The 72,089-nt window shown below is 35.2% G+C and overlaps 1 protein-coding gene and 1 long non-coding RNA gene across 2 annotated transcripts; one reads left to right on the top strand and one right to left on the bottom strand.

Moving 5' to 3' along the window:
- The first annotated feature begins 18,291 nt into the window (after positions 1–18,291).
- LOC128548667 (uncharacterized) lies at positions 18,292–28,433 on the top strand. Its single transcript, XR_008367216.1, has 3 exons — positions 18,292–18,394; positions 21,455–21,554; positions 28,301–28,433. It is a non-coding gene; the product is annotated as an uncharacterized LOC128548667 (long non-coding RNA).
- A 21,406-nt stretch (positions 28,434–49,839) lies between these two features.
- On the bottom strand, positions 49,840–71,216 carry LOC123559854 (transcriptional adapter 1-like). Its single transcript, XM_045351972.2, has 10 exons — positions 71,145–71,216; positions 70,799–70,835; positions 69,506–69,560; positions 66,696–66,761; positions 65,961–66,061; positions 64,800–64,869; positions 60,547–60,677; positions 60,018–60,166; positions 57,419–57,575; positions 49,840–54,551 (listed from the first exon to the last, which is right to left on the bottom strand). Exons 1-10 carry the CDS (start codon positions 71,213–71,215, stop codon positions 54,393–54,395), a joined length of 996 nt encoding a protein of 331 aa, XP_045207907.1. The 5' UTR covers position 71,216; the 3' UTR covers positions 49,840–54,392.
- Positions 71,217–72,089: the final 873 nt, after the last annotated feature.

Here is a 72,089-nt window from a genome sequence, read left to right as displayed (position 1 = left end):
AATCTCTGTTTAATTTTCTTTATGGATTTGATTCAAACTTTAAATAGTTATTCCTCATCATCACCCACATATCTGGGATAAGGGATAACTCTGGCACCAATATTTCTTTAATTATTCCCCTTTTTACTTTGTTTTTTAAGGGTTTAAAGTTTTGATTTTCACTTTCACTTTTGTTATTACTGAATGGATTTGATTCAAACTTTTAAAAAAAAAAAAAAAAAAAAAAAATTGGCCTAAAAAAAAATTTTAACAACCCCCCATTTATTGACACAAGATGCATAAATTGGCACAAAAATTTTAAAGAAAATTTTTTCCCCCTTTTTTCATTTGAAATTTCAGGGTTTTAAAATTTTTTATCACTTTCCCCTCTGTTTTTATGCCCCCCTTCCAAAAGGGGGGGGGGGACATATATTGTTTTGCAGGTGGGCGGTGATCTGTATGTAGAAAAAATCCCATTTTCCCGGGTGATAAAATCAAGGGAAAGCTTGGGCCCCCCCCCCCCAAGGAATCATGAAGTTGATAGGGAGGTTGGTCATCACCAGCAGATGACCCCTATTGATTTTGAGATCTGTATATCAAAGGTCAAGGTCACAGTGACTGTCGGTCTGTATGTAGAACAATCCGATTCCGGATGATAACTCAAGAATGCTTGGGCCTATAATCATGAAAGTTGATAGGGAGGTTGGTCATCACCAGCAGATGACCCCTATTGATTTTGAGATCTGTATATCAAAGGTCAAGGTCACAGTGACCCTGATTAGTAAAACGGTTTCCAGATGATAACTCGAGAACGCTTGGGCCTAGGATCATGAAAGATGATAGGCAGGTTGATCATCACTCGCAGATGACCCCTATTGATTTTGAGATCTGTATATCAAAGGTCATGGTCACAGTGACCCTGATTAGTAAAACAGGTTAGTGAAACTTGAAATAGATATGAACCAACGTACTTTGATGGTGCCTATCATTTGTTTTTATTAATTGGTCAATTTTCCTTAGAGTTATTGCCCTTTAATTGTTTAAAAATCTAGATTTGTACATAACAAACCAACCAGTTGGTAGAATTTCATGAAACTTCTTTCTTTCTTTTTTCATGAACATTTATTACAAACCTGTGAAGTTGTGTACCCACACCTGGTCACCACCTTGCCTTGGTCACCCCCTCCCCCCCCCACCCCACCCCACCCCCTCCAAAAAAGAAAAAAAAGAATTATTTTTTTCATTACTTTTTATTACTTTTTTTTTCAAACCTTGATCAACATGTGATGTTCTGTACCCTCACCCAGTCACCTTCCCCCCCCCCCCACCACCACCAGTTTTCTGTTAAATTGATTTTGACTAATGAAATTATTTGCCTCTAAAGTAACATCCTTAACTTTTTGCCTGATATATTGTTTTGCCATTCTTCACCACAAACCCTTTCGGCGGGGGATACCAATTCATCGAATTTGCTTGTTCAAATTTAGTCCACCTCTGTTGTTTTAAGTGGCAAGATGAACCTTGACATGAGTTGACCTTGATCTTGACCTAGTGACCTACTTTCACATTTCTTTAGCTACAGCCTTCAAATTTGAACCACATGCATAGGTTTGTGTACCGAAATAAAATTTGACCTTGATTTTGACCTAGTGACCTACTTTCACATTTTTCAAGCTACATCCTTCAAATTTGGACCACATGCATAGCTTTGTGTACCCAAATGAACTTTGATCTTGAGATTGACCTAGTGACCTACTTTGACATTTCTGAATCTACAGGCTTTAAATTTGGATTGCATGCATATTTTTGTGTTCTGAATTAAAATTTGACATTGATTTTTACCTAGCATCTACTTTCACATTCCTCAAGCTACAGCCTCCAAATTTGAAGCACAGGCATAGTTCTGTTTACGGAAATGAACTTTGACCTTGAAATTGATCTAGTGACCTACTTTCACATTTCTCAAGCCACAGCTTTCAAATTTGGACCACATGCACAGTGTTTTGTACCAAAATGAAATTTAACATTGATTTTGATCTTGTGCTAGTCTTGAAATTTTGAACATTAAAAAATAGCTCAGTGGTCGGTGCTAAGATCACTCTGTGATCTCTTGTTAGGTTAATAAGTTAAAGGTCAAGGTCAGATTGGACCAGAACAGTAGGACTTTTGTTTACAGTGAGCTCATAATTTCTGCTCCTTGTGCAATTACTGAATGCATCAAGGGGGACCATTTCGTGTTCGACGAGCTCTTGTTACTGAATGGATTTGATTCGAACTAAAATAGTTGTTCAGCACTATCACCGATGCCATATAACACAAGGTGCATAACTCTGGCACCAATTTTTCATGAATTATTCCCCCTTTTTACTTAGAATTTCAGGTTAAAGTTTTGATGCACTTTCGCTCTATCACTGTTATTACTGAATGGATTTGATTCAAACTTAAAATAGTTGTTCAACATCATCACCCACACCATTTAACCCAAGGTGCATAACTCTGGCACCAATATTTCATGAATTATGCCTCCTTTTTAGCTCACCTGAGCCAAAGGCTCATGGTGAGCTATTGTGACCGCTTAATGTCCGGCGTGCGTCGTCCAGCGTCCGTCCGTCAACATTTCCTAAAAAAATCTTCTTGAAAACCACTGGGCAGAATTACAGCAAACTTCACAGGAATGATCCTTGGGTGGCCCCCTTTCAAAATTGTTCAAAGAACTGAATTCCATGCAGAACTCGGGTTGCCATGGCAACCGAAAGAAAAAACTTTAAAAATCTTCTTGTCCAAAACCACAGGGCCTAGGGCTTTGATATCTGGTGTGTAGCACCATCTAGTGGTCCTCTACCAAAATTGTTCAAATTATCCCCCTAGGGTCAAATATGGCCCCGCCCTGGGGGTCACATGGTTTACATAGACTTATATAGGGGAAACTTTGAAAATCTTCTTGTACAAAACCACATGGCCTAGGGCTTTGATATTTGGTATGTAGCATCATCTAGTGGTCCTCTACCAAGATTGTTCAAATTATTCCCCTAGGATCAAATATGGCATCGCCCCGGGGGTCACATGGTTTATATAGCGTTATATAGGGAAAACTTTGAAAATCTTCTTGTACAAAACCACATGGGCTAGGGCTTTGATATTTGGTATGTAGCATCATCTAGTGGTTCTCTACCAAGATTGTTCAAATTATCCCCCTAGGGTCAAATATGGCCCCACCCCGGGGGTCACATGGTTTATATAGTGTTATATAGGGAAAACTTTGAAAATCTTCTTGTACAAAAGGACATGGCATAGGGCTTTGATATTTGGTATGTAGCATCATCTAGTCGTCCTCTACCAATATTATTCAAATTATCCCCCTAGGGTCAAATATGGCCCCGCCCTGGGGGTCACACGGTTTATATAGAGTTATATAGGGAAAACTTTGAAAATCTTCTTGTACAAAACCACATGGGCTAGGGCTTTGATATTTGGTATGTAGCATCATCTAGTGGTCCTCTACCAAGATTGTTCAAATTATCCACCTAGGTTCAAATATGGCCCCGCCCCGGGGGTCGCAAGTTTTACATAGACTTATATAGGAAAAAAAGTTTAAAAATCTTCTTATCTGAAACCGCAACTCTTAGACCTTTGATATTTGGTTTGTAGCATTGTCTTATGGTCCTCAATCAAAATTGTTCAAATTGTACCCCTGGGGTGAAAAGAGGCCCTGACCTGGGGGTCCCAAGTTTTATATAGACTTGTATAGGAAAAAGATTTAAAAATCTTCTTGTCAGAAACCATACAACCTAGGCTTTTGATATTTGGTATGATGCATTGTCTAGTAGTCCTCTACCAAAATTGTTCAAATTATGCTAAAAGAGGCCCCGCCCTGGGGTCACTTAGTTATTATGTGAGTTATATAGGAAAAATACTTAAAAAATCATCTGATTCTATTTCCAAGACTATTTAATTATAATTACCTGATGACCCCAAGTAATATGGTGTCACTTGTTTGTGACCTTGACCTACTGACCTACTTTCTTGTTTTTTAAGATACAGCTTTGAAATATTGATGACTTACAGTTTTGCACACAAATTGTAAAACTGAATTTCATTGACCATGAATGTGACCTACTGACTTTCTTAATATTTTATCATCAGTTTGACATTCGAAACATATAGCTGATATTACTCAGGTGAGCGATTCAGAGTCATCATGACCCTCTTGTACTTAGAATTAAATGTTAATTTAGATGCATTTTCACTATTTCTCAGTTATTATGAAATGCATTTCATTCAAGCTTGAAGTAGTTGTTCCACTTTATCACCCACATCATATGACACAAGATGCATAACTCTTGCACCAATATTTTATTAATTATGCCCCCTTTTTGCTTAGGTTTTACTTATATAGTATTTTGATACACTTTATCTGTACCTCTCTTATTACTTAAAATTCTTTACATAGACTCAGGCAATTGTGCAATATCTTCATTCACCATTGGAGTTAATAAACACTCCAGTGACAGCTCCAGTTTCCTCAGATCAGCCCAGTTTCACTATCCAGCATCGAAATAGTCAAGCACGCTGTCTCCTGTGACAGCTCTTGTTTGATTTGGAAATTGGTTCAATTTTCGTACAAGTCCATGTTTTGTCAAAACTATTTGACATCTTGCTTTGAAACTTTGAACACTTGTTTATCATCATGATTTCCATCTGTAGGCAAGAGTACATAACTGTGTCAACTATTTTGGCTGAATTATGACCCTTTTTGGACTTGGAAATTGGTTTAGTTTTCATACAAGTCAACGTTTTGTCAAAGCTATTTGACATGTGGCTTTGAAACTTTGAACACTAGTTTATCATCATGATTTCTGTCTGTAGGCAAGAGTACATAATTCTGTCAACTATTTTCGCTAAATTATGGCTCTTTTTGGACTTGGAAATCAGTGAAGATTTTAGTACCAGTCTATATTATGCCTAACCTGTTTGTCATATGGCTTTGGAACTTTGACCACTTGTTTACCTTCATAGTCTACGTACCTAGGACAAGGACTTGAGCTGAGTTATGGTCCTTTTCTGGACATAGAAATTAGTAAGGTTTCGCACACCATTCGATATTTTGTCTATCAACTGTTTGGTATATGGCTTTGACACTTTGAACACTTGCTTACCAACATGGTCACACATTGCATTATAGTGCAAAACTTATCCAAATCCACAAATGCAGATACATTGTTTGTCTTATTTGTTCCTTTTCTTTTGTCTGAAAATCTCCGGTAATATTTTGACCGTATACTTCTATCAATGCTTCGAATATTCGAGCGCACTGTCAACAGACAGCTGTTGTTAGGAGAAGATCTTGGTACTTTTATTCCTATAGTGTTCCTGCCCTTCTGAGGAATGGCTGGTAATTGTCTCGGTATTTTAATGTATAATTTGTATATATATGTATATAGATATTAGATGATATGGTAATATTGTTAAAGAATTAGATTTGAAACTGCCTAGCTCGATATGGAGAGCACAGATACGCGGATCATTTGGATGAGCGTTTGATACATATGACCTCTTGACGATTTGATAAAAAGTGATATTGTAATATATACAGTATAAAAGTGGTATTGAATACATATGTGTCCTCTGATGATTTGAAATAAGCTGTATCGTAATGAATAAAGCATTGTAGTTCTGTAAAGGTGGTATGAAATAACAATGTGTAATTTATGTATATCATAATACCTATAATTCCGGTTGTAGAAGGTGTTTTTCTTAGTTATTTCAAATATTCCTCTTTCTTGCTGTCCCCTAAAATGTGAAACCTAATACTAGTAACTTAAGTATGATATAATTAGACATGTTTGTAAATTTTACCATGTTTTTGTGTTACTGCTTTTTAGGTTGCATGTTGACTGCAACAGACTACTAACACAGGTGTTGGATGCCACAGCTGACACTGCTCTAAAGGTAAATGACACCTTTTTTACATACCATTTATCCTCTGACAATTTAATAAAAAGTGGTATTATAATATATAAAACATTGCAGTTTTAACTTTTAACAGTGTAATTTATGTACATCTTAATATCTATAAATCCGGTTGTAGAAGGTGTTTTTTTTATTGGTTATTTCAATATTCCTCTTTCTTGCTGTTCCCCCAAAATGTGAAACATAGGATAAGTATTAGCTCACCTGTCACATCAACGCAACGGTCATATCTTATTATAAATTTATAATAAGATACAACTTTGTTACGTTGAGGTGACGACATAGTGACAAGATGAGCTTTTGTGATCACCGTTCGTCCGAGGTCCTTTGGATAGGGAACTCTGCAATTGCAGAGCCATTCTTAGGTGCCCTTTTCTCTTTCAGCTAGATAGGGAACTAAATTGTGTAGATAGGGAAGATCTCTCAAGTATAAGGTTATGTAAGTATGCAGGCAGATAATGCGTCTCCTTTGGAAAGGCATTTGATGCCTGTAACTATGTAGCCAGGTAATGCATCTCCTATGGAAAGGCATTTGTAGCCTGTAACTCTGCAGCCGGATAATGCCTCTCATATTGAAAGGCATTTGAAGCCTCGAGTATACAGCCGGATAATGCCACTCCTATGGAAAGCATTCGAAGTATGTAAGTATGCAGCTGGATAATGCCTCTCCTGTGGAAAACCATTCGAAGTCTGCTAAAAAATAATATAAGTGGTCTTTAGAATCAAATGGTTGGTATCAAGAACAGTAAGTAATTGCAAGTTGTGAAAGAGGATCAGGACATTACATCGGCCAGGCTCACATTTTGAGGGACAGTGAAAATTGTTCAAGCTAAATCTCTTAAGCTACTGAGTGTTAAATTCTTTTTCTGAATGAAAATTGAGTTATGTCTTTTGCAACCGGAATTACAGAGATAATGTTTTTATTGCAATATTTTTATGTTTGTGTTGTATAGATTTTTTTTCTATTTTCAGAGGGACCTGTAGTTGGGAGAGCTGATAGTTTGTCATCAGTTTTGTACATATTTTAATGTTATGACATGTTTTAAAATCTGAATAAAATGAATAAATACCATTTTTTATATACGTTATGATTTAATTGCGTGCGTAGGCGGCATAGTGGGAACGAGGGCGGGATGCGCGTTTTTTTTTCCATTGCTGTGGTGAAGGTGTTGCTGTGGTGAAGGTTTTTGGAAGGTGTTGATTTTTGTCGGTTATTTGTTCGGAGGCAGTTGGTTTTTGTTTGGAGTTGTTGGTTTTTATAGGTTTTGGAGATGGTTTGTTTTTGTTCAGAGGTGGGACATTCGGCTGATTTCTTTCCAAACAAAGGAAGCTGTGAATCAGCTGCTGTGAATTCAGCCAAAAAATGGGTTAGTTTGTGTTTTTAAGTATGATATAATTGGACATGTTTGTAAATTTTACCATGTTTTGTGTTACTGCTTTTTAGGTTGCATGTTGACTGCAACAGACTACTAACACAGGTGTTGGATGCCACAGCTGACACTGCTCTAAAGGTAATAGGCACCTGTTTTACATACCATTTATCCTCTGACAATTTAATAAAAAGTGGTATTATAATAATATATAAAACATTGCAATTTTAATTTTTTAACAGTGTGATTTATGTACATCTTAATATCTATAATTCCGGTTGTAGAAGGTCTTTTTATTGGTTATTTCAATATTCCTCTTTCTTGCTGTTCCCCCAAAATGTGAAACCTAGGGTAAGTATTAGCTCATCAGTCACATCGTCACCTCAACGCAACAGTTGTTTATCTTATTATAAATTTATAATAAGATACAACTTTGTTGCGTTGAGGTGACGACATATTGACAAGGTGAGCTTTTGTGATCACCGTTCGTCCGACGTCCTTTGGATAGGGAACTCTGCAATTGCAGAGCCATTCTTAGGTGTCCATTTCTCTTTCAGCTAGATAGGGAACTAAACTGTGTAGATAGGGAAGATCTCAAGTATAATGCATCTCCTATGGAAAGGCATTTGTAGCCTGTAACTCTGCAGCCGGATAATGCCTCATATTAAAAGGCATTTGAAGCCTCGAGTATACAGCCGGATAATGCCACTCCTGTGGAAAGCATTCGAAGTATGTAAGTATGCAGCTGGATAATGCCTCTCCTGTGGAAAACCATTCGAAGTCTGCTAAAAAATAATATAAGTGGTCTTTAGAATAAATGGTTGGTATCAAGAACAGTAAGTAATTGCAAGTTGTGAAAGAGGATCAGGACATTACATCAGCCAGGCTCACATTTTGAGGGACAGTGAAAATTGTTTAAGCTAAATCTCTTAAGCTACTGAGTGTTAAATTCTTTTTCTGAATGAAAATTGAGTTATGTCTTTTGCAACCGGAATTACAGAGATAATGTTTTTATTGCAATATTTTTATGTTTGTGTCGTATAGATTTTTTTTCTATTTTCAGAGGGATCTGTAGTTGGGAGAGCTGATAGTTTGTTTTCAGTTTAGTACATTTTTTAATGTTATGACATGTTTTAAAATCTGAATAAAATGAATAAATACCATTTTTTATATACGTTATGATTTAATTGCGTGCGTAGGCGGCATTGTGGGAATGAGGGCGGGACGCGCAGTTTTTTTTTCCATTGCTGTGGTGGATTTTTGGAAGGTGTTGATTTTTGTCGGTTATTTGTTCGGAGGCAGTTGGTTTTTGTTTGGAGATGGTTTGTTTTTGTTTCAAGTTTCAAGTTTATTCAACAAATTCTCAATTTGTATATATACAAAAACATGAGACAAATACAAGTAATTAAAGAAAACATTACATATAGTCACGCAAATCAATGAGGGCAACACACACACTCTACATTAATTTTATCGAATTACAGAATCTATAAGTTCTATTTATAGCAAATTAAGACGGGTTACAGGTTAAAAATAGGTCAGATTATGTCATTCAGAAAAGCGTGTCGATAATGTGTAATTGATGGTAGGCACATGTGCTTGCTTGACCATTTATTCGTAACGGGATAACCGTTTTGTTCATAACGGAATTACACGTGGGGAAATAAGGAGTTAAATGATTAAAGTAATTTTACTAGAATTACGTTGTTTAATAAGAACTTTATGATACAAGCCATGTAGAAGAAATTTGTTTCAAAATGTGTAAGGAAAAAAGCGGAAGTAAGATTCTTGATAAGTGCAACAAATTCTGTGTAGTTGTCACTGTGAAATAATATTATTATTATATATTCTTGAAATGGATTTAAAGTGTATGGCTTTGGATATAAGAATCATGGTTGTGGCAGCTACTGTAGTTTGTGAGTATTTTAGATTTTTTTTTTTTTTAAGTTTATATTTATTATTAAGAAGCTCTACTCAGTAAAATAAGGCCTTCAGTAGTAAAAATTACATCCAGTAGATAACCTTGGATGGTGAAGATTTGTGTTTAAGCCATATATTTAAGCCCTGTACTGGTATGTGTATTAACTATTTTTAAAGACCATCAAATTTATTGTAAAATTTGCCGAAAGTGATGCCTGAATGTTACACTGTTTGCAGTACAGTGCCATATTTTCAATATGCTCTTAAAAATAATTTAAGAGCATATTGTATGGGAGTACTACCAGATATATTTTGTGACTGCAGATGTAGCGGCTCTTAACGAAACGAAAAATAAGAGCAATATTTCTATGCTACTTGCAATTTGTTTATGAATGATGGTATGATTTGTGTGCCCTCATTGCTTAGACTTTATATCGTAGTTGAAATTAAAATAATTTTCAGTATAAATACTAGAAACTGATATTATGCCATATTTTCGTAAAGATTTGTAAACCCTGTGCGTTGTGACATGGTTTACGGTACTTTATTGCTCATGCATCTAGAGCAGTAAACTGAAGTATATATTTTTATATATAAATTATGGTAAATAGCAATGATAACTCACTATTGTTTTTATAGCAGTGAGTTAGACTAAACTCTTTATGAAATATAAGTGCTATTATAAACAATTAGAGATTAAACATGGTATTTAATAATGGCCTTAATGTTCTTACAACATCATTACTTGGCATAGTAATGTTTTTAGCATTAATTAGGTGCTCAAATATAGCATGATAATGGTTGTAGCATTTATACAGTAAATAGACATAGCAACAGCATAATAACATTTCAGTCATAGAATAAATGCGATAACATATAATGATTCTAGGTTTAGGTTAATATTAAAAACAATCAAATAAAAGACACACACATTCAGTTATCACACACAAAGTAGAACAACAACACTAATGGTTCTAGCATGAACATATCTACAGCATTATCATGAATCTAGCATATCGTTATCATGAATCTAGCATACAAATGGTCAAACTCCAACGCAGTGATCTCCCTTGCCGCTTCGCTCATTGATCACTGCCAACACAATGTTTTTAGCTAAAATTCAGCTAAGTGGACTTCTTTTAGTTATATGATTATTTAGTTATTTTTCCCCCAATGTTTTCGAAGTTTACACTTCTTTTAGCACAGGCGAATGTTCCATAATGAAAAAAATAATGATTCTGAATGAAAATAGGTATTTATTTACACGACCGTTAAGTATCCTAAAACGAAACTGAAAGTAAACAAACGAATATGTCGACGTTAATCTTTGACGTCGTTCACTATTAAAATGCTGCCATTTGGCCCAAGCCGAAACAGATGGAGGCTTTTGAATATTTTTTCTGCTGGCCAAGTTATGTTATTGTCAAAAGTTTGGTATATCATATGAATATGTAAGTTAATTTTTTAAACCGATCATCACGTGATGAACCATGGTCACGTGAATGTTGTGGTGGCAGTGATCAATGAGCGAAGCGGCAAGGGAGATCACTGCGTTGGAGTTTGACAAATGGTAAACAAACTTAGCATAGTTTTAATTTTAGCATAAATGGTAAACAAACCAGGGGTCCTGAAATAAGCTGTCCGAGTTGTCCGATTCGTGGATTCCTCGGTCCGGACAAGCAGTTTTTAGAAGCTGGCTTGTCCGGGGACAAGTAAAATTTCCGTGGTAAATATTTTATGAAAATGAAACTAATCGGCGACATCTGTTATTTCCGCATGCCTAAAGGCAATATCTAATCTATTTGTGATCATTTATGACCCTTAAATTTATCAAAACAAAAATGTATGCAGCCATTTATAGACACGTGGACTGGTTTACTACATTTAATGATCATTATTGGAAAATTAAACCGTGAAGTTGAAAATGAGTGCCAGTCTGGGGATTCCGGCGTTATCTACTTTCATTTTTGATTTTCAGAAAAACGATTAGCTAGGTTGACGCTATGTAGGCATACAGACACTAAATAGAAAAATGGCGCGAAAAAAAATGGTAGTCGCATAATGGCGGATACAAATAGTCCTCAGTTTTTTTCGCTGTGTAGAGCTATTTTCCTTATTTTCTTTGCAATTTTTTTGGTAAAATCACATGACAGATCTATGCTTGACATGAAGATAGCATTTTGATCATGAAATAACACCATGACAAAATTTTTCATGGAAACTTAGATCATACACCACCAGTATAATTTGGGGTCTCATTTTTTAGCTGATTTTGCAGTTTGTGTGTTTGACTGAAATTTTTTTTCTTGCATCAAACATGACCCCCACTTTTCTTTTGATTTTTAGTTAGCACTGACAATATTCTTCAAGAAAATGTAAGTTACAGAAATTTAAAATGGGTCCTGATGTGTGCTACGGTCATTGGAAATAGGTCAATTTTATATAGAATAAAGAACAACAACTATTTAGTGTGTTATAACCTATGTAAAAAAGTTTAGTAGCCAAAATTTGTGGCTTAATTTTTCGAGTCGATTGTTTTGACATTTAACAACTCGGACAGCTTATTTCAGGACCCCTGAAAGACCAGTGCAGTATTCATTGAATGTAATGGGACCAGGGTAGAAATTCTAGGCATACATACATGTACTGAGATTATTTTTGTCAATGGCATGTGTTCAAGTGTTCTTAATTATTCTCTACTCACTAAACTTGCTAGTCATAACATATTTTCAAGTGGATGTTGTAGTCACTTAGCTTGCTAGTTATAACATATTTTCAAAAGGATGGTTCTAGTCATAACATAAAAACTTTATATAAGTTAAAATAGAAGTCAACAGAAGTGTTTGTTTGTATTATTTGTTTATTTAGTAATGATAATGCTGATCCTTTCCTTTTTAAACTAAAAAGTACGGACAAGTTCTTCTTTGGTACGGACAAGTGGATTTGTGGGCCCAACTTGTCCGGGGACAAGTAGACTCTGAAAATATTTCAGGACCCCTGCAAACCAACATAATGGTTGTAGTAGCACAGTGCTGTAAATGAACACAGACTAAGAAATTAAATAAAGAATTGATAAAGTATTAGCACTTTAATATATACTAACATAGCATAATAGCGATTCAAGTTTAAACGAAGAAAGATAATAATCATATATTTAATAAAAATAAAAGTTACATATAAATTTGGCTTAATGTTAATGGTTAATTCTTATAGTTTTCATAATAATATCCAAAAATTTGCATAGTCTAATTAATTCATTTTTGTTTTCAGTATTCAACCGCTGTGAGAATTTTATAACATTTGGATTTCTGTAATAATATTGTTTAACAAATTGCTTCCTTTTATCATTAAAAAAATTACAACAAAGCAAATAATGAAATTCATCTCCAAGTTCATTAAGTCTGCAAAGAGAACATTTCCTTTCAGCTAGTGGTACACCAGTCCATCTTCCTGTTTCAACAGGAAGTCTATGATTTCTTGTTCGAAAAGCGTAATAACTTTACATAAAAATTAGGAAGAGAGTAAAAATACTTGTTCATTTCAAAACTACCTTTAAATAATTTGTAGTTATAAACTGCTAGTTGTTTTTGATATTAAATTGTTCCATTCCTGTAAATTTTGATCATGATCCTTTTTTTAAAAAGCCAGAGGAAACCATTTTCTGTTCATTTCGGTTTGGTTTTTCCCATATATTTCCATATCCGTTTTTCATTATTATATTTTTAATATATATTAGCCATTTTGATCTTAATTTCCCTTGTTCCTGGAGTCCATTTAAAATTATATACATTTGTTCAGAGGTGGGACATTTGGATGATTTCTTTTAAAACAAAGGAAGCTGTGAATTCAGCAAACAAATAGATTAGTTTGTGTTTTAAGTATGATATAATTAGACATGTTTGTAAATTTTACCATGTTTTTGTGTTACTGCTTTTTAGGTTGCATGTTGACTGCAACAGACTACTAACACTGGTCTTGGATGCTACAGCTGACACTGCTCTAAAGGTAATAGACACCTTTTTTACGTACCATTTATCCTCTGACAATTAAATAAAAAGTGGTATTATAATATATAAAACATTGCAGTTTTAACTTTTTAACAGTGTAATTTATGTACATCTTAATATCTAAAATTTCCGGTTGCAGAAGGTGTTTTTTATTGGTTATTTCAATATTCCTCTTTCTTGCTTTTCCCCCAAAAATGTGAAACCTGGGGTAAGTTTTGCTCACCTGTCATATGGGTCACCTCAACGCACAGTTGTATCTTATTAAAAAATTTATAATAAGATACAACTTTTGTTGCTTGAGGTGACGACTAGTGACAAGGTGAGCTTTTGTGATAAACCGTTCGTGCGAGGTCCTTTGGATAGGGAACTCGCAATTGCAGAGCCATTCTTAGGTGCCCTTTTCTCTTTCAGCTAGATAGGGAACTAAATTGTGTAGATGGGGAAGATCTCTCAAGTATAAGGTTATGTAAGTATGCAGGCGGAAAATTTGACTCTCCTGTGGAAAGGCATTTTGAATCCTGCTAAAAAATAATAAAAATGGTCTTTAGAATCAAATGGATGGTGTCAAGAGCAGTAAGTAATTGCCAAGTTGTGAAAGAGGATTAAGACATTACATCAAAACAGGCTCCCCATTTTTGGCGGACAGTGAAAATTGTTAAGCTAAATCTCTTAAAGGGCTACTGGGTATTTAATTCTTTTTCTGAATGAAAATTGCGTTAAACCTATTCCAACCGGAATAAGAGAGATAATGTTTTTATGTTTGTGTCATATAGCTTTTTATTTTCTTTTTAGAGGGATCTGCAATTGGGAGAGCTGATTGTTTTTGTTCAGAGGTGGGGCATCCGATGATTTCTTTTAAGGACAAAGGAAGGTGTAAATTTTCAGCAAACAAATAGATTAGTTTGTGTTTTAAGTATGATATAATTAGACATGTTTGTAAATTTTACCATGTTTTGTGTTACTGCTTTTTAGGTTGCATGTTGACTGCAACAGACTACTAACACAGGTGTTGGAGCCACAGCTGACACTGCTCAATGGAAATTTGACACTTTTTTTACAACCAAATTTATCCTCTGACAATTTAATAAAAGTGGTATTATAATATATAAAACATTGCAGTTTTTTTAACAGTGTAATTTATGTACTCTTAATATCTATAATTCCGGTTGCAGAAGGTTGTTTTTTATTGGTTTTTTTCAATATTCCTCTTTCTTGCTGTTCCCCAAAAATGTAAAACCCTAGGGTAATATTAGCTCACCAGTCATATCGTCACCTCAACGCAACAGTTGTATCTTATTATAAATTTATAAGATACAACTTTGTTGCGTTGAGGTGACGACATAGTGACAAGGTGAGCTTTTGTGATCACCGTTCGTCCGAGGTCCTTTGGATAGGGAACTCTGCAATTGCAGAGCCATTCTTAGGTGCCCATTTCTCTTTCAGCTAGATAGGGAACTAATTTGTGTAGATAGGGAAGATCTCTCAAGTATAAGGTTATGTAAGTATGCAGGCGGATAATGCCTCTCCTGTGGAAAGGCAACCGGAATTAGAGAGATAATGTTTTTATGTTTGTGTCGTATAGCTTTTTATTTTCTTTTTAGAGGGATCTGCAATTGGGAGAGCTGATTGTTTTTGTTCAGAGGTGGGCATCCGTGTTTTCTTTTAAGACAAAGGAAGGTGTAAATTTCAGCAAACAAATAGATTATTTTGGTGTTTTAAGTATGATATAATTAGACATGTTTGTAAATTTTCCCCATGTTTTTGTGTTACTGCTTTTTAGGTTGCATGTTGACTGCAACAGATACTAACACAGGTGTGGATGCCACAGCTGACACTGCTCTAAAGGTTAATAACACCTTTTTTACATACCATTTATCCTCTGACTTTTTAATAAAAAGTGGTATTAAATATTAAAACATTGCAGTTTAAACTTTTTAATAGTGTAATTATGTACATTTTAATATCTATAATTCCGGTTGTAGAAGGTCTTTTTTATTGGTTATTTCAATATTCCTCTTTCTTGCTGTTCCCCCAAAATGTGAAACCTAGGGTAAGTATTAGCTCACCTGTCACATCGTCACCTCAATGCAACAGTTGTATATCTTATTATAAATTTATAATAAGATACAACTTTGTTGTGTTGAGGTGACGACATATTGACAAGGTGAGCTTTTGTGATCACCGTTCGTCCGAGGTCCTTTGGATAGGGAACTCTGCAATTGCAGAGCCATTCTTAGGTGCCCATTTCTCTTTCAGCTAGATAGGGAACTAAATTGTGTAGAAGGAAGATCTCTCAAGTAAAGGTTATGTAGTATGCAGGCAGATAATGCCTCCGTGGAAAGGCATTTGAATCCTGCTAAAAATAATGTAATGGTCTTAGAAATCAAATGGGTGGTGTCAAGAGCAGTAAGTAACTGCAAGTTGTGAAAGAGGATTAAGACATTACTTTGGACAGGCAAACATTTTGGCGGACAGTGAAAATTGTTTAAGCTAAATCTCTTAAGCTGCTGGGTGTTTAATTCTTTTTTCGAAGGGAAAATTGAGTTATTTTCTATGCAACCGGAAATTTAAACAGAGATAATATTTTGTTGGTGTCATATAGCTTTTTTTTTCTCTTTTAGAGGGATCTGCAATTGGGAGAACTGATTGTTTTGTTCAGAGGTAGGGCATCCAATGATTCTTTTCAGACAAATGAAGCTGGGAAATCAGATTAGTTTGTGTTTTAATTATGGATATAATTTACATGTTTAAATTTTTTAAACATGTTTTTGTGCTACTGTTTTTAGGGTTGCATGTTAACTGCAACAGACTACTAAACACAGGTGTTGGATGCCACAGCTGACATGCTCTAATGGTAATGGGACACTTACTTTTTACACAGAAAGCTCCATTTTGGGAAAAGCTGATGGTTGGTATGTGTGTTTTTTCGCTTTTATGTATTAATTTTTTAAATACCTGTTTTAAATATGAATACATCAATATTCCATTTTTGTGTTTTATGTTTGTTTTATGTATGCTGCAATAGTCTTTAATTTTATCTTTTACCAAAAAGCTTGGGCTTCTGAGGGTTTACCTTCCAGATTAGTTTACATTAGCAAGCTGATGGTTTGTGTGTCTTCTTTTTTTACAGGTAGTATAACCTAAAATTTTAACCTACCTTTTATAATATGAAAAGAATGTAAAGACATTTTTTTGGTGTTTTTTTTTTTTTTTAATTTTTGTTTTATGTATGCTGTCGTATAACTTTTTTGTCTTTTTTTACATAGAAAGCTTGAAATGGGCATGCGGATGATCGGCATTTGTGTACTTGCTGTCTTACTAGTATGTATATTTTGATGTCGGTTTTTTTTTATGAATATACATAGATGTATAAATACCATATATATATTTTAATTAAGTGTTTTTTGCTTTATTTGTGATATAGTTGCGTGCATAGGTTGCATTGTGTGAACGAGGGCAGGACGCGCATTTTTTTTGGTTTGCTGTGGTTTAGGTCTGTATAATTCAGGTTTTAGGGTAAGTTTGTTTTTGTTTTTGGATAGGGAACTCTGCACTGACAGAAGAATTCTTAGATACCTTTCTCTTTCAGCTAGATATCGAACTAAATATCTTAGATAGGCTTCAGACGTGCAAGGTGATGGTTTGTACTTCTGTTTTACAGGTATGTATATTTTGATGTTTTAACATGTTTTATAATATGAATTGGATGTATAAATACCATTTTTGTGTTTTTTATTTTAGTTTTATGTATGCTGTTACAAATTCTTATTTTGTCTTTTTAACACAGAAAGCTGCGAATTGACAGGCTGATGGTTTGTATTGTGCACTGTATTTTACCATATTTCTCATGTCAGCAAAAAATAGCAATTGTTTGTATTATTGTTTTTTAGGTTGCATGTTAACTGCAACAGATACAAACAACAGTGTTGGAGGGCCACAGCTGACACTGCTCTCAACTAGAGAAATAAAAAAGGTAATGGACATCTAAACTGTGTTTGCTCTGCCAAACTGAAGGTAAGACTTCTGTTTTAGGGTTAAAGGGTTGTTTGGCGGGTCAAGCTGTTTTGTCAGGTTTGGGAAAGTAAAGTATGTAAGTGCTTGTGCCTGTGTTTTGTTCTAATCTGGTTGCTTTTGTTAGGAGATGGAAAGTGTTCCTTTTGGATTTTGTCAAAGTTAGCAAAGTTTTGTTATAATTTTATTTTTTGGGTATGTGTCATTGTTTATAAAAATGTTGTATTTGTTTTTTAAATATAAGGTAATCTGTGTTACATATAGTATGCCACAATTTTAGTGTTTCTGTTTAACCTTTACCCTGCTAAATTCTAAAATGACTGGTCCATCATTCAAATTGGGGAAGTATCACTATTTTTGGGAAGGGGTGTTCACAAAAATTTAATGACTGAATAGTAAACAATGCAGACCAAGGGATCCTGCACAAATTGCTAAAGCGGGAATTACTTGCGACCAGAACCCAACAGTTAAATGTTGTTTTTATTACGGTAGTAATGAGTCTACATGTGTAGACTGCATTTTACCATTTTTGATGTAAATTGTTGTCTATAATTTTTCACAGGCAAAGCCTGTGGCTTTTTGGGTCTTATTTTATGGTCATTATTAGAAGTGAAGTTCAAGCATAGTAACTTTAGACTATTCTGGTCAGAAGAATATGGGCCCTTGCCATCAAACCCAGAAGGAGCAATGACTGTTAAAATCAATACAGTTTTGCATTTTTTGCAAAGGATGAAGTTGAGTATTGAGTATTTTTTAGTTCAAAATTTTGTTCAGTCTAAAACATCCGGAATCGCCCTTAAAGAAAAATGCAAAACATAACAGAAAGTTTAAAGCTGGACTTAAAACATGTATAGCATTATCTTGTTCCATTTATTTTCACTTTATTTTGTCCCTGTGTAAAATTGGTACTAAATTCTGAGTTACTTGATTGATCAGTACTAGTGATTTTGTTACAAAAACAGAAAATACAATATTGTTAACTGTTACAGGTACAAAATCTTTAGTTGTATATACTGTACAATCTGTTCTAATGTTTTAGGGTTACGAGGATGAGATAAATAGTTTAAATGGGAAATGGTGATCAAACACACACAGTTCACATGATGATACTGGAGAGAATGGAGTGACAAGCAGATGGTAACATATTACTTATTTTCTTTTAATTGTCAATAGCCAAATTAAGGGTTTGAAGTCTCATCACTCTGACATTTATTTTTGGGCAAATTATGCCCCCTTTTGAACTTTAAAAATTCTGGTTAAATTTTTGCTTTGCATGATAATATAGAATTGTTTAATTAAATTATTGCACTTTTTTGGGGAAAAATTGGTTAAGGTTTTGCAGGTTATTATCATTTCAAATATTCATGTGCACTGTTTTTGACAGCTTTGTTTTGCCCTTTCACTCACATAATACAACCCTCACCAACCCAAACATAAACTCCCTACAAAAATTTCTTCCACTTTCAGTTTGTGCCTTTGTATCTTGTCACCACAAACGCTGTCACCCTCCCCTGTCTACAGCTGCCACATTACTTTACCACACCCAGGCGAAAACCTGAACACACAAATAGCTTTATATTTTTTCCCTTCTTTTGCACATATACACTGACAAAAAGATGTGCTTGATTGGCCGGTAATGGGGTGCTGTAAAAATTCTCTATGGATACTTTTTTGATGGTGATATCTTTTTTCCATTTTTAGCTCATCTGATTTTTTGGGGAAAAAATGAGTTATTGTCATCACTTGACCGGTGTCGGAGTCGGCGTTGCCTGGTTTTTTAGCTCACCTGTCACAAAGTGACAAGGTGAGCTTTTGTGATCGCGCGGTGTCCGTCGTCCGTCCGTCCGTCCGTGCGTGCGTGCGTCCGTAAACTTTTGCTTGTGACCACTCTAGAGGTCACATTTTTCATGGGATCTTTTGAAAGTTGGTCAGAATTTTTTATCTTGATGATATCTAGGTCAATTCGAACGGGTCACGTGCCATCAAAAACTAGGTCAGTAGGTCTAAAAATAGAAAAACCTTGTGACCTCTGTAGAGGCCATATATTTCAAAAGATCTTCATGAAAATTGGTCAGAATGTTCACCTTGATGATATCTAGGTCAAGTTCGAAACTGGGTCACGTGCCATCAAAAACTAGGTCAGTAGGTCTAAAAATAGAAAAACCTTGGGGACCTCTCTAGAGGCCATATTTTCACAAGATCTCATGAAAAATTGGTCAGAACGTTCACCCCTTTATGATATCTAGATCAAGTTCGAAACTTTGGGGCACGTGCTGTCAAAATCTAGGTCAGTAGGTCAAATAATAGAAAAACCTTGTGACCTCTCTAAAGGCCATATTTTCATGGGATCTGTATGGGAAAATTGGTCTGAATGTTTACCTTGATGATATCTAGGTCAGATTCGAACGGGTCAACGTGCGGTCAAAAACTAGGTCAGTAGGTCTAAAAATAGAAAAACCTTGTGACCTCTCTAGAGGCCATATTTTTCAAAGGATCTCATGAAAATTGGTCAGAATGTTCACCTTGATGATATCTAGGGCAAGTTCGAAAGTGGGTCACGTGCCCTCAAAAAACTAGGTCAGTAGGCAAAAAATAAGAAAACCTTGTGACCTCTCTAGAGGCCATATTTTCATGGGGTCTGTATGAAAGTGGTCTGAATGTTCATCTTGATGATACTAGGTCAAGTTCGAAAGTGGGTCACGTGCCATCAAAACTAGGTCAGTAGGTCAAATAATAGAAAACCTTGTGACCTCTCTAAGGCCATATTTTTCATGGGTTGTATGAAAGTTGGTCTGAATGTTCATCTGATGATATTTTAGTCAAGTTCGAAACAGGGTCATGTGGGGGTCAAAAGCTAGGTCTTTGGTCTAAAAATAGAAAAACCTTGTGACCCCCTCTAAGGCCATACTTGTGAAGGATCTCCATAAAAAATTTGGTCAGAATGTTCACCTTGATGATATCTAGGTCAGGTTTGAAACTGGGTCACGTGCCATAAAAAACTAGGTCAGTAGGGAAAATAATAAAAAAACCTTGTGACCTTTCAGAGGCCATACTTTTTTATGGGGTCTGTATGAAAGTTGGTCTGAATGTTCATCTTGATGATATCTAGGTCAAGTTAGAACTGGGTCAACTGCGGTCAAAAAACTAGGTCAGTAGGTCTGAAATTATTAAAATCTTTTGACCTCTCTAGAGGCCATATTTTTCAATGGATCTTCAAGAAAATTGATCTGATGTTCACCTTGATGATATCTAGGTTAGTTCGAAACTGGGTCACGTGTGGTCAAAACTAGGCCAGTTTGGTATAAAAATAGAATAACCTTGTGCCTCTGTAGAGAGGCCATATTTTTCATGAGATCTTCAAAGAAATTAGTGAGAATGTTCTCCTTGATGATATCTAGGTAAATTTCAAAACCAGGGTCACGTACCTTCGAAAACTAGGTCAATAGGCAAATAATAGAAAAACCTTGGACTTCCTAGAGACCAATATTTTTCAATGGATCTTCATGGGAAAATTTTTATCTTGATAATATTTTAGGTCAATTCAAAACTGGTTTACATGAGCTCAAAAACTAGGTCACTATGTCAAATAAATAGAAAAACGACGTCATACTCAAAACTGGGTCATGGGGAAGAGGTGAGCGATTCAGGACCATCATGGTCCTCTTGTTATGTTTAGGTCAGCTTTTCTCCTAAACTATCAAAGCTATTGCTTTGAAACTTGCAACACTTGTTCACCATCATAAGCTGACCCTGTAAAGCAGGCAAAATAACTCCATCCTGCTTTTTGCAATAATATTGCCCCTTTTGGACTTAGAAAATCAATCCTTGGTTGAGTATTTGTTTGTCAACTTTCTCATTAACTATCAAAGCTATTGCTTAAAAATGCAACAGTTTTTCACAATCATAAGCGGACACTGTACATCAATAAACATAACTCATCTTGCTTTTTGCAAGAATGATGGGCCCTTTTTTGACTTGGAAAATCATGGGTAGGACAATAATTCTGTTATACAAAAAAATCAGATGAGTGTCAGCACCCCCAAGGCAGTGCTCTTGTTATTTAACTGATTTGGGCAAATAAACCCTAAGATAATTAGCTTGGATATATAGTTACATCCTTATCACGGCACCTTCTTTGATGTAAAGTATGGGCATTATTGCTTGGTTTGCTGAACTGGCTCTCCTGTTTACTTTCAGTAGAAGAAAAAGTCCAGCTGCAAACTTTCCAAGAAGATACAGTCCAGCAATCAGTTGTCTTGGAAGATACAGTATGGATGTGGACCTGTAGTAACTAAAGGTATAGTCTCTGTGCATTCACAGAGAGAAATCATTCATTCACAGTAATATTGCAGAAAGAAAAAAAAATTAAATAACTTAATAAAATCATTTTTAGCTCGACTATTAGCTATTCTACTCACCCTGGAGTCGGCATAAAAACTAATGCAGATACTGGATTGAAGCTCTATAGATATTTTAACATTTAAGGTAATATTCCTGCTTCTGGGACAACAATTTGAATAGTTGAGCATTGGCTGTCTTACGGACAGCTCATCTTTAAGTTTACAGGGAAATTTGGAATTAAAAAAATTTAAAAGGGTGAATTTTGGGCCCATAAAGAATGAAGGATTTCTAATGCTACCTGATTTAAGGTTTGTCTTTGATTGATTCACACTGCACTTAACTTCATATTAATGAAGTGAAGGGGGTTTTGAATTGAACAGTGACAGACTTTAAATCTGGAGGTCCCAAGTCCTCAGAAAAGCAGAGGGGAAATTGCCTCATTTTTTTTTTCAAAATTATTTACATAATATGTGAATTGTTAATGAAGACATTTTGTTTGTATTTTGCTTTTTCTAGAAAACATCATAAAAATTAAATAAATTTGACCAGTTACTTCTGTTGAGGAAGCTACATCCTGACAGACCCCCAGGTGTCATGACGAAGTACACCAAGAAATTAACTGTGCTCTGTCAGGTATGATGGGAAATTTGATCTTGTATTTTCAAAAACTGCTTCCAAGATTTTGACTTCAGTGTTTTCTTATGAAACCACTCCAAGTTTTCATTTAAACTTTCATCACAGAATGCCTTCTTGCCATTGATATAGCTTTAACTTTTGGTAAGGAGCAACCAGTCACATTTTTCAATGGAGAAGACTAAAAATATTCAACTTGAATAAAACAGACCACATATATGCTGAATAGCAAAAGAAACTATCCAGATGTAATACTTTTATCTGGTATATTTTGAAATAAAAAAATTAGTTCTTCAAATTTGAATTGTTTCTTCGTACTAAAATTACACTTGAAGAGTTTCACGTGATAAATTTACAAAAATCAATGAACTGTGAAGTCAGTAGTCCCACAATAGCCATTTGAAAGGCTATATCTTCTGCGCGTCAGTTGCATGGTAACATCCTAATTGGGTGCTCGCGCTTAATCTGATTCAGTTGTGCGGTGCAACCAACAATATTTTTATGCCCCCGAAGGGAGGCTTATAGTTTTTGAACCGTCTGTCCGTCTGTCGGTCCGTCGGTCTGTCAGTCTGTCGGTCTGTCAGTCTGTCCGCAATTTTCGTGTCCAGTCCATATCTTTGTCATCGATGGATGGATTTTCAAATAACTTGGCATGAATGTGTACCACAGTAAGACGAAGTGTGGCGCGCAAGACCCAGGTCCGTAGCTCAAAGGTCAAGGTCACACTTAGACATTGAAGGATAGTGCATTGATTTGGGGTGTCCGGTTCCATTCTTTGTCATCCATGGAGGATTTTAAATAACTTGGCATGAATGGGTACCACAGTAACGAGTGTCGCGCGCAAGACCCCAGGTCCGTAGCTCAAAGGTCAAGGTCACACTTAGACTTTAAAGGATAGTGCATGATGGGCGTGTCCGGGCCATATCTTTGTCATCCATGGGTGGATTTTCAAATAACTTGGCATGAATGTGTACCACAGTAAGACGACGTGTTGCCCGCAAGACCCAGGTCCGTAGCTCAAAGGTCAAGGTCACACTTAGACGTTAAAGGGTAGTGCATTGATGGGCGTGTCCGGTCCATATCTTTGTCATCCATGGATGGATTTTCAAATAACTTGGCATGAATGTTTACCACAGTAAGACGACGTGTCGTGCACAAGACCCAGGTCCGTAGCTCAAAGGTCAAGGTCACACTTAGATGTTAAAGGTCATTTTTCATGATAGTGCATTGATGGGCGTGTCCGGTCCATATCTTTGTCATTCATGCATGGATTTAAAATAACTACGCAGAATGTGTGACACAGTAAGACGACGTGTCGCGCGCAAGACCCAGCTCCGTAGGTCAAAGGTCCTAAACTCTAACATCAGCCATAACTATTCATTCAAAGTGCCATCGGGGGCATGTGTCATCCTATGGAGACAGCTCTTGTTTAAACTTGGTTCTGTTTTTCGAGTAAGCCAATCATCAATATTTCCAATGACATTAAAATTTCACAGAGAAAATTGTTAATTACAGGCGCACGTGAATTTTGTGCAAAAAGGCTATTGTGGGACTACTGACTTCACGGTTGGTTGATTGGATAAAATTTTACACGTGAAGTTCTTCAAGTGTAATGTGATATGAAAAACACATTTGATTTATAAATTAAAGTTTCTAAATAAAAAATACCCCAGTTAATATAAAACTTGATAGTTTCTTTTGCTGTTCAGTATATTTCAGAAGTCTGAAGTCTACCATTCGGATACAAAGGACCCATCACTATATTTAATTATCATTTGAAGGGGTGTTTACTAAAAATTTACTGACAGAATAGCGAACAGTGCAGACCATGATCAGACTGCACGGATATGCAGGCTGATCTTGGTCTGCACTGGTCGCAAAGGCAGAATCACTTGCCCCTAGCAGGCTTAAGGTTAAGAACTAATTTAAGGGCAATTCTTGACAGTTGCTACTGAGCAACCTTTTCCCGCAGTTTCTGGTCTGTTACAAAGTAATTGTCTTTTGGGTTAAATACAAGGTTGAATTTTTTGCAGACAGTACTGGATACTTTGAGTTAATTGAATGAAATGTTTTAAGCTGGTAAAAAACACAAGGTTTTGTTTCTGTCATCAGTGAAAACAGATGCACAGGGGTGTAGCTAGGGGGTTCTGAGAAGAGTTTGCAGATCAAATTTTTAGGGTACAGGGGCAATTTCTTGGGAAGTTTTGTTTTCAAGAATGTCTTTGGTCCAATCGGAAGCATTTTCGCAATAAAATGACCAGATTCGATCTATGAAATACCCAAAAGTTTGAGAAAATTTATTTTCTAAAGTGCCTAATACAGAAAAAAAAATATTTCTATGTACGCGTGTTACTAACTCTTCCAAACACTTTGTGTCTGAAATCATTAGTCCTCCACCTCTGATTCATATGGGGAAGCTGGCAGTTACTTGCGGAGAACAGGTTTGTACTGGCACAGAATCCAGAAACACTGGTTAGGTTAACTGCCTGCCGTTACATGACTGAAATACTGTTGAAAAACGGTGTTAAACCCAAAACAAACAAACAAACTTCCAAACACTTAAAATATAGATAAATTACCCAAGAATGCTTTTGAATTGGCAGTATAGATACTTAATTTAAAGTTGATATTCATAGATAAAATACTTTAATTACCCTATACAAGGTACACCTACTTAATACATAAATTTAAGGATGACATTCACAGCATTCAGCTAACATGCAACAATTTCAAGCAAGTTTGTCAATAATAAAATGGTGTTAACACACTTGAAATTCCCCTCTTCGATTAATGTTATTTACGATTTCTTGTTGGAAAGTTGTCATTTTCCCATTTCATTTCACAAGTCCATATATTTTTAGAAATCGTATTGTGCAAAGTAGGTAAAACATATCAGATGTGTCTTGTAAATTAGATTTTGCTTTTCCATACTTTTATTGGGGTACACTTTACAGAACAAAACAGAATTGCTGGCATTAAAATAAATTTTTCCGTACAATACCCCCTTTGCACTAAACATGAAGGTGATTAAATTTGTTAGTCACTGGCAAACCATCTGGTACGAGTGGCCATCATTGTGAAACCTTTACAATGCTTGTAAAACTAACTTTAGGAATTCCTAAGAGAGTAAGTTGTTCAAAGTTGGGAGTTGACAAGAGGAGCATGCTTTCCTACTGAAATGGCACAAAATGGACTTTTTGAGTGTGTTCAATTTTGGTATCTTAGACACTTTCATATTTAATGCTCACAGGTAAAGAGAGTTTTAATACTGTTAGTTAACTGTCTCAAACCAGCGAGTATTTGGGTTAGTCGTACATGAATCTCTAAGCATTCATTTCTACAGTCTTAACCCGGCTATATTTCTAAAATGGATTGGTCCATCATTCAACTTGGGCAGTACCACTTGTTTATCAAAGGGGTGTTCACTAAAAACTTACTGACTGAAGAGCGAACTGGTCGCAAAGGCAGAATCACTTGCTGCCAGCAGGCTAAAGATTAAAAAAATGATTTCCATAATTTTGTATTAAAATATATACATACAGATAGACAGAAAAATCTCCATTTGAAAAATTTTGTAATGTAAGTATGTTAATTGAACATACTGGAAATGTCTGTTTTGTGCAATTACAACTAACGGTGTGGAGACAGTTAACCAGACAAAGTATTTACAAGACTAAGAACATGAAAGCAGTATCCCTATCCCTGTTTAAACTGCATTTTAAGGCTATACCATGTAATGATTTATTTATACTTCTGTTGTAGGTTTAGGAAATCATATGAACCTAAAATATGTTAAATTTCTTAATGAATCCTTTTCAAAAACTGTTTCATAATATTTGTAACGGGTTTTCTCTATTTCAATATTATAGCAGTATGTATTATTGAAAGCATTCTTTTTTTATTACCTCCCTTTGTGGCTAGCATAATATAAGTTCATGTGCAACAATGAAAATAGTTCTAATCACACAAATATTCTCTATTTAGACAGCTGCTTTATCTGCTTTTAATATAAAAGCACTTTTGAACTTTAAAAGAGCCCTAATCCCGAGATACACTCCATACCCTTACAGAAGAAAAAGGCCTGCTGCGTACTCTTGCTGTGTACATACAGCGTATATGATGCGTACATGATGTGTACTGAAATCAATAGTACGCAGGATATACACCGCACATACACCGATAGTACGTTTGTAGGACACTTTTGACATGCAAATGAGCTCTGCCGCGTACTACTTGCTGCGTACATGCTGTGGACTACATAGTACACAGGATGTACGCTGGAGGAATTTAGTATGCGGGAAATAGTACGCAGCATGTACGCGGCACATACACTTTTCACATGCAAATGAGCCTGCGGTGTACTACCCCTGCGGCGTACATGCTGTGTACTCCTGCGGTGTACATGCTGTGTACTCCTGGCCCGAGTCCTGCGGCGTACATGCTGTGTACTCCTGCTGCATACATGCTGTGTACTCTTGTGGCAAAACTGCTATGATAATGAAAATTCCTTACCCCACCAACTTTCATATGCAAATGCTGATCATTTGGACAGAAAAAAAGATAAGTGACATGCATCAATAAGTATTTACCCTTACCAAAATAATGTAGATTGATGTTATCAAATAAATTAGTATGCTTTTCTCCATCCACTTTTCAATGAAATAAATCAATTTTTGTAGCATGTAATTTGGTAAACATTTGAAGAAAATGGCGTAACTGCATCAAGGGGAAACAACTTTAATGCAACTAAATATAAGTGTTATGATTTATTATAGACGATGTGTGCGTAGTATGTATTTATTTTGATTAAAATCCATCTGAGAACAATCTAGGACTGGAATTATATAAGCATTTATACACTTTTACGTCCGTAAAAAGTAGCGCACCAAAAAATTTTGGATTGATTTTTTCCAATGGGGCCAGCGCAATTAACCAAAAACGTTCTGAAAATATATGAGCGGCGAATCCGATGAACAACTTTTTAATTTGGTGAGGCCTTAATGAGTTAACATAATGAGCATTAAAGCCTTTATAAATCATGATAGAATGGTGTTTTGCTTAAGAGTATTCAAATAACAGTGAGAGCTATTAATTCTTCTCATTCGGGCCCTGTTGAGGCATTATCTTGGTAATTATTTCATGTATTACAAAATGTAATGCAACGAAGTTCAAATAAGGCTTTTCAATTATCCAAGTTAGAAAGCTCCAGGATTAATTCAAAATGAAAAAAAAATATATTTTTACACTGCATGCAAGGTGCAGCTCAGAAATCACTAAGATGTAAGCTTCACAAATGAACATTGCAAATAGTTTGGCAAATTTTCATTGTTCAGAATACCGGTAATCTGAACTATTCTATGCTATTAAGATAAAAGTTACTCGGAAATCAAGTTCTTGCTTCCAAAAAAAAAAAAAAATGTACAAATCCTTCCTGCTTGAAGTGTACTTCAGACTTTCACCTAAAAAAATTCAAAGTATAACACCAAAAGAAAATGAACAAGTCCCTCCCGCGTATATGAAGTTTACTTCAGACTTTAACTTATAAAAAAAAAACTAAGTATAAATGCCAAAAGAAATTGTACAAGTCTTTCCCACGTATATGAAGTGTACTGCACAAATTTCAAAGTATCTGCGGTGTACATGCAGTGTACTATTTTCTTGTACAAGTCCCTCCTGCGTACATGCAGTGTACTCCTTAAATTTTCAGAGTCTGTGCTGCGTACTTGAAGTGTACTAGTGACCTCCTGCGTACATGCTGTGTACTCGTCGAAATAGTATGCGGCATGTACGCGGCATGCGGTGTATGTAAAATGTACTCCTCTGGCGTACTACTGTGTTCGTGGCATATACACAGCAAATACGCAGCATGTACGCCACAGAGGCTTGCTTTTGTAAGGGTACTCTTTCCTCCTTCGTACCTCCGACAATAGTTTTAACTTTTGAGTGGCATGCCATTCAGTAAGAATATACTACTGATTTATGGTAAATGTGTTCTAGATGAAATCTTTGTATTAGGTGTATACTTGTTGAAAATTATTAACATTGTCCATGTAACTTGATTCTCCACAGTGTGTTTTCTATCTCTGTAATGCATGGTGATGATGATGATGATTGCGATGATGTTGATGGTAGACAATTAATAATGATGACAGGGCTGTTTCGTGTATTCAAGCATAACAAAGGAAATGGACACCTTGTTGGAGTAAGATTGATTTACCGAGTATTGAGCAATGACAATTTATTCATCTAATTACTGCAAGATTAAGGCAGTTAAAAGCTTCAACATATTCAAAACACTAGAAAATAGTAATGATTAACTCGTTCTACCAAGTGTGCTTTTTAAAGGCTGGAAGGGACATATTATTTTATACCCCTGGTGTCCATCTGTCAGTCCGTCTGTTAGCAATTTTGCGTCTGCTCTGTAATTCTTGAACCCCTTGAAGGATTTCAAAGAAACTAGATACAAATGTTCACCACACCAAGACGACAGCAAGCACATGTTTTTGATGTCTCACTTTAGTCCAATGTCACACTTAGAGTTTAAAGGTCATACACTTTTTTGTGTACGCACTCTGTAACCTTGAACTGCTTGAAAGATTTCAACAGAACTTGGCACAAATGTTCACCACACTGAGACACGTGCCGACGCATGTTACGGATGACTTGCTTCAAGGTCCAAGGTTCACACAGGGTTAAAGGTCATATATGACTTTGCTTGTAGTATATTGCCCCTGCATTGCAGTGCTCTTGCTTTTATTTGGCAGATCCCTTTTTAGCTCTACTATACAAAGTATGGAGAGCTATCCTACACGACCTGGCGTCGGCGTCCTTCTGCATCCGCACTTCGGTTAAAGTTTTTATGCACTTTTCCTTTATCTTTGTTATTACTTGATGGATTTACTACAACTAAAACAGTAGTTCCTCATCATCACCCACATCATATGGCAAAAGTCCATAACTCTGGCACCAACAATCAGAATATCCCCCCCTTTTTTACTTAGAATTTCCGGTTAAAGTTTGGGTGCACTTTCACTCTACTCAGTGTTTTACTGAAGGATTTGATTCAAACTTAAAACAGTTTTCCTCATCATCACCCACTCATATGGCAAAAGGTCCATAACTCTGGCACCAATAATTCATGAATAATCCCCCCTTTTTAACTTAGAAATTCAGGTTAAAGTTTTGGTGCACTTTCACTCATTCTCAGTTTTTACTAATGGATTTGATTCAAACTTAAAATATTGTTCAACATCATTACCCCATCATAATTTGCACAAGGGTCACAACTCTGGCACCAATATTTCATGAATTATCCCCCCTTTTTACTAAGTATTTCAGGTTCAAGTTTTAGTGCACTTTCACTTTATCGGGATCATTACTGAGTGGATTTGATTCAAACTTAAAATAGTTGTTCAACATCATCACTTACATCATATGACACAAGGGCCATAACTTTACACCAATTCATGAATTATCCCCCCTTTTTTTACTTTAATTTATCATCAGTTAAAGTTTTGGATGCTTTCTTTTCACTCCAACTCATTATTAGTGAATGGATTTGATTCAGAAATAAAATAGTTGGTCAGCATTTTCACTCAAATTTGGGGGGAAAAGAAGAGACAAAAGGAAATATAATCATTCAATATGACACAAGGCATACTCCTTGCACCATTATTTTCATGAATTTAACCCATTTTAATTAGAAATAATTAGATATATAGAAAATCATTAGAATAAATAAAAGTAATTTTGATGCAGTTTCTCTAATCTGAAGTTACTACAAAATGGATTTGGATTCAACATGACACAAGATTCATCACGTGCCATCATATTCGTGAATTATCCCCCCTTTTTGCTAAAAATTATACTAATATTTACTTTTTTGATACAACTTGATTCGATCTCTCTTATTACTTAATACTTTTTGACACAACTCAATCTATTAACCAATATTAACATCCACTTGGAAGTCATTAAACACTCCAAGAACAGCTTCAGTTGGTCAGATGTGCCCATATTTACTACCCAGCATCGAAATAGTCAAGTGCGCTGTCCTCCTGTGAACAGCCTTGTTTGTTCACATACATTATTTTTTTTATAATTACTTACCTTTTATTTTACTATACATAGCTTATTTTGCAACTTTTTATATTGATGTAGGGAAAAACCAATACCACTATTTGCGTGGTAACAAGATTGATGGTACATCCAATTTTTTGGTGTATTTTGACATACCATGTAACCTGTAAGGATTTTTTTTGTGGCCTCCGATTTTTTAAAAAAATATCTTCCATTTGTTGTTCCTGTCCTTTGGCTCCAACAGTCAAGTTCTTTAAATTTTTGCTCCCGTCCTCTGATGTAACCCTTTGGGTTTATATTGCCCTACTTGGTGGACTCTGTTTTCCTTAATATAAGCTACATCTATCATGTAACTAATGGCACCATTTGACAGTTTAAAACATCAAACAATAATGATCAATATAGTAATATAAAGAAATATAAAGTTTGAAACATAATATAATAGAAAGTCCCCTGCACTAGTGTAAACATTTTTTGTTATTTACCCATTTCCAGACGAATGTGGAAGTTGATCATACTGGAAGATATACAATGTTCTGCCGTAGAGCCAGTAAAGTCCTTCCCTTAGGATTAAAACAGAACCTTTGTTAAGTTTCTACATGACCATGAAGTCCTATTCGGAAAACCAACACCTGTACCATGGATATAAATGGACTATACAACTTTTAAATCAAACATCGGCGTTTTGTATTCCTAATTCAACCTGACTTTGGACGGAGTCTTTCAAATTTCAGCAGAGATGTTCTAGAGGAGTTTAAGGGAATTCTCATTATCTGGGAAACATTTTAATCAAATGAGCCATGCCACGGTAACAACCAACATAGTGGGTATGCGACCAGCATGGATCAGACCAGCCTGCGCATCTGCGCAGGATCGGACAGAATCCTGCGTTCGCTAACAGTTTCTCCAATTCCAAAGGCTTTAAAAGCGAACAGCATGGAGCCAGAATCAGACTGCGCGGATGCGCAGGCTGGTCTGGATCCATGCTGGTCGCATACTCACTATGTTGGTTTTTCCTCATGGCACGCTCAAATTAATGAACAGATACAGAAAATTTATGTCAAAGCAAAGTTTTGTACATAGGAGCACTCTGGCAAGTTTGATGTTTATGCATATACTTCATCATGACAGCAAACTTGATAGATCTCCAGATTATAAAAAGTGACATTATCTGTGAAATAAAATAGGCAAATAGTTTTGAAGTTTGTCAGCTGATAAAACTGTGTAAGCATAGAAGAACACATCAAAAGAACTTGGTGTCTTGTGTAGAGGGCTATTTGCTAAAATAATTTCTTTTTACCAACAAGGCAGATATTGCAACTGTTCAACTGACATTTAAAAGCCGTTTTCACCAGTATATGCTTCTTAGGACAAAAACAAATAGATTGATTTATTCAACATACTGTTAAAGTTGGTGAATTAGTGTTTGAATTGTGTATCTTGATGTACAGGACACTAGGTAGTTATTTACCTTAGCTCCTACATTTCTATAATGGACTGGTCATCAGTCAATTTTTGGCAGTACCATATTATCATTTGAAGGGGTGTTCACTGAAAATTTTTTACAGACTGCAAAGATGTGCAGCTGGTCTTGGTCTGCACGGTCGCAAAGGCAGAAATCACTTGCAGCCAGCAGGCTAAAGGTTAAGATGCCTCAGTTGATATTCATATACGTGCTCAAGGTGAACATTTTTCATATCAACCTCTTAGAAAATGCCAATCCTTGATTTTCATTGTTACCGAAAACATACAGAAGTCAAAACATTGATTTGGAAAATCAACATATTGATTTAAATGATTTATTGAAATTATTATATAAAAGGTAGACTGTTAACACTCATTTTTAGCTTGATTTTCGACAGTCAAAAGAGAGCTATTGCAGCTCACCCCAGCATTGGCTCGTCGTAGTTTCAAACAAGTAAATAGCTTTAGATAAAGTAAAATATCTCCGTACTATCAAAGCTATTGACTTGAAACTTAAAATATTGATTTTCAATCAAAGTCTACACCAGGCGAGTCATCCTCCTAACTCTGATTTGAATTTTACAGAGTTATGCCCCTTTTTAACTTAAAATTTTTCGGTTAAAATTTTATGATAAAGTCAAATATCTGTTACAACAAAAGTCTTTGACTTATTATTTGGTTTAAAGTTTATGATAAAGTCAAATATCTCTGTTACTATCAAAGCTTTTATGATTTGAAACTTAAAACAGTAATTACTAATCAAAATTCCTACACCAGGAGAAACAGTCCCCATATTTCAGTTCGATTTTCACAGAGTTATGCCCATTTTAACTTAGAAATTACTTGATAAAGACAAAAACTCTGTTACTATCAAAACCTTTGACTTGAAACTTAAAATTGTTACATACTATCAAGTCTACAACAGGAGAAACAATCCCCATAACTCAGATTTGAATTTTTACAGATAAATGCCCCTTTTTAACTTTGAATTTTGGTTAAAAGTTTCTATAAAAGTTTTTACTGGCATAGCTCGTAATTCAGAGTCAAGAACTCGGAAAAGTCAAGTTTGCCGGTCTTATGGACAGCATTTGTATTAAATACCGTTAGGAATCTTTACTGGACAGTCACTCCAAAAATGTGCTGATTTTAACCATAAGGTTTTTTAATGCTGCCCGAAGGGTTGGCGAAGTCGTCACCTTGTCCGTCTGTCCAAATTTGAGTCAATCATATCACTGTAAGTATTTGACCCAGTCATCAGAACTCACAGGATTGTTATTAAGCATAGAAGATGGGACCAGGGTTTTAATTTGGATCTTCATACAGTCAGACTAGAATTATGGCCCTTGACTGAATGAAAACACACATAACGTGTTTGTGTTGCATATATCTTACAAATTCCCTAAAATCATGAAATCATGTTAGGAAAATTATCTAACATGTAAATTTTGTGCACATGCGAATTTGTGTTGTGTGTGTTTTTTTGTTTTTCTCACAGTTCAAGGCCCAGAGTTATAGCCCTTGACTTAGTAAAAAAATAAAAAAATTATGCAGCATGTATGTCAAAATTTATTTGACGTAGAGTCATTAAGCATTAGAGGATTGTTTAATAGGCTATGAAATTTTGCTCTACACAGGTGTTCTCTGATATTCTTGTTAGCTTTTACTCACTAGGCCAGAGTTAATGTCTTCACCAAGTGAAAAATACACATAAGTTCCTAAAGGTTTTTTGTTTGCAAACATCTTAAAAAATATTAATCCTTAGCATAAAACCATTTGACAGGAGTTGGTGGGGGGGGGGGGGGGGAAGGAAACCTGTATCGTATAGACAACCCATTAAAAGACACACATCTAGATTTTATTTTTGAATGTGCCAGAGCTTACACTACATTTATAACTTTTCAACAATTTCACGAAATAGTCCAGAGTCATAAAAAAACATTAGATACAATTCTGTATTTTGGTAACAACTTTGGATCATGCACATACATTTAGAATATATCTTGCAAAGATAGTCATAACATATTTAGCGTTTGTTTTCTCAACCCTTGTTACATAATCTATACATTTAATGATGCCCCCATTTGATGCTACATTTAAGTATTTTAGCTGCACACAGTATGACCACATAACCAAGTGCATTATCAAATTAGAATGGGTTTCTTTAGTCATCATTGTTTTCTGCTAAAACTTTCTTGTTTCAGTTTGCACTTCCTGCTTGGATTTTACTGTTTCAAGTTTTATTTTCCTATCCGGATGGTATTTTCTGTTTCAAGTTGTTTTTACAATACTCATTTCTCTGTAAAAACGGTTTAACTTTAATGAATAACGGAAATTATTACTTTTGTGGCGGATTAGTTTTCTCTTTTAACTCTTCTCCTGCTTTGACACAATTGGTTCTGCCTTTTGTGACCGTGTAGATCATTATCAGCCTGGGACTTCCAGTGCGTCTGATCATGACTGCACTGTTTGCTATTCATTCAGTATCTTGGGTAAGCATCCATTTTAACAGTTAATAATAATAATATTATTATTGAACTGTCAAAATTGAAGATGCCAAGTTCATTAAAGAAATTAAGCCGTGTAAGGGTTCAAGCAGAAGTGTATTGACATAAATTTACATTTTTACTCTGAAATCCAAGACACTTTTAAAAAACTTAAGATATATAACGAAGACAGCTCCAAACAGAGAAATTTTAACGTGTGTATTTGAGTTATGAGGCATTTTAGTAACTAACAGTGGGGAACACTGGTACTGATGATAAAACCCGGACAGAGATAAAAGTCGCCACCTGGATATATTTGACTGCAATTGGTATATTTTATAAAAATGAAACACACCATCAAATAGCAAGCACCTACAACACCAACTGGTGTAAACACAATAAAATTTGGTAAATATTCTGTATAAATAAAGACTTGCAGGGGAAGATGGGTATTTTTGTGCATGCTCAATTTTGACACATGAAGTCCTTGACAGTGTCAGCTTCAATTACTTGATCAGAATGACAGTTGCCAGCTTTTTGGGAAATATTCAATATAATCCTATGAAGAAAAATTTTGTAAATGACAAAGCGGTCGAATTTATCATCATCAAGTTCATACAGTCCCCATTTTACAAATCCCTTTCAGGGCCTCACGTCATGTAAGTTTGCTTATTAAATATAAATTTGAGTTATGTAAGTTTTCAGCTATCTGTTAAGCTTTATTTTGATACCGACCATTGATTACAATTGCAGAAATAAAAAAGTTACAGTAAAAAACCTCATTTTCTGTTTGGGTTTATCATCAGTAACAGTACCCAATCATTTTTAACGGTTTTTGAGCTTGCAACATCCACTTTAATCACTGTACATTTTTAATAATTCTTTTGCCTGCAAATTAAGTTTAAACCCACAAAAAGTAAATGACTGACAATATTTCAGTATATTATATTGCAAACAAATGATTCATTCTTCACACTTATTTGTTTGTAAATTTTACTTTAAATGAAAAGATTGAAATTATACCTGTGGTTTTAAAATTGTTTCAATATTTTTACCCCAGAGTCACCACATTTCTATATGCAGAAATCATTTAATGTACACTGTTCAAAACATTTTCAGGTACTAAAAACCTCTTAACTCTTCATTCAGCCTACTTGGGCATGCCAGTGATTCTGCCTTGGGACAGTGCAGATCAAGATCCAAATTGTAAATTTTCAGTGAACATCCCTTGAATAATAAATGGTATTGCCAGAATTGAATGATGGACCAGTACATTTTAGAAATTAATGCAGCTAGAGGTAAAGCTGCTTGTCCTCTAGCTTTCTGTCGGATATTTCGAAATTTAGAAAGTCTTATTAATAATTAGTTTATGCATAAAAGAAAACATGAAGTGAATTAGCAATTTATTTCTATAAAACACGCATTCAGTTGAGATTATACTTAGAAACCTCAAATAACTTCAGTTATGCCCTATTAAAATACATGCAAACGGAATTTGGCTATAATTTAGATAAAGAATATTTACGTGTTTTTATTTTTTTTTTTTTTTTTTTATACTTTTTTATTGGATTATATATATGTGTTTTCAACTGACCTGGCGGGGCGGGGCGGGGTTTTGCGATGGTCCACTGCATTATTGTGCAGGATATGTATCTGATTTCTTATTCCTTGGCCATCTACCTTACATTGTAAATCAATGTAGTGTTGAATTTTATTTCGTCCCGTTACCGAAAGATTTATGGAATATACAATTATATCGCACTACCTATTTTGCTCATTTTTTTGAGATTACCTTTATTGCGAAATAGGGTTGGAGACACACTCAGATTTACTCGCACTCGCCAGTAACAGAGGTTGAATAACATACACAAAATACCAGTTGCTGCTTTTGAAATTGAAAATTTTAATTTTCACCTGATACATATCCTATGTAACAAGTCCTTTGAAAAGTAAACAGATAAACTGTTATTGTCTTCATAGTTTCTGATTTGCATCTCATTGAAGCCGTCTGTGCATGAAATGCTAGGGGTGAGCTATTGTGGATCACACCATGCCTGTTTATTGCAGGAATTGCTAGGGGTAAGTTATTGTGATCACACTTTCCCGTCGAAACATTTTTAGCTCCACTATACAAGGAAGAGGAGTTCTATTCAACTCGCCATGGCGTCGCATGAGCTTTTCTTGATAAAGTGTTTTCGGCAACCTTGTTTTTCATTGTTACAATTGCTTATATCTTACTGAACTTTCACATTAAACATTGTTCAGCATGCAATCAAAGTATGGTCAGTGGCTAGGCCATAATACCCAAGGCCCAAGGTCACAAAGGTGTTACGGTATACTTGGGTTATAATAAAAGTTAAAGTTTTTCGTCATCCTTTTGTTTTACTGTTATTTCTTTGTTACTATTGGCTTATATCTTACTAAACACTATCACATAATCATATCCGCATAAAACAAAGAATAAGCAGGGGCTGGGTCCATTATACTTAAGGTCAAGGCCTACAAAGGTGTTATACTTGGGTTATTTTTAAGGTTAAAGATTTTTCGGCAACCTTTGTTTTTCTTTCATATCTTTTGTTACTATGCTTATTTCTTACTGTAAGTTCACATAAACAATGTCCCACATACAAACCAAATAGTGTAGGGCTTGGGCCATTATACCCAAGTTTTTCAAGGTCACCAGGGGGGGGGAGGTGTTATACATATTTGTACTTGTCAATAATATCATGTTAAATTTTTTCGAAAGCGTATTTATAGAAATATCTTTAGTACTTTAAAAGAAACTGACCTGAAATAAAATTACTTCTTTTATAATCTTCATCACATGTGTGGCTACAATCCCAATAACTCTAAATGATATTTTTTGAACATAATTAAGCCCCTTTCATACTTACAGATTTTTTGCAGTCCTTCGCTTTCTGGATATAACTTCATAGTACAATATATAAGATAATGACGTGAAACTAAAATAAGAATGTATCTTTATATCATCCTCTGCATATAATAATAAATAACATGGAATAAATAAATAAAAATAAATAAAAATAGAAATAGAATTTGATTCAGCAAAGTCTTTTTATACTTTGTGCATGTAGTTTCTTGACTGATTTGTTTTCTGATAATAATATAATTCCATCCAAAATAAAGAATGTCAGTACCCATTCCATACTTGACATTTAAGCCCTCGGAGTAGTACGGTCTTTTTATCATCTTGGTGTATCTTCCTTTTAAAGTAGGAGGTCACTTATAAAACATAAATTCATTTGATTGTCAAATCGCCAAATAGTGGAGCGCGCTGTCTAAATGGACACTCTTGTTCATTGACTTTTTATTGGTAAATCAATTCATGTAGAAAGATCCTTTGCAAGCACAGAAACCTAAACAAAAAGAATAATACAGACTCAGTTTGATTGAGTCTGTCCATGAAGACGTAACTGAAAGTGCAACCCTCTCACGCCCCCTAGCACCGGCTTAAGTGGAACTCTATTTACACAGGTATTGAATGGATTCCAGGATCACCAGACAACCAGAAAATATAACAACACTGAATACCAGGAAGGGAGACCTTTTACAATCGCCACATGGCACATTAAAACTGCTGTTGTGATAGTTCATAAAATCTGCAAGATCTTTTGGAAGCATAGAATGCAACCAAGCAAGATAATTGAAAACTCTGTTTGATTGATTCTGTTCATGAGAGGTAATGGAAAGTGCAACACACTGAGGGTGTGCATTTTAAGTGCTGAAAATCAAGGACTTAGTACAGAATGGTTGTAATTTGTATGACATAAAGAACTCATCAACCCCACAGTATTGTATCAAACAAGTATAAAAAATAAAACACAATCTTTGGTACCATTCTCTGGGAACCTCCGATACGATTGAAGTCTCCTACGATTTCTAAAAGATTACAACTGAAAATATTCATTATGATTCCCAATTCAAGGGTTAAACGCAACAAGGGCGTATCTACATATAATTATTATATGTAGATACGCCCTTATTGCGTTGAACCCTCGAATTTTGTTTTAGAGACAACCAAAATACAACAGACTGCATATTTTTGTTAATATATACTATTATTGTTAATATATATTATTACCCAGAATGTATTATTTGACAAATCTAAATTATGATGTGCATTTATTGACTTTGTAACGAATAAAAAGGTCTGCATGTTAAATCATTTGTTGAATAGTCTACAGATATGCAAGTTCGATGTTACACTTGGATTAAAACAAGTGGAACCACTCTGTCTTCTTTTTATTCTTTTTTCATTAATGATAATCATAATTGTATACAGACTGAAAATGAATAAAACCAATTGCAAAATATATGTAACTTTTTATGCCCCCGAAGGGAGGCATATTAGTTTTCAACTGTCCGTCCGTTAGTTCGTTCGTTTGTCACAACGTTAACATTTTGCATGAAGGCACTTAATAGAATGGAATACACTCCAATACAGAATGTCATTGAACTCATTAATGTTTAAAAAATAGGGGCCCCGTATTTATTTTTGACTTTTAAGATAAATACAAAAAAAACAAAAACACAAGGCAATAAATAAAATATCACACATAAAAAAAACAATTTCTTTACACAGTTCGAAAAAGTCTATATTTAAGATGGGGGTAAGATGCATACATTTTTAAGAAACAGAAATTCAAAGCAGGTGTTATACTTTAAGAAACTAGAGAACTATGGATAACCCATTAGGGGGGCCTGCTAATCTAATAAAAGATACGTGTAAAAAAAGGAAAATAATATAAGAAAAAACCCATTTTGGTACAACGGGGTTTACTAAAAGTAGCATAACATATTACTTTTAAAATTTTATTAATATTAATCATTTTTTTTTTATCAATTTAAATCACATTTGTTTTTAACTTATTTATCCAGATCATTTTAATAGAAAATCGTAATATAAAAAATCACTTTTACTTTCTAAAATTTTGTTTATCCAAAAAAAATTCCAAACTAACCTTTTTGAAAAGTTTTAATTTTTTAACATTTTTTTTTTTTGGGAAGAAATTCCTTTCCTTACATCCAGTATAACAAAATTTTGTTTACTAGTGTTTTTGTTTTTAGGTAAAAAAAATCCTTCTGAGGGTCGGAATTTTTAAAAAAATTATCACTCAAGTAGATGAAAAGTGCCCTTAAAACACTCTATGCTTATGATTGAGCGTAGATGCTTCCTTTTTTTTTACTTTTAAATATTTAGATGACATAATCTTGCCAAGTAACAGAATCCCCAAGGAGATAACCCTTTATGAATCTAATAATTTTGTTTTGCATTACCTTTAATTTGGTTTTTTTAAAAAATTTTCAGACCTTTATACAGGACGAACAAGAAAATCAAGGGGCCAATAACAAAATGACATTGTAAAAGGGAGACAAAAAAAAGTTTCCTTGTGTTAAAATCCAGACATCTATTTTTTTTTTATATAAGATTTAAATTGCAGTGATCAATCCCTCTTTTCCAACCGAAATTAACTTTAATTAAACCCCCAGTCTCACATCATACTTTTTAACTCCTACTTTCCCAAGGGAAACCGTCATTTTGGGAAACCCCTTGTCAAAAAAAGTCCAAGAGGGTGGCAGTGGTCAGTTGTATTGCATCGCTTCTGCCTATTTTTGTGTAGCAAATGTCTTTTTAACTCTTTTCTCTTTTAAATTTTAAAATACATTTTAAAAAACTGTTTTTTCTGACAGAAAAGCCAAAATTGGGTGGGGGAAGGGGTAGGACTTAGATGTGGACAAATTTTTAAAACTTTTAAAGGAGCCCTCGTGGGTGTGTGTCGGGGGGGGGGGGGGGGAAAATCTGTTCATGACCTATGATCTAACCGAATTTTTCCCCTCTATAGTAATGTTATGTGTATTATGTCAAAGTAAACCTAAATACCGTTTTTAATTTGGGGAAAAGTTTTTTTACCTTTACTGGTTGTCCTATCTATCCATAATTCCCCGGAAAAGCTGAGACATTCGACAAAAAAAAAGTTTTTTACGAACAAATCAGCAAAAATTTTTTTATTCTGTCGTATTTTAACGAGTTGAAAATTCGCGGTATTAGATGAAATCGGTCTTATTCGGATCTCTTTGTAACGTTTTTTTTTCTTTTCATTTTTTTTTTGATGATTCAAGCGTCCCGCTTACAATTTCCAATATTGAATAAAAATGTGCATTATAGTAGTGTTTGAAGAACAAAATCATCGCAAGTTTAATTTTTAATGTAGAAAAACAAGTAATTACAAAAAATGCCAATGTAAAACAAATCCAGACACACTGGCATAACAAAATTTATTTATATCCATAATTTTATGATTTAAATGTCATAGTCCTCTCCGGTCCAGTGGTGAGCATGCATGCTCTATAACCTTAGGACGGCCAGCACATATTTATGCAATCTCGCCAGGCATATGTATGTTTTTGACAACACAGAAAATGACATCACTCGACCTTCAGCTATTTCCGGAAGTAAATAAAATGAAAGTAGAAATGCTAAACTTGAAAATGATCGAAAGCCGCATTTTGATTCGTAGATAGTCAGGGGTCACGCGCAGAGGTCACCCCGTCTAAATGTATGCGCGTGGACTTTTTTTTTTTATGCTATTGGGGAGCCAATTTTCAGCACTTTATTACGAATTGAAATTACCTGGGCTTTAGTACAGCATGTCAGCTTTTAATCTATGAAAAAATATTTGAGCTCTGGATAAACAGAAATCCCACAGGGGTCCGTAACGGACCAAGGGTACATTGATAATTTTGGAACTTCATCAAATCGCTCAAAATGTCATTTTTGATGTGGTCTGAGAGTGTCTGTATATGCCTCAGATGTAAGATATAACCATATTTGAGAGCTGCAGACCTAGACATTTCAGAAATATTTTCAAAATAAGTTTCGTGTAATAAATGTTGTTTCTACAGAAGCGTGAAAGGGCCATCAGACGCTAATATGTTTAAGTACGTTAAGGCTGCGGAAAGGATATGCGCGAGGTCCGGAGTTCGAATGCCCACATATGCCCTTTTTTTTGGCTAAAAGCCCAGTATTTTTGTCACAAATTTTGGTGCAGAAGTCTTTAATGTGTATTGTTTACCAATGTAAACTTTGAACAAAATTTTAGATTCAAATTCAAAGGCATGGAAGAGCATGTGTTGCTTATCTCCCTTTCACAGCCCTAGACTTTTATGAGTTTGGTAAACTAAATTGGGTTTTGACTAACAAGAGTTTGTATTCTTGATAAAATTCTGGTCAAGAACTTCTTAGAATGAATTTGAAATAAGAATTTATCGTGTCAGTGGTGGTTCTCCCACACAAGAGGTTTACCATAGCTAATTAGTGGGACAAAATTTGTCCTAAAAGATGTTATTTGACAATATAAATGACATTTAAAAGAATCGCAATAGTCTGTGGTCACGCCATGTACCCGGATAATCCTAACTCTGATCAGCGACCCTAACTCAGTGCCAACATGGCTGACAGAAAGACGATGTATGTAGTTAATTTCCTTGTCTTTTTTCGTGTTTTTATGTGAGTATGCGATGTTAACGTAAAACTTTTGATAGTTATAATATCCTGTATTGATAACATGTTTTGTGTTCTAAATATTTCAATCGAAATGTCACATTATGTGGCTGGAATTCATTAAAATGTACTCAAAAAAATCTTCAAAATGAACAAGTTTTATGTTTCTAACTGTTTTAAAGTACCAGAAATTGCAGTAAGACCTTACTTATTAAATGTATTAGTTCCACAAATATCTCTTTGACAATGTTTAACAGTATCAAAGTTTGAAATCGATTTTTATAGCTTAAAAATTGTATTGATTATGAGGTGGGTTTAAATTTGCGGATAATTCCTAACTGGTATAGGAAACAGTGCTGGATAAATACTAACTATGAATGGATAAACACCTAACCAAACGAAAACTGCTGTTAGTCTGTGCTTTTTTATGGACTGCTAATGCTCGAAGTTCTTTGATCTACCCGCCCCTGCAGGGATTTGGGATTCCTATGTCAAACTTATCCGACCCGTGATTTTTTGCCGGCGGACAAGTGCATTTTTCATTCTGTGTGTCCGGGGACAAGCATACTTTTTCAGGTATAAAATGAGAAAACATAAAATATCATTTAGATTGTGTGTTGCTTCAAGTGTGTGGAGGGGATAAAGATAATGGGTTCTTTGACTAGGTCTCGTGCACACTGTAACTCGGTGACTATGTTAAAATATCAGAGAAGATTTAAATACAAGAAGATCTGTTTAACGTCGGAAAAGTATAAACATATAACACTAGCTTAAAGCTATTTTCCGACAAACACATGTAAATAAGCTCAACATAAGTAAAACAGCTGTAATAAAATGCAAATATGTTAAAGCACATTAAAGCAAATAAAGCATCTGGCTCCAAGTAGATAAGAAACAAATCACAAATTATCACATACATGTTACAGCGCATTAAAACAAAATAGCACATATGTACTAGCAAATAAAACGAAAAAGTAATTTACCACATACAGATTTAGCACATTTAAAGCAACATAAAAAAAATAACTGACACTACACAAAAATAAGAAGAGTCACATTTTACAACATGCATTAAAAAAAAAAAACATATTTAAAAGAAGAAACCATATACATGCTAAAGGGAACATAAGAACTACTTAAAGTAGCTGAAGAAAAATATTTGCATCATCAGCATATAGCATTCTGTAACTAAAACTAAAAAAAAGGAAAACAAGGGTTACACACAGAGAACTAAAAGGACATTTAAAGACATCAGAAATGTAAACAACTTATAAAAAGTATTATGACAAGTTTGAAAGTAGAATTCCAACTGCTGAGACAATAAGTCACTGTCGAAGGAAATATTGGACCCAGTAGTCAACCAAATTAAAATCAAAGCACACAGAGATCGCAAGTATGACTAGACAAGTCGGAACGTTTTAAGGTCTTTCTCTGAATTCATCTGGCTTTGCACCATTGCGTGGGCAGTGTTTCGGGCATGACCTCAAAAGATCCCGAACACTGCTTACGCGATTTCAGACTTTTATAAACGTTAAAAAGCAAATATTTCAACAGCTTATATTTCACCACAGTTACTGTGATATGCTTTTCTTTTCATTGTCCTAAATAAAGAACTCGATCTCCAGTCTATTTGCGCTTTCATGAAGGTTTAATATTACAAATCAGAGCAAGTGAAATTTGACTATGGACAAGTGGATTTTAAGTGTCCGTGGACAAGTGAAAAATGTAAGAATACCCACACCCCTGTCCCGTCAGTCCATGCATCACTCCCCCACCCCACCACACCACACACACACACACACACACACTTTTCTTCCCTATTTACAGTCTGAAAAATATCATATTTAATAATTAATCATAAATCTAATCCCATTTAAACAATATCAAAAATATTCCATTAGCACCTCTATAAAAATCTCTTACACTATACGATATACAAGATTTGAAACAAACACAATTCTTCTGAAACAGTGTGTGTGTGTGTGTGTGTGAGAGAGAGAGGGGGGGGGGGGGAGAGGGTTGGGGACTACAGAACTTCGAACATCAGTGGTATTAAATAATTTCTTATGTAAATACAATAATTTTGACTTTTATACCGAGTTATTTTTTAGGGTTTATCCAGATTTTTCCAAACATTGCTATTTGCATAATATTAAAATTATGAAAAAATATTTGACTGTAGTGGGCATACATATAACATCTTAAAATTAATGACAAAGTTTGAAGACAATACCGCTTATAAAGTAATGTTTACAATAATCAGACCATGTACATGTCAACTCATTCATTTCTATAGAATACTAGTCAGTTAGGTGTTTATCCGTCACACAATTTCGTGTAAGTTAGGTTTTTATCCATTCCTCATGTAAACTGAGTTCGGTTTTTATCAAATCAAAGTTAGGTTTTTATCCCTTTTCTCGCTGTCAGTACATTTGAACATGTTTTGTGTCAACATGTAGTGGGTTAACAACATAGTGTAAAAGGGGCCTATAAAGCAGTATATCTTTGCTTTCAAACAACAAAATAGTCGAGGCATCAAAAGCATAGAAGTATTTTTAAAGATTTTTTGTAAAAGTTTTCATTGAAAAAGTTGCCTTGTTCGTCGTTTTTCCACATGAATACACAAAGGTTGATATATCAAACATGATACATTTTGAAATAAATATACACTTGATCAATGGAGATAGATATAACAACAGAAACACTCCTTTATACATCGTAATTACACAGAAAACCAAGTTGTATCGGCTTTGCATCCGCCATGTTGGCACTGAGTTAGGGTCGCTGAACAGAGTTAAGATTATCCGGGTACATGGCGTGGATTAGGCAGTTGTGGGAGACATGCGCTTCTCTCAAAAGCAGCTCTAGTTTAAAAGATTTTGGTTACCAATGATTACAAAATTATCTTTATCTTGAACAACTACTCACAAAGGAACTACATTTCCATCTTAAATACAATATTCCAGCCTAATTTCCTATATGCTGGTTATAGCATGGGTGTTTATGTGTTAAAGTTGCAGCATACTAGGGAGATAAAAAACTTCAACCTTTGCAGTCATCATTATGGGCATGTGTTCTTGTTTATCCATCCCAATACGTGTATTGGGAAAAATTGCAGTTTCTTTTGTCTGCTGCTGGACACAAGATGATCCACTAATGGGGAGCCTCCACAGCCCGGTGGTTATTTTTGTTGGCTTTGGATCGCTTGCCCCGCTGCTGTGGTTTCGAAACTGCTTTGGGTGCAGAATTCTTTTATGAAAGGAAGAAGTCCAGCTGGCTTATGGGAAGTGGTTGATTCTGCTTGTTGTACCTGCCTGTGATGAAGTAATGTTCAAATGGGCACCTGGGGTCTTCCTCTACCATCAAAAGCTTTAAAGTTGCCAACTGACCTATGTGTTGGTGTGATATTAAAACAAAAGCAAAAACACTCAGCTGGTCCTTCTATTTATAAATGGTTAGGATGTGTCCTTGCATGCAATGAATATTTTTCAACATTTTGCAGTACTTTACAACATTACAGTTTCTCACCACATCCCTGACAACAGGAACAGAACAGAAAGTTTATTAACATTTTGGATACACACTGTCACAGGGACATGGTCCTGGATTCAGATTCATTTGGGAATTTTCTTACAGATCATCTAAGATTTCATAAAATCACCCTACAACTTGCGGTGATTAAGAAAATATTGCTCTTCAGTTATACTTTCAGATTAGGACTGGAGAAAACATAAAAAAGACGAAAAGATGTTCTTGCTTTCAATACTGTTTTTTACTGAAATCCCCATGTATATTGTAAAACAATTATCATGAGGGACTCATTATTGTGGTTGAGTCAGTCCAGGAAATTAAATCCAAACAAGTAAAATTACCCTTGATTTTATGTTCAAATTTTGAAGGAAGTGACTAGGGGTATGGATCCGTACCTCTAGAATCTGATTCTAGAGGTACGGATCCGTACCTCTAGACAACCTGTTAGGGGTTTTCTAGGGGTAAGGACCTCTGATTTTCTAGAGATTAAGGGTCATTTACATTTCAAATTTTGTTGAAAATGAAATAAGAATTCATCAGAATTCACCTTAAACCTGGATCTAAATGGTTTACTGATAACAACGTTCACCCGATTTGTTACATTTTCTTTCAAAACGTAAATAACCGAGGAACACCGAATAAATCATGATGATTCGACCTGGAAAAAAAAAGATATAAAGATTAAACACAAAAAAATGTTAAATATCTTGGGGGAAAAACTATTTTAATGATAATTAACCCCTAGGGTATTTATGTTTTCCACACATTTGGTAGCCGTTACGAGATACAAGGGACGTTTTCACAAACAGTAAATTGAGTTTCTTTTACTTAATGTCGGTTAATTGATTATTAAACAATCAGTTCCGTGCCGATTATCATTATATCTTGTTAAATAACAAAATAAATAGGTGCATATTATGCTTTATTTTTTTTCTGCTGAATTTCAAATAGAATTCATTAATGGGTTACAAGCACTCATTTATCTGTTATCAACAGTTTATTTTACAACAAACTTAACGGCACGGAACAGTGTATTCATTTGGAGTTCCTCGGTTACTTAGGTTTTGAAAGAGAAGGTAAACATCGGGTGAACGCTGGTATCTGTAAACTATTTAGATCCAAGTTTTAAGTGAACACTGGTAAAGTCTTATTTTTTATTTCATTTTCAACAAAATTTAAGATATATATAACCCTACATATCTAGAAAAAGGAGGTCTGTACCCCTAGAAAACCCCTAACAGGCTTGTCTAGAGGTACGGATCCGTACCCCTAGACACTTCCAATTTTGAAATACTAGTAAATAAATTCTTAGTCCCATGAAGTAGCGGTTTTGGCAGAAACTAGGAAATTAATTGATTTTACAGTATATTAATATACTGCATGTCCTCGTATCGTATATGAAGGCAAGGGGCATTATCTGTACTTGTATATCAAGACATTTATTGTCATTACAAATTATTCTGATGAAGACATTTAGGACATGTGATTAATGGGATACAAAGATATAATTAAGGGTGGAGCTCCTAACATGAAGATCATGGGTTCATTTTTTAGTGGGATTACAATTTGACTTGTCACCCTTGGAGCTTACCAGTATTTAATTTCAGCAGTTGTACTATCCCTAAAACCTGAGAATTGTCAATGAAGTAATGCTACAAAGTTTGGATTAAATCAAAACTGATTATGAGAAGTTGTATAAATTTAATCATCAACAACCAGGCACCAAGATATGAGACCAATCCAAGAATTAGACCCTGCAGCTGGTCAATGTTAATACTAAGCAGAGAAACATCCAATCAAATGCTTGAGTTTTCAGATTGGTCTAGATTCTTTGCTTTATAACCACTTGTCTGGGTGGTCCTAGTTTGGTCTGAATAAATTTAGCGAAGAAGCTAGGTGAAAAAGTCCTTCAATGTACTTGTACAAGTTACTTACTTTTGCAAGGAATTTAATTCAATGTGCTCTGAAGCAAAGTGAAAAATAGCAGTTTTTACTAAACAAGAGATCACAGAGTGATCTTGGCGCCCACCAATGTGCCATTTTTGAGTGTTCCAAATTTCAAGACTTATTGACTAGCTCAAGGTCAAATTTCATTTCCGTACACAACACTGTGCATGTGGTCCAAATTCGAAAGCTGTAGCTTGAGAAATGTGAAAGTAGGTCACTAGGTCAATATCAAGGTCAAAGTTTGTTTCGGTACACAATCCTATGCATGTGGTCTAAATTTGAAGCCTGTAGCTACAGAAATGTGAAAGTAGGTCACTAGGTCAATCTTTAGGTCAAAATTCATTTCGGTACACAAAACTATGCATGTGGTCCAAATTTGAAGGCTGTAGCTTGAGAAATGTGAAAGTAGGTCACTAGGTCAAAATCAAGGTCAAATTTTATTTCAGAATACAGAACTATGCATGTGGTCCAAATTTGAAGCTTGTATCTTCAAAAATGTGAAAGTAGGTCACTAGGTCAATGTAAAGGTCAAAGTTTGTTTCGGTTTATAAAACCATGCATGTGGTCCAAATTTGAAGGCTGTAGCTTGAGAAATGTGAAAGTAGGTCACTGGGTCAAAATGAAGGTTAAATTTCATTTCGGAACACAAAACTATGCATGTGGTCCAAATTTGAAGCCTGTACCTTCAAAAATGTGAAAGTAGGTCACTAGGTCAAAATCAAGGTCAAAATTTTTTTACGGTGCACAAAACTATGCATGTGGTCCGAATTTGAAGGCTGTAGCTACAGAAATGTGAAAGTAGGTCACTAGGTCAAAATCAAGGTCAACTCATGTCAAGGTTCATCTTGCCACTCAAAAGTATACATGTGGTCCATGTTTGAATGCTGTAGTTATTGACAAGAAGATTTTAAAAGCTTTTCCCTATATATGTCTATATGAACCATGTGACCCCTAGGGCGGGGCCATATTTGACCCTAGGGGGATAATTTGAATAAACTTGGTAGAGAACCACTAGATGATGCTACATGACAAATATCAAAGCCCTAGGCTTTGTGGTTTGGACAAGAAGATTTTTAAAAGTTTTTCCCTATATAAGTCTTATGTAAACCATATGACCCCCTGGGCGGGGCCATATTTGTCCCTAGGGGTATCATTTGAACAATCTTAGTTGAAGACCACTAGATGATGTCACATACAAAATATCAAAGCCCTAGGCCCTGTGGTTTTGGACAAGAGGGTTTTCAAAGTTTTTCCCTATATAAATTATGTAAATTATAGAAATAAACAAAGGGCCATAACTCATACATAAATTGTTGAACCAGTCTGATTTTCAGGGGGACACAACTAGGGTACCAATACATCATTCTGACAAAGTTTGGTCAAAATCCCCCCAGTAGTTTCTGAGGAGATGCGACAAGGAGAAATTGTTAACGGACGGACGGACTGACGGACGGAATGACGGACGGATGGACTACGGACGCAGAGTGATTTTAATAGCCCACCATCTGATGATGGTGGGCTAATAAAACACCTTAACTACTCTGGTGTAATTTGAGCAATTCTGACCATTTTGAAACTTGCACATACATTCTCGGAAGTTGCATAAAGACTGCTCAGGAAATAAGTTCCCAATGTGGGCAATGGACAGAACACTGATCACAATGCCTTGCTTTTGTGCACTTTATGTTCAGTAAAGCATAAAGACATGCCACAAAATAACTGTATTCTTTTGTACATTAGTATTTCCATGATGGTAATTATACATGGTTTGCATGAAAAAAAAAAACAAAACAAAAGAAATTACACAAATGGACAATATATAAATATCATATGGCAGCGTGTGTGACATTGATATTGTCAACTCGAGGGCAGAATGTCACCCGAGGCAATGTCACACACGCTGCCATATGATATTTATTTTATTATACCGAACAAAATTTAGTACATAAAAATGTTTTTAATTCATTTAATTTAACAGTTTCATCTTTAAGCGGTAATCGCCTGTGTACACATTGAATAGTGACGTCACTACTATATGTGTACAAGGGACGCAATCACTTGGCTAAAAAATTGAAGCAGTTAATTGCCCTTATATGACATTCAAAATATCAGCGCGGTCACATGACCTGATAGTCATTTTCGCTTGGTCACGTGTCAGAAAGGCTGAAAATGTTTTTGATAGTCAAAATATCTCTTTCTCAGGTAATGGGATTTTATCATTGTAGACGAAAGAGAGGTATAATAATGACATTTATTAGGCCAAGACAATGCATTTAATTTGTAAATATATTATTAAATTAATGTAATAGTATGCACAGTACTTGATGTATTAAGGCGAGTTTAGACCACACTTTGTTTCTACAGTGTAGGACAGTTATTATGTTATGTTTTTAATGACTGAAAATGTTTGCAGATGAAGTTGTGAAAACACATTTATTCAGGGAGGGCCTAAATTGTCCATATATCATCTTGTAGAATTGCTTATCAAACCAGTACAATCAGAATGATTTGCATGAAGTCCATTAGGAAGGAATGATTAGGTCACTCAGTTGTGGTGGGTCTTTAAAAGACAAAATACACACTTCAATAAATGTAGATATATTATTTACATAACAACAACAAATACTGAACAAGAAAATATCTGTAAAACCTAATGATGCTCCCCGAAGTATGATTACTGCATTTTAAAAACACAAAAGTGCAGTTCATTGACTGGACACATATCTGAGCCGTGCCATGGGAAAATCAACATAGTGGCTTTGCGACCAGCATGGATCAAGACCAGCCTGCACATCCATGCAGTCTGGTCAGGATCCATGCTGTTCACTTTCAAAGCCTATTGCAATTAGAGAAACTGTTAGCGAACAGCATGGATCCTGACCAGACTGCGCAGGCTGGTCTGGATCCATGCTGGTCGTAAAGCCACTATGTTGGTTTTCTCATGGCACGGCTCATCTCATCTTAGTAGTATATTGAAGCTTCTTGGGAAATTTCTTAGAACTTAAACAAGTATAAGTAGTTGTTGAGAAAACACACACACATTATATACGCATCTCTTTTCCTACAAAGTTTTGCTGAATATCAGCCAGGGGTTGCTGAGAAATACTCCGGAAAAAAAAATGCTATAGTATACTAAAGTTGATCAATCAAAAGTAAATAATGGTGAAATTGTCAGTCTGGGACATGAAAATACTATGCATGTCTCTTGGGAATGAAGCTTCCTACGAAATTTTATCAGTGAGTGATTGCTGTGAAATACTCCGTACAAGAATTGTGGGATGGACAGACGGAGGTTCTTTCAGTACAGTGGTTATGTGGCTACTCCTTTGTTCACCCTATTGTTTTTTTAGCCACATAAAAGAAACAGAGTGAATAGAATTAAGAATATCTATTGTTCTCCTAGCCACATAACTTTCTTCTTTACGTGTGAATGAATGACTGGAAGGATGGACAAAGTGGCAACATATATGCTCCACTTTCAGGAAGCATAAAAACGTTAGTCTGAACTCTGTCAAGCATGTATCTAAGGAACATCCATGGAAGAGCCAAAAAGTGACTTTTGTTTGTAGATGGTTTTATATAACAATAAAAAATATATCTTGTACTACAAAATACATATTTTATGTTTAAATCAAGAAATATAATAAATAGCAGAATTATATTTTAATATACTTGAACCAATAAAAGAGATTCTTACATACTCATTTAAAAACTATGTTAAGTTCCAATGGAACCTAAAACGTCAATATTTTTCAACACTGACGTTAAAATTTCAGATCAAGTGTGTGATGTCATTTGTGACGTCAGTTTTTATGTATGTCCTTGGAGTTCTTTAACGATGATATTTTCAATTTCACTCAGGCTTAACAACAAATTATTTAAGAAATAATTTATAGCAAAAGAGTGTTTTAACACTATTTATGCACGATGGGCAGCAATACGTCAGGCGTAATAATTTCATGAGGGCACAGCCCGAGTGAAATTATTTGTACAACGTATTATCGTCCGAGTGTATAAATAGTGCTAAAACACGGTTTTGCTATACATGATTTCAATTCTAATATGCTCTGAATCTAAAACAGTAGATGAAATATAGTAGCGCTCTTTCTTGGACACAACAAAAACATTGACGTCATCGCATGTTAACGTGATGTCATTCTAGCGCAAGTGTGTTTTAACAGAAACAAGCATATTAGAATATCATTAAATTAAATATAATAGTTTTAAGTGTAGATGCGTAGGTAATAAATGGTTATTAGATTTTAATAAAAAAATATGCACTTGTTCTTTCGTGGAATAATTAAGGAATAATATTTAGAAAAACAGTATTTCAACGTTATTAATGCACTGAAGGAGGTTATACGTCTGCGGAATAATTTCATGAGGGCATAGCCCGAGTGAATTATTCTTGCGACGTATAACTGATTTTGAGTGAACTAATTTAGGTAAAACACGATTTTGCTATACATCATTTTAACGTAAGAGTGTTTTAACAGGAACAAGCATATTAGAATAATTAATATTGCGCTTCTAAAGTCTCACAATATTTCCGCTGCAGAACTCATGCATATTTCTAGATACAAGTCTAATAACCTATTATTATACCCGTGGAATTATACTACATGGCCCCCAACTGGTTGGGAGTGTTTAAATATATTCAAATGTAGTTCTGCTACATGTATACATTATTTTGATTCAAATATGTTTTTTAAAGATGAAATAGCATTATTGCATATTCCCACATGGCATGAATTCTCTGTCAATTAAATAAGGAAAGAAATTAAGTGTTCTATTCTGAGATATGCAATGGTTAATGTGTAGACTAGTGACAGAACACAGTGACATCAAGTAGCTGCATAACATCCAAATCATCACTGTACAGATAAATGTTTTGGTGAGCATGTTATAAATATAATGAAAATAAATGAGACCTTCTTGTGGCTTATTGTCTGATTAACCATGGTTAAGCCATCAGATGCTTAGATATTTAACCACTCCTGCTAATGCCCTCATGGTTCAATTTTTGTGCATCTAAACTGTAAACTTTAGTAAATCAGATGGCAAACAACACATGGCCTTAATATTTTGATACTTTTACCATAATGTTACTTTTTTATGCCACATAAATACCAATGGTTTAGAACATGTTTGTTAAAGTTCACAACACAGGAGTGATTAAATAGCAGTAGCTGTTTAGGTTATCTTTACACAATGTTTTGTTTTAGTATGCTGCTCCGCGTCTCATTCTGATGTCTTGATGTTTTATCCCCATGTTCACTTTACATATCAATAGTCAGCAATGAGAAAGTGGATTCATGCTTGTCTCTTCATCTATGATATGTTAAAAAAGTGATAAACAAAAAAAAAATTGCTGAATTTTAAGCTGCTCTACCCTGCCCTTACTTTATCAGGTATGCAATCATTGTTGTCTATAGCGCCCAGAAGTCTTTAACAAAGGTTAACTATAATCATTTCTAATGAAAATATGTGATAATGCAATAAACTTAAAAAGGTAATTTCTTTCCCAAAAGGCCTGTGGCACATGCCAAACACAACTAGAGCTATCACTAAAGGAGATGAATGTACCCCCCGCATGCACTGACACAGTACATTGCAATTTCACACACACAAGACTGCATAATTATGTGGACTGTATGTATATAGACTGTATGTATACAGTATAGTAACAAAAAACAAAGTCCAATAACTATGCAGAATATTTATCTAAAAGAATGTAACATGCCCCATGCACAACTAGGGTTGGTACTGATCACTTGTGTGAAGTTTCATTAAATTGTGTGCAAGTGTTTGGTAGATTAGGCACGCACAAGATTGCATATGAAGACTGTATGTACATAGTATGTTAACAAGAAACAAAGTCCCATAACTCTGCAATTTTTGTCGCTGAAAGAACCTAACATGCCCCATGCACAACTACTGTTGTTACTGATCAGTTGTGTGAAGTTTCATTAAATTGTGTCAAGGGGATGAGGAGAGATGGTGCGCACAAGATTGTGTCTATGTCTATAGTATAGTAACAAAAAAACAAAGTCCCATAACTCTGCAAATTTTTTTTTCTGAAAAAACCTAACATGTCCCATGCACAACTACTGTTGTTACTGATCACTTGTGTGAAGTTTCATTAAATTGTTAACAAGAAACAAAGTCCCATAACTCTGCAATTTTTGTCGCTGAAAGAACCGAACATGCCCCATGCACAACTACTGTTGTTACTGATCAGTTGTGTGAAGTTTCATTAAATTGTGTCAAGGGGATGAGGAGAGATGGTGCGCACAAGATTGTGTCTATGTATATATTATAGTAACAAAAAAACGAAGTCCCATAACTCTGCAAATTTTTTTTCTAAAAGAACCTAACATGCCCCATGCACAACTACTGTTGGTACTGTATTGTGTCCAGGGAATGAGGAGAGATGGTGCGCACAAGATTGTGTCTATGTATATAGTATAGTAACAAAAAAACAAAGTCCCATAACTCTGCAAATTTTTTTTCTAAAAGAACCTAACATGCCCCATGCACAACTACTGTTGGTACTGATCACTTGTGTGAAGTTTCATTAAATTCTGTCAAGGGGATAAGGAGAGATGGTGCGCACAAGATTGCGTCTACGGACAGACGACCAGACGGACAGACAGACAGACGGACAGACAGACAGACAGACAACCTGAAACCAGTATACCCCCCCTTACAACTTTGTTGTCGGGGGGTACAAATATCATATGATTATTATTGTAAAACGTATAATGTGTTACAAAAGTAACGTTCAAATAAATTTACTAATGATCATGACTCTAAAAATTGAGATCTGCGTCTACCTATTGAATAAAGCAGACATAGAGTTTTTATTTCTTTTTTAGCCCTAATATTCCAAAAATAATAATTTAATTCCAGCAAAATGGTAAATGTCTACCTTACTGTCCCAGATGTAACATAATGCTTTGAAATTTGCATACTCAACTGCATCTTGCTAAATCCAGTTTTCTAAACTCTCTGACTAAGAAGAATGAGATACAGCTTTCATTTATTGCTTAACTGCATCCTCTCAACCCTGTATTGCTGCAGATTGAGATCTTTTCTTCCATTATTTCACAGACTAAGCTCCCATTTACACAGACTATCTGACTGGCTGACTTGAAGCAGTACTCTGACTGACTGGGACTTCCTGTTTGTCTGTGTAACCAAGCTCCTCATGACTCGGATGCCATAATTTATGTATAATTCTTTCAATGGCTGGCGCATAAACTGAATGTGATGGTATAGTGTTCTTGTATGTCTGAAAATAATTAAACTGGAAGTTTTAACGTCATAAAGTTTATCAATGACTGAATATGACAGAATAAAAACACAACTAGACACAGACAAAAGACAACAAGAGCTCCGCCAAGTGGGGCATTATACGCCCGAAGGGTTATATCACAGGATGGGAGCAAAATTTAAAGAAGTTCAAAACAAAATCCTTACAAGGTAAAGATATGTCAAAATACACCTAAAAATTGGAGGTACCAACCATGTTGTACCACAGAAAAGTGGTCTCGGTTTTTCCCTATGGCCAATAATAAAAAAGTTACAAAATAAGCTATTTATAGTAACATAAAAGGGAAGTAATTCAAAAAAATATTATTGTATGTGAACAAAAAAGGGATCTGCCAAATAAAAACAAGAACATCGCAATGCAGAGCAATATACACACAAAACAAAGTCATATGACCTTTGACCCCTAAGAGTGACCTTAACCTTGAAGCAAGCCATCCAAAACATGCGCTCTGCATGTCGTCTCGATGTGGTGTACATTTGTGCCAAGTTTCTTTGAAACTCTTCACGCAGTTCAAGAGTTACAGAGAGCACACGAAACAAACTCATATGACCTTTGACCCCCAAGTGTGACCTTTGACCCCTAACAGTGACCTTGACCTTGAAGCAAGCCATCTGAAACATGCGCTCTGCACATCATCTTGATGTGGTGAACATTTGTGTCAAGTTTCTTTGAAATCCTTCAAGGGGTGCAAGAGTTACACAGCAGACGCAAAATTGTTAACAGACGGACAGACAAACAAACAGACAGATGGATGGACACCAGGGGTATAACATAATACGTCCCATTGGGTGTATAAAAAGGCCTCTCTGAGGTATATACTGAACAAGACAACCACCAAGCTGTAAAAAGTCCCCTACTGGCAGGGGCATTTGTCATTATTTACTGCCGTAGGAGCCACATCTTATTACATTGAAAATAAATTTGAGACCTGCATCTTTATCAAATAATCAACCATCTATAAACCTAGTTTCAAGAAGAATCTCTTGTAATGCTGGTGTCAAAGCAACCATATTTGTTCCTATAGCATCTATTCATGTACCAACTTTAATGAAAAAAAGTTTTACCTCTAAATGTTATCACGGCATGGATTGACTAGTGGACAGACAGGTCGAGGGGGGGAGGCCTGGTAAGTAAACCACTGGTAGGTGATAATGAACAACTATGGATCATTAACAATAAGAATAACTGTTTCTTCCTAAATAAATGGCTTTATCTACATTTACTTGCACAAAATTTTCCATCTGATAAAAGGTTTTTCTTTCTTTCTTTGAGGTTTACATTTAAAGTCATAAAGCAACTATCCAGTTTCAATGGTGGGCTAACAAAGACAGGCAGACAATTCAGTCAAGGCAAGGCAGGGCAAGACAGGGAGAGCGGGTGTATGGACAGGCAGACAGGTGGATAGAAAGATAAAGGGACAAATAAATGACTCTCCAAACTGTCTTCTGAAAAATCTCGTGTCTTTTTTAAGTTTTCAACATTTTTGCCATATTTTTTTATTACTATTTATTGCCATAGCAATCATATTTTGTGCCACAGCGACAAAAAGAAGTGCAAAGAAGTGCATAATGTCCATATTGCAGTCTATCTAAATATCAAGTTTCATGAAAAAATCTCCAGTAATTTTTAAGTTATAGCAGAATCCAAGTTTTTGTCATACCTTTTGGACTGTTTGTTATCATAGCAACCACACTTGTTGCCACAGAAAAAATAAAACTGGAATGTGTCTGTAGGACACAGGGTGTGCCCCCCACTGGTACATTTGTCACAAATAAGGGGCAATAATTCAAATGTTTGCAGTCTTAATGGGGTATAGCCTCAACAAACATTTTATGAAAAGGGTTCATTATTCTAGGCCCTATACTTTTTGAGCTATGAGCATCACAAACAAAAAAATCTACTATTTTGGCTATTTCAAGGACCATAACTCTGTAATAAGAGTAAGATTCTCAAGAAGTATGCCAAGTGTGCAAGGCCACATCATGATAAAGACTCCTGCAAGGTTTCCTGAATTTACATCTTTCAGGAAACCTTGCTGGAGTCTTTATCGTGATGTGACCTTGCACACTTGGCATTCTTCTTGAGAATCTTAGCTCTTATTACAGAGTTATGGCCCTTGAAATAGCCAAAATAGTGGATTTTTTGTTTGTGATGCTCATAGCTTAAAAGTAATGAATCCTTTGCATAAAATGTTTGTTGAGGCTTTACCCCATTAAGACTGCAAACATTTGAATTATTGCCCCTTATTTGTGACAAATGTACCAGTGGGGGGCACACCCTGTGTCCTACAGACACATTCTAGTTTTTACTATTTCAGGGGCCATAACTTTAAGAATAGGGGGTGGAACCAGCCAAAAAATTAGAGGTGTGCAAGTTTATATCATGATAAAGACTTATGCAAGTTTTCAACCATTTATATTAAATATTTTTTGAGCTAGGTGCGTCACAAGGTGAAAATGTACATTTTTGACTATTTCAGGGGCCATAACTCTAAAAATAGGGGGTGGACCCAAATGAAAAATAGGAGGTGCGCAAGTTCATATCATGATTAAGACACAAAGATGTGCATAATCTACATATTGCTATCTATCAATGTACCAAGTTTCATGAAGAATTATCTTGTATTTAAGTTATTACAGTATCCCACTTTCACTGACAGACTGAGGGATGGGCAGACCGGGGGCAAACCATAAATCCCCTCTGGAGAAATACTGGTAAGGGACAGTAGAACAAACCTGGTATAGGTGGTACTGTATACATGATATTACAAAGATATCTCTGAAAATTTAACAGATAGCTAAGACAAGAAATTAGATGAAACATGCCTGTAATGTTTCCAGCAGGTTATATAAAGTTACTGGTTCTCTTTCGGTTGGTTCCAATGTGTTAGCTGAAAGTTGCTGAGCCAGGTACCCCTCATTGCAGTCCTGTGGTAGTCGTTTATTGGGTACATGCTGGCCATCTGTTATCATTGTTGCTTCACTGAAATATGAAATATGTAGTCTGGTAAAAATTTATGTTATATTACCCGAGAAAAAAGTACCTTCTCACTGACAGATGAGACATGTGATATATCACCAACAAGATGGCCATGATCGATGGCCCTAGATCGTTCACCTGAGTTACACTGCTTGCTTGAACAGTTTTGGGAGATAATAATCTAAGGGAAATGTCTGTGATATTATTATTAAATAGTATATTTTGTACAATCTTCGTAAAGGGCCAGCAGTTTCCAACAATAATTTTAAAATTGGGCCTGCTGTTTTTTAAGATTTTTAAAATTTTCAAAATATACATACAGAGAGAAATGACACACCCCTTGGTGGCCATGTTTTTTGATGAATTAAAATAATCTGAACACTCTTGTCAGAGGGTCACACAAGGACCATTTGAGTGAAATGATTTTAAAATCGGGCCAGCAGTGTCATACAAGAAGATTTTTAAAGTTTATACATATATGAAAAAGTGACCAAGCCCTCTGGCGGTCATGATTTTAATAGAATCTGAAAATTTGAACAATCTTGGTAGAGGGTCACTTAAGGACCATTTGTGTGAAATTATTTTAAAATTGGGCCAGCAGTTTCATACAATAAGATTTTCAAAGTTTCTATTACATACATATTGGGAAAAGTAACCGCGGCCTCTGGAAGCCATGTTTTGAGACGAATCACAATAATATGAACAATCTTAGGGTCACATAAAGACTATCTGTGTGAAATTATTTTAAAACTGGGCAAGCCATTTCATAAAAGAAGAATTTTAAAGTTTCCAATACTAGTATATACATACAGGAAAAACTGTCCACTGCCTCTTGCAGCCATGTTCGTAATAATTTGAAGAAGCTTGGTAGAGGGTCACATAAGGACCATTTGTGTGAAATTATTTCAAAATTGGACCAGCAGTTGAGGAGGAGATGACGTTTGAAGCTTTTACTATTTTTAGCCCAGCAACCAAGCGGAACAGTTTGAACAACTTTGGAGGAGGACTACCCAAAGAACATCCATGCCAACTTCCAAAAATTTGTTTCAGAGATGTTGTTTAAAGAAAAGTGTGGACGGATGGACAAATGGAAGACAAACAGACCGGATGGTGAGCGTTCACAATAGCTCGGTGAGCTAAGAATTGTGATATTTTACTCGAACTTACAAGCTTCAGAACAAAAAAACAGATATTATTATAGCCGTACTTAATTATATGAAACATATGATTTCAACAAAGAAAATTTATTGGTAGTAATTTATCAGAGGGTTACGCAAGGAACATTGATGTGAAATTATTTTGAAATCAGGCCAGCAGTTTAGAGCAGAAGATTTTCAAAGTTTTTTATCCAGCCATACAAGAAAACTAGCCCTCCCTCTTTGGCCAGTTTTCTGAGATACACAATAATCTGAAGGAATTAAACAGAGGTTTACCTTATAATTATTTCAAAGTCAGCCCAGTGGTTTTTGAGAAACACATGGTATCCTGAATTCTACATGGAATCTGAAAGGGAATCACCGTTGGGACATTCCTATCAAGTTTGGCTGAAATAGGCATAGTGATTTAAGAGGTGATATTCTTTAAAGAAACTTTGGACCATGGACACACATCAAAACATCCTAAAAACTCCCCATGAGCACCGTGTGCTAAGGTAAGCTAATAAAAGTACTAACAAGAGCTGTCTGATGACTTTTCGCAGTGCTTGACTTGGAATTAGAGCTATGCCAGTAAGAACTTCATAAAATTTTAACCAAAAAATTCTAAGTTAAAAAGCAGCATAACTCTGTCATAATTCAATCAGAGTAATGGGGTTTGTTTCTCCTGGTGTAGAATTTGACAGTAAATAACTATTTTAAATTTCAAGTCAAAAGCTTTGATAGTAACAGTATCTGACTTTATTAAAAAAAACATTAACCAAAAAATCTAAGTTAAAAAGGGGCATTACTCTGTCAAAATTCAAATCAGAATTATAAAGATTGTTTTTCCTGGTGTAGACTTTGATAGTAAATAACTATTTTAAGTTTAAAGTCAAAAGCTTTGATAGTTACAAATTTGACTTTATAAAAAGAGCTGTCGAGCAAACGCTTGACAATAACAGCTTGTCGCTTGAAGAATAAGAATCGAAAGGGCATAATTTAGTCAAAAAGTAAAATAGGTTATGAACTGCATAGTGCTTATCAGTTTATGACAGTTAACTATGTGTGAAGTTCAACCTTCATATGATACTTAGATACAGCTTTCAAGTCAATAGCTTTGATAGTAACAGATATTTGATTTAACAAAAATTTACCCAATGGCGACGCCGACACCGACGCGAGTGCAATAGCTCTACTTTTTCTTTGAAAAGTTGAGCTAAAAATGGTATCCTAGTACAGTATCACACTTGACTGAGACATTGTAACATAACAAAAGGAAATAACTGAGAAGAGAAATATTTATATTCACCTTTCAAGTGTTCTGTCCTGTAACATTAAGCTGTGTCGTATGTATGGATTTGGTACGTTCGTTCCTAGTGCATATCTGAACCTTCCCTCCCTGACTTTGTAACCATTTCGACGTATTAACACTTGTGTGATGATATTTTTCAAGTGTATCTATAAAAACAGGAAATTCCATAAACCTTAGCTAACTATCAGACTCCTGTTCAGTGAACCAGAACTATGGATGGACCTTTCAAATTATGCATTGACCATTACAGCTGGCCATCCATGTATCATATGAATTACAGTAGAAAATGTAAAGCTCTTTTGCTATGTTTTATGTACTGACTGATTATTCCCTCACTGAAAACATTACGTACACTAAAATTTTAAAACTGAATATATTTTATTGTTTACACTCTAGCAGATGTAATAAAACTATGTACAAATATTTTTACAATTCTAAAAAATAAGGTCCTTTCAAAACACATTACACAAATTCTGTAAATGAGGCCAACAATGATTAAAGTAATACATTTGTACAAAAAATTTACCTCCAGTGCCTGCATAATAAATTTCACCACAGCATCATCAACACTCACTAGTCCTATCTCCCAGGCACAAACTAATAAACGACCATGTATCATTGATATGTCAGGTAATGTCAGCTCTCGGCCAGCAAATACTGAAAAGAAACAACAGAGAAAGTAAAAAGCAACCATGAATTATTAACTAAAACTGACCATAGAAATCAACAAACAGCCATAGATCACTGATTTGTCAGGTAATGTCAGATCTTGGCTACCAAATACAGAAAGAGACTATAGAAATGACCATATATCACTGACATGTCTACTAAAGTCAGCAAATACTGAAATGGACCATAGAAACGACAATGTATCATTGATATATGATATCACGTTATGTCAGATCTTGGATAGCAAATACAGGCACAGATCATATAACTGTTTTGTCTTCTGTTCAGTTACTGGGGGGATATTGCTTTGATATTTGATTGGCATCTGTGTGCTTTAAACAACCAAGCTAAACACGTGGGTTTGTTTATTGGAAGGGAGTATACCAGTAGGTTTCTCATCTATAAACTCATGCCATAAATGAGCATTTAAAGAACATTAGAAATGTTAAGAATGCCAAACACATGAATCTTTGCTGACAAATGGTTAAGATGAAATATTTCTCAAGGAAATCAGAATCAGTTGGCATCTTCAGTGATTAGTTCAATATTTAAGGATGAAGTTATGTGTCATATCCATCAAACTGATGAATATCTTTAAGTGAAGCAATGTGTTATATTCATTAAGCCAGTCAGTATCTTCAAGTGGAGTTCAGCTGGAATGACGGTATACTCGACATCACTAATCTCGCGTCATCACTAATTTCGCGGTATCTGAGTTTTCGCTACCTGCGTGGTGTTTACATGTCAAAGTTTGTGACCTATTTTATGCATGCTAGCGAAAAACGTTCTTACCTGCAGTTACCATGCTAAATATCTGTTAATATTTATCAAGAGTGTATTTTTGCACATCTATTGCAAAAAAATCAAAAATATTCATTAATTAAACAAATGTTTGCAATGTTTACAAGTTTGTCTACCATCCGTTCGGCATTTGTCCTCATTAATTATGCAAATTAAGTCCCGCCCATAGGTTAGAGAACACTGAATATTACATAACATACCCAGCAAGGCAAAAATGAGTGAAATATCACTATAAGGTGAAACATCATAAAAGCCGAAACTCGACGGAATTTATGAGGGAGGAGGGGATGGTGTCCCCGCGACCTACCCTCAAAATACACCCATGATACTTAGCAGTGAATTTGAATATGTTAGATAAGTATCAGATAGAAAATATTCAGTAATAGTACATAACTTAGGCTCCGAAACATTATGACCACGCCCGACACCTTGTGGTTTACTTGCAAAATATCTGGTGTGTCCACTTCCCAGAGAGTAATATTTGACAGTGCTATTGTAAACCGATGATATAAAACGTTCAAGTTGGCGTTTACTTACATTAGAGTGTTCCTGTTAGTTTAACTTAGATAGCTTTTCAATGTTTGAGTAATATTTAGTGCTTTTTAACCTTTGATAGTTTGACTGACACAATTGTTGACCTATACCGCGAAATTAGTGATGTGACGTCACATGATGCCGACTATTGTTGTTCGAAGTACACAAAGAAGTTTCTTGGATGATAACCGATTTATTTTCACACAGATATAGATGCATATGACATGAAATATTACGGTAAAGACAAGAAATACTTTGTTGTGTTGTTTCTCATTTCATGTCGTTACCTCGAATGTTAAGTACCGCGATATTACAGATGGACGGTATACATTTAAAAGAACATGTTTAGCCTGTTTGTCAAGCCAGTCGGTATGTCCAACTACAGTTGACTGTCATGTTCTATAAAGAAATTGGGGGTTTCAGATGAAATCATGCACCTTGTTTAACTGAATTTATTTGTCAAGCTTAACAGGCAGTCAGTACAACCAAAGAGCTATAAAATAAATAGATTGGCAACTTGAAGGCATATAGAGCAAATCTCGCCAACCTCCCGTGACAAAAAAACGAGATCTCGTTACCGGAAGTGGCGCTTTCTCCACGCGCCATTTTGTATGCGAAAGCAATTATTCATCGGTAAAATAATTATCACCGTATGACCACGCTTCTTTCGATGGCAAAAAAACCCCCCTGTACTTCGTGTCTTAAGACCATTTCTCATTAAACTAATTTTGTTTTAGAAGCTAACATGTATTTTAAATGTAGTTTTAAAGGTACAAATTTTAACTGCATGCTCGCCGATGTTTGTTTTTAGTAAGATAAGCCGAATCACGCTCTGACACGAGCTCACGCGAGATTACAGCCAGTTGCCATTCTGTGTATTTTATACTTCTTTGGTACAACCCACATACTCTACCATTTTGGGCAAGCATGTCAGTTTGTACTCACAATAGTTATTATGTGTTGGACCTGCCTCAAAATGCTCAGTTTAAACCGAATTCTGTGTCATATTCACCAAGGTGTATGCACGGCTACTAAACGCTAGCGCCATCACCAAATTGTGGTGATAAGGAAAAGAGCTATTGACATTTCCGTGGTGCAGCTATCGCCCGTTTCTACTTGTAAACACGTGAGTAAAATTTATATTTTACCTTATATTTTTATTGATAGAACTTTTTTCGAAAATCGGAGAATGTAGTTCCGTGTAACAACACTTTTACTAGAGGTTGGCTGTAACTTCATTAAAATATTATGCAAATTGTGGTGCCAGGAACTTTTCTCCCGAATTTGACAGTGGCATATTTTCATATCGGCTAGTATTCGAACACCATTTCGATGATAAGACACATTGTAAAAACTTACCTGCGCATGCAAATCGTGTAGAACTGAATAACACGTATTCCCATACACCAAAGAATTACGAAAAACACAGTAAAAAGTTACAACACGACTATTTTTGAAAATGGTGGCGCTATCACCCAAGTGGTGGCGCTATACATTAGTGGTGGCGCTGTTGTATATGATTAGTAGCTGATATATTCAATTTTGAAATATGAAAATGTCTGACTGCAAGCCACGGAAATTTCTATAATAATTAATGTTATCAACCTATCCAACACTACACCCAAATTACGTTACTCAACAAAATACATGTAGTAACCTGTACATGATCGCAAAATAATCTACATGTATATGGATTCAGATTTTGCATCTAAGCTGTATTGATTAATCATATTTAATCGATTGGAATTGAAAATGTACTGTACTTTTCAGAAAAAAAATGTGAAAGTAGGGTCTTTTGTTTACAATGCATGCAAACGACGTAAAAATACAAAGGCAAGTAACTTTCAGAATCTTAATATAACAAATAAATTCTACACAAATCTTTGTTTGAAATAAAAGTATTGCTACTATTTTTCATGACCTGAATATAAAGTACACTTACGTTTGTATTTAGGTAGAATATTTAAAGGTTAGAAACAATTCTACATTAACATTTTAAACAAAGGAAATTTACTTTGACTACAAGAGTCCCAAGGGTCTGTGGGTATTTTGTTCTTTTTTCTTGGATAGAGAATGTTTCATAAAGTTAAATAAACTATGATCATGTTTTTCTTTCTTTAATAACATGATCCCTTGCAGGAATATTATCAATTTATCAGTTAGAGAATGTTGGTGTTTGTTTTGTTCCGGATGCGCCAGTAGTTCGTATTACTGAATGCCGTAACAGCGCCACCACTACTGTATAGCGCCATCACTAGAGTTATAGCGCCACCACTTTTAAAAATCCTGGAATATTTCTTCTAACCCGAGATTCTATTATTCATGGTGTGTGCCTATATAGTTATTTATCATTTCTACACCATTTGCATGCGCAGGTATGTTCTTACAGTGTGTCCATTAATCGTAATGGTGTTCGAATACTGGCCGATATGAAAATGTGCCACTGTCAGATTCGGAAGAAAAGCTCCTGACACCACAATTTGCATATTATTTTAATGAAATCACAGCGAACCGCTAGTTAAAGTGTTGTTACACGGAACTACATTCTCCGATTTTTGAAAAAAGTTCTATCAATAAAAATATAAGATGAAATATAAATTTTACTCACGTGTTTACATTTTTAAACGGCCGATAGCTGCACCACGGAAATGTCGATAGCCCTTTTCCTTATCACCACAATTTGGTGGTGGCGCTAGCGTTTAGTAGCCGTGTGTATGGTATGTTTGAGAATAGACAAACTGGTCAGTAGTCAAAGAGTAATAAATGTACACTCACTGGACTCTTCAGTCCCTTTGTATGTAGCTTGTACTGCACAGGACATTGGGTTTACTGGCACAAATCTTTGCTGAAATCAAATATGTTTAAATTTCTAAAGCACATTTGCCACATTCTTCATGAAAGGAAAATCAACAACAACAATTACATAATTTCATATATCATTTTGAAACATGTCTATCTGACTGACTGAGAGTGCTGCATGCGGGAGTATACAAAAACTGATTTACAACTAGAGATGCTTTTGAGAAAAGCGCATGTCTCCCACAACTGCCCCTATGAAAAATGTCTAGTTTCTCTAGATGGTTTAGACAAGTGGATCCAATTAGATGGTCCGGATGAGTGGATCCAATCAGTAATTCAAGGCCATAAATCAAAAGTGCTTGGGTGGATTTGGCTAGTTATTGAACTTGGCTAAAGTCTTATGGCCAAACACATTTTGTTCGAGTTTGGTGAAGATCGGATGAGAAATGTTCGAATTAGAGTGCGGACAAGAGTAAAAAGGCGGATTTTTCGGTAATTTAAGGGCCGTAACTCCAAAATACCTGGACCGATTTGGCTAATTATCGAACTTGGCCGAGGTCTCATGGTCAAACACATTTTGTTCAAGTTTGGTGAAGATTGGATGAGAAATGTTCGAATTAGAGTGCGGACAAGAGTAAAAAGGCCGATTTTTGCTAATTCAAGTGCCATAACTCGAAGACGCCTGGACCGATTTGGCTAGTTAACAAACACATTTTGTTTAAGTTTGGTGGAAATCGGATGAGAAATGTTCGATTTAGAGTGCGGACAAGCTTTGTGACAGACACACACACACAGACTGGAGTAAATCAATGTCTCCCACACCACTGTGTGGTGGGAGACATGATAATTAAAACTCTAATGGATAATGGTGTTCTCACTTTTTGTCACTGTATGGTAAAATAAATCCCAGCAAACAAGTCAAATTCCCTTTGTTTCATGTCCAAGAGTTGAAATCCACAAATTCTTATTCCCGAGAAACTACCATTTTTGCCCACACTATGAAATTTCGTGTCCAAAAATCTAAATGATTTCAAAGTAATAATCAACTCCTCTTTAGGAGTTTTGTTTGCTTTCCTTTTTTATAAGTCCACTCATAAAAAGAAATTTTAAAATAATTTTTCAATATAAGAAACATACCTGGAATGAGCTTCTGATAGTAGTTGGCCTCCTTTTTAATTTTCCCTTCTTCAGTAACTTTCCATGTCCAGAATGGCTGCGACCTGGTGGTGACTTTGGGCCTAAGGTAAATCAGAATAGGTGTTGTGTATTTACATTCCAATTAAGCGACGGCAAAGCAAAATAACAGTAAAAATAATAGAAGGCAAGTTGTCCTTTACAGTCAGTACAGAAGCTGCTCTTTTCAATATGTTTTATGATATAAAGTATATAAAAGTATATGAGATCTTAAAGCCCCTATAAAGGTCTGGAATAAAATCTATACAACACAATATCTAGTTATTATCTTGTATCTGGTATTCACTCAGTGAAATATATTTCAATCTAAAGGGACTAACCAACATATTTTAGACAAAAACTAATTTCTCTCAAAAATCCATAAAAAGTGAGTACTCTGAAAATGACTAGTGGTACAAACTTACTGGCATAAGATGCTAGATATTCTTATAACTAACCTGAAATATTGTGTAAAAGGTAGAAAACTGTTGCAATGCTTTTGAAATAATGCAGAAACTTTACATTCTTCTACCAATATCTACTGTAACTTTATTTTCATTCATTTGATCATTTTTCAGTGTCAAATATACAATCTATGCCAAATCTGGTGGAAATGAACATGTTGAAAAATTTCACCCAAACTGTGGGCGAGTAGCCTTAATACTGAAACAAACAAATGTATATCCTCAATATATTTACCTAGTGACGATGTAAATGTTTGGCACTTGGAGAAGATGGCTAAGAGGAACTCATTGTGTAGATGTACTGAAAAAAAAAAACAACAGTTAACAATCATTATAAACCAAGAGTTTCAGAGAAAACAAGCATATATCTGAAGACTGATTACACAATTAAAGAAAAATAAGCTAGCATAAAAGTGAAAAATGTAGGCTGCCAGTTCTGGGGTACTGAGTTTAAATAAAATATTTCTTGCAGCAATAGTTGAATAAATAATGTCAAAGCACATCCATTTTGGTTAACAAAAACTTGCAAAAATGACAGTATTAAATTCCTTACTAATCCAGGAAAACTCCTTGGTGTCTATATTTATATATACTGCCAAAAGCACAACCAATAGATTTGAACGTTACAATTGTGTAAAGCTCTATAAAACATCGAAACTAAATTCAAATGAAGCAAACTACTTACTAAAGGTATAGCAAGTACTTTATAACTGATACATTTATTGTTATAATGTTTTTTTAATAATAACATCATAGGCTTAAAGAAATAAAATACAATGTTAATTACACAGCTTATGGCTGTTCATATACATATATTTAATATTGTAAATCAAATCTATCAAAAGCTGTTTGTCATACACATATCAAAAAGGGTCGTTAGTAAAAGATTCGGGGAAAAAAAGAAACTGATGCAGTGTTACTAATATCTGTGGGTGGGGCAGCAGGTGTGATACTCAAGGGTTTTGGGGATGACATTTTGTAGATCTAGTGCTGATAGTGCAAATATTTATTGTGTTAGACTAGAACAAGAGGGTCATGATGACCCTGGATAATCACCTGAGTAATATGAGCTACATGTTCCAAATTTCAAACTGATGATAAAAATTAAGAAAGTCAGTAGGTCACATTCATGGTCAATGAAATTCAGTTTTACGATTTGTGTGCAAAACTGTGTATGTCATCAAAATTTCAAGGCTGTATCTTAAAAAACAAGGAAGTAGGTCAGTAGGTCAAGGTCAGTCAAGTGACATTATATTACTTGGGGTCATCAGGTAATTATAATTAAACAGTCTTGGGAATAGGATCAGATGATTTTTAAGTATTTTTCCTATATAACTCACATAATAACTAAGTGACCCCAGGACAGGGCCTCTTTTAACCCCTGAGGCATAATTTGAACAATCTTGGTAGAGGACTACTAGACAATGCATCATACCAAATATCAAAAGCCTAGGTTGTATGGTTTCAGACAAGATTTTTAAAGCTTTTTCCTATATAAATCTATGTAAAACTTGGGACCCCGGGTGGGGCCATATTTGACCCTAGGGAGATAATTTGAACAAACTTGGTAGAGGACCACTAGATGATGCTACATACCAAATATCAAAGCCCTAGGCCATGTGGTTTTGTACAAAAAGATTTTCCCTATATAAGTCTATATAAACCATGTGACCCCCGGGGCGGGGCCATATTTGATCCTAGGGGGTTAATTTGAAAAATCTTGGTAGAGGACTACTAGATGATGCTACATACTAAATATGAAAGCCCTAGGCCATGTGGTTTTGTACAGGAAGATTTTCAAAGTTTTCCCTATATAAGTCTGTATAAACCATGTGACCCCCGGGGCGGGGCCATATTTGATCCTAGGGGGATAATTTGAACAATTTTGGCATAGGACCACTAGATGATGCTACACACCAGATATCAAAGCCCTAGGCCCTGTGGTTTTGGACAAGAAGATTTTTAAAGTTTTTCCTTTCGGTTGCCATGGCAACCAGAGTTCTGCATGGAATTCAATTCTTTGAACAGTTTTGAAAGGGGGCCACCCAAGGATCATTCCTGTGAAGTTTGGTGTAATTCTGCCCAGTGGTTTTCAAGAAGATTTTTTTAGAAACTGTTGACGCACGACGGACGCCGCACGACGGACATCAAGCCGTCACAATAGCTCTTCTTGTCACTTCGTGACAGGTGAGCTAAAAATTACATTTTTTCTTAATCCCAACATGAAGATACTTCTGCTTCGTCAATACATTGCTATTCAATTCGTCAATTTTAACTCGCATTATTTCAATAATACAAAAAAAAGATTCACTAATTACTTCAACCACATCCTAATATTTATAGTTGTGCACTATCCCTTTAGTTTACCAGATGTTTACAAATTGTATTGAATGTATCAACAAAATTTTATCAATGACGTCGTAACAATGTATGCTGTGCACTGCTTGTTTTGTCCACTGTGAGAAATATTCGGCAGTATTTTAATATGTTTTTCTTAAAAGTTATGGTTTTCAGAGACAATTTTTGGATATGAGATTACCTTCCATTTATTTTCTTTTGTTATTTTACTGAATTCGGTGACTTTTTGCCTTTCATTTGGTGGACAAGCATACTTCTGACTTTGTTTACCGGAGTCAGTTTATGAAGGTAAAAATTCCCTGGAAGCAATTTGATATGTAATTTTGTAAATTTATATAACCTTGAAATTTGATCTCATAAACACTAAACAGGGGTAATCTACTGACTACTGACAATCATACTTTGAAAACTGATAGCCAAAGCCTTCTTTAATTATTTGGTGGAATCCTCTTTAAGTCTAGTGGTCACTGTGTCCTTGACCTTTGACTTACTAACCCTTAAAACAATGGGGTCATCTACTGAACACATCCTATGAAGCTTGACAACTGTGAAACCAAGCACTCTCTTGTTACTGATCAGAAAGCAAAAGGTCTACCGGCCAAAGAAGGATAAACAGACTGGCAGACAATGAGCAAACAATACAGACTCTCTTCTTCCGAGGGGAACATAATAACTACATATAGGTACCTGTTTCAGAGCTGAGCAATTTTCTAGCTTCCATATCAAACTCTTCCTTGGCAATCTGAAATTGTAATTTTAATACAATCTATAAGAATGAAAATCCCAGGAGAAAACACTGGGTGACGACTGTTTCAAGTTCTATTTTTATAATTATAACTTGCACACTGTGAGAAGAACATCTGTATATTTTGTGGTATTCTTACAACCTACTTCACACATTAACCATTCTTATAATATAATTACTGGTAACCTACAATTGCAATTTACCGAAATGAGTTATGCCCATATTGCAATAAATAGCTACAAAGACTAAGTGTATGCAGCTATAAATTTTGAGAGCCCAGCTATAACAAAACCCTGGGGAGAACCCCCATGTCTGAAACATGGAATGATTATTAGTGATGTGCCTACAGTCATAATTATTCATACCAATTGTCGTCCCATAAGTTTGGTGCTAATATTACATTCTTTTAAATTGAACAACAACAAAAAAATACAGTAAAACAAGTATATTTGGAATTTTATCTCCCTGTAATAAAGTTTTTGATTTAGGAGGAAACAATGTCAATTTAATTAATTTACATTGTATTGTGTGCCTTAAATTATAGGGATTTTTCTAGAGCGGAATAGCAGGCCGCAGCGCCCTGCCCTTTTTAAGTGGCACCCTTCTGCCCTAACCGCCACCCTTTTACCTTTCTTCAGCGCCATTTTGCCCTTTCAGCACCGCGCCTTTGACCCTTCAGCAGTAAATTATATTTAACCAAACTGTCAATCATCTGTCAAAATATAAGACCTCCCAACCAGCTGTCAATCGATACGCTGATATGACACTTGTCGACTACACACAGGAGCTGAGTATCAGCCTGAGGCGTGTTTGCAGTAATGGTAATTAAAATCAATTAAAAGACGATGACCGACTGAATCGTAACAAACAATAATTAGAGACGTCTGCAATCAAAGCAAACTGCAAAACAGAATAAAAAGGGGGAAACTTTTTTTTAGAATAAAGCCTGCTGCTTATTAAATGCCGACAAATGGCCAGTAATTATCGGCAATTAGCGTGACATCTCGTGTTAGTTTTGTTGTTCACAGTTTGATCTTGGTTGAATATAATACTTGATCTTCAATTAGTATCATAATATCTGATTTTTTTTTATATTTCTTTCATTAGAATTTACTAAAACACCTTGGTGACCTTCACCTTGGGTATAATGGGCCCAGCCCCTGCACATATTGGTCGGCTGTTTCAAAGTCCAACACATATAAGCAAAAAAATGTGTTGAAGTTATATGAAATTACCTTTTGTCTGAACCAGGATTTCAGATGATGAAGATAGCTGCAAAATGAAAACAAAATTAAATTTCAATTTCATAAAATTCAAGTAAATTGTATAGAAGCTGATAACAAAGATAATCTAATGTGATGTTGAAAACTCTAAATATAAAACAAAATTATTCGATGCATGTTTGAAATCTTATGAGGAAAAAAAATTATATTTTACCTTTGGGGAAAAAGTCATCGCGAAAATACGTGACACACACGAAATTATGACAAGAACTATAGTTTCGTAATTAGCAGTACGAAAACAGTAGCATATACATCTTTTAGAATATCAAATGGATATGTTATCTGTCATTAGAGATACCTTTTCATGTCGCTGCCAAGAGCATCAGCTAAATTGTTTTTTGCTGCGTTCAAATCTATGGGGGCTGCCATTTTTATTTGGTAATTCCTACTTCCCGTTCCGTGCCGTACATTTTCTAACATTCATCATCATCATCAACATTTATAGTAATGGCAAACATTCAATACTGATAAATTATGGCCATGTGTGGGGTTAGTGAAGTAAAAGACTGTCAGGTTTCCTATATAGGTAATCAATCCACCAAGTGCTTCCTAACAGTTGTGATAAAAAAGTGCTGAAAGGAAGACCCTAAGGTCAAAGAGCTATAAAAATACATGTGTATTTTATACTTCTTTGGTAGGGTTTAAAACAGGATAAAAGCAAAATGATTTATACTAAAATTATGGTGTAAACATCAATGTAGCCAGTGCTGAATTTAATCTATCTATATATATATACTGCATCACGCCTCTTTTCGAGTATTTATACGTGCAGCTGCGCACCTGTACAAGAAATTTAAAAGTAGAATGGCCAGGAGAATAAAAAGTAATACATGATGTGTATTGCAAGCATGAAAGAATATTAATAAAACAACAAGTAGGATTTACAGATAAAAGCAATTTAAAAACAGGTCTATCATGTTAAGCATTGTGTGCAAGTTTGGTCACGCCCTGCTTAAACTGGTTCAGGGTAGGGGCTTGCACAAGTTTAGACCGGCATCAGTCGTTAGAGTCATAAAATGTAAAGTACTGGCCATAAAATCAATCCTCTCTGATACCACTTTCTGAAAAAATTTACAATATCTCTTGCCTCTGTCTCTAACGACTGTTGAGATGAGCCTAGAGAGAAAATGTTTTTTTTTCTGAGAAAGTATCAGTGTCAGTATGAAGAAACTAATATTATTACAGATTATTTGATCTCAACAGACTTTGTAGTCTAGCACAAGTTGTGCTGGAAGGGAATTCC

Source organism: Mercenaria mercenaria, chromosome 15 (genome assembly GCF_021730395.1).
Source record: "Mercenaria mercenaria strain notata chromosome 15, MADL_Memer_1, whole genome shotgun sequence".
NCBI lineage: Eukaryota > Metazoa > Mollusca > Bivalvia > Venerida > Veneridae > Mercenaria > Mercenaria mercenaria.
Note: the sequence above shows the minus strand (reverse complement) of the source record. Positions and strands in the feature narration are given on the sequence as shown.

Bases quoted from the DNA above. Each gene is read 5' to 3' on its own strand.
- LOC123559854 (XM_045351972.2), bottom strand. From the start codon at position 71,215: ATGGCAGCCCCCATAGATTTGAACGCAGCAAAAAACAATTTAGCTGAT. The intron at 70,836-71,144 runs GTATCTCTAATG...TTCATTTTGCAG, and splicing joins CTTGGCAGCGACATGAAAAG to CTATCTTCATCATCTGAAAT. The intron at 66,062-66,695 runs GTAAATATATTG...GATTTACCTTAG, and splicing joins AACATTTACATCGTCACTAG to GCCCAAAGTCACCACCAGGT.